Genomic DNA, 72,089 nt, shown 5'->3' on the forward strand with positions numbered 1-72,089 from the left:
ATTTGTCAGAACTGACACTCTGGACAAGACTTGCAAAAGCGACGAACCTCCTCATTAATTCCCGGCCAATAAAATCAGAGCTTAATTTTCTCCGAAGTTTTCTGGGTGCCCAAATGGCCTCCTGTGCTAGACCTACACCTGCATCTCCCCCTCATGCTCAGCTACCTGATACAACAGATCATTCTCTAAAACAAAGTGAGGACACTGTGGCATGGGTTGATGAGTGTTCTGGCCATTGACAAAGGCAACTGCATTTTTTGCGAATTTAAGGGAATTGTTATTCCACTGTTCCATTTTAAAGGAAGCTGGCGTTTCTCTAAATTGAAAGTGTAATTGGGAGAAAAGGTCAGGGCCGACCTCAATGGGCGTGGATCCCTCCCATCCCGCTGCAGTGTTGGATGACGATGTTTCGGCTCGCGACAGTCCTGGAAATATCATGTCACACTTATTGGATGTTTTGCCTCTCTCTGCCAGCTGTTTACACGGCATGGAGGCAGCTTGAGACGCTTGTTCTCCATCTATAGCTAGGTCTGATTTTAATGTCGGAGTGAGAAGTACTGATCTGCTTTTGATTTTCGACCAGTCCTACCCCAGAGTCACCGCAAACGGAGGATTTGGAAGGATCACTACAGTTAATTTCGCTAGCAATCCTTCACAGCTGATGTAACAGGCGGCAGATCTGTACAGGCGGTGTTTTAAGCCATTGTCGTGGAAGCACATATTGGCGGGCAACAATACAAATGTTGCTACCAGAATCGAACAAGGCCTCGGTTTTATATGCATTTACAATCACCATTCCTGTATGTGGAATCGCCAAAGGGTTTATCAGAGCACACCAACCCTTCTCCCGCTCCACCTGCATTCCTCCTCATCCCCAAGTAGGTTGCGCGCTCGCAAATCTGGAGACATCGGCACAGGCTCTGACTTACAACAGAGGGGCTGAAACTTTGGGATGTAATCCGTCCGGGTTCAACTAAGGGACAGTTCTGCCCTCTCAGATTGTGAGGCTGTCCAGTCTTTTTCTATGAGCTCTTATTTTTAAATTGCTATCCCCAGACCGGCTGGGTAAAACCCTTAGGGAGCTGATTTAAGAGCAGGTAGCATGTTACCTGCTACACTATTTGTAGGGGACTGTTCCAAAGGATGTGAGCCTGTTGATGGGTTGACCGCTCAGGGTCAAATCTACCTTTTCACATTTGTTACCTGCCAGTCTAGGGCACCCCCACATTTAGCTAAGGGCTCTGCCTTAATGGGGAGGAGGGAACTCTCCCCCGAGAGAGCATAATAAGCCCCTTTTGCCTCTCCCATCCGGACCAGCCCAATCCTGTGAGCCCCTCCCTTACATTACCCGTTCTGATTATTTTGCATGGTCAAGTGTTTCAGGAACAGAACCTGCACAGTGTCTTTCCAAACCATGGGATGCACTCCCCACTCAGAAACTTGGCCACGGTAATCTCCCACCTGTATATTCTTTAGGTCCGGGTCCTGATTCCTCAGAGGATCCTTCATCATGTTGACTATGCCACTGTCACAAAAAGCAGACACAAGAGTCATAAAAAGGTTTGGGGCAGCCATCTGCATAATATTCTCTGGCCGTAAATGGGTGAATTGCTAGCACTGATGTGCTCAGAACAGAGTCCAAAACAGAACTGATTAGGTTAGTCAAATATGGTGGCTTTAAAGGCCAGAAAAGGAAATGAAGTCATCAAGGGCAGAAGCAGAAGGGTCCTCTTCCATAGGTTTGGACGCGGACTTGACGTCATCAAAAGGGCCGGAACAGGAAGTCTCTTCAGTCACTGAAAGTGACATCATCCAAGTGTTCGGAACCGAAAGTGACGTCACTAGGGCCAGACTGCAGGAAAGTGAGAACCACCTGGTCTGGTGTGGAATTACTCTCATTTAGACCCTTTAGCCGCCTCCCATGCACACATGTGTGACAACATACATAGACAGGGTGATTCTAATGGGTGGAGCCCAGAGTTATGTTTTATTATTGTGTTAATAATGAAGCAATTCAAACAAAATAAACATCACAGTATTCCTGGATAAATGTCAGAATGAGTGAGGCACGGTGCTCTTTTTGACTTCTTTGTGAATGAACTGGATTACCGTGAGATCACTGAAGATTAACAGTATTAAAAATTAACATATGAAACACTTTGACAAGAACAAGCCATTAAGCTCAACAAAACTTGCCAATCCTACCCACCTAAGATCTCCAAATTAAAATCAAGTTAAGTTTTGAAGGCATCTATAGTTCTACTTTTCAACAAACTGCTTGGTAATGTATTTCAGGTCTCTATGGTTCTATGCATGAAGAAAAACCTAACCACCTCTTGCAGTCCTAGAAAAGCTTTACGTACATTGGAAAATAACATACAATATTTATCAATTAATAAACAGCTTTATGACGTTTCACTGTAGCTTTCTAGAGAAGGTCCGAGATGTGATGAGACGTGCGCCAGCAGTCTGCGAGAAACACAAGGAGAGGGCAGTTGGAGCAATCGTTTCGCATGCCGGCGTAAACAATATAAGGCACCAACAATCAGAAATCCTCAAGGCTGACTTCGCAGCTTTGATTAAAGACTCGAAGGAGAGGACCCCATCGGCAAAGATCTTCATTTCGGGTCCACTACCTCTCGTCAGACGATCCTGTGTGTACTACAGTCGTCTGCTAGGATTGAACAACTGGCTACAGGATTTCTGCAAGAAGAAAGACGTCGGTTTCATCAACAATTGGAATCTCTTTTTGGAAAGGCCTCGTTTCTTCAAGCGTGATGGCCTACATCTGAACAGTTTCGGCACCTGGGTCCTCTCCGAAACATATCAAAGGTAATTCGTTTATCTTGACTATCTATCTCTGCTCTTAACCCCTTCCGAAATGATACTGTTGTGCTAGGACATGATAAGTGTTTAATAGAATCTTCCGTTAAAGTGCACAACATTAATACTGTAATAAGCAATCTCAATGCATGTAGAAAATCTAGGAAATACGGCATAAACTCCAATAATCTAATTAAAATTACTATTTTAGAGGAACAATGTATTAAAACTATAAAAACAGATCACAGACTAAACAAAAATACACACAGAGCGCTAATAAAATAATTTAGTTCCTATTCCAAATATCAATAACGCACATAGTATTTATTTCTGCACCTCCGAAACATTAAATATGGCACTATTAAATGTTACAGCTTTAACTAACAAAGCGTTTTTTATCAACGATCTTATTAGTGATAAAAAATAGACTAAGTGAAACGTGGCTTAACTCAGATGGCGCGGCTGTTTTCATCGAATCTGCACCTCTGGATTACAGTTTTACTCGTGCAGACCGCCAGGGAAAAAGGGGGGGCGGCTTGGCAAACATTTACTCGAGCCGATTAAAATGTAAAGATGTCAGTTTTGGTAAGTTCAAGTCCTTTGAGTATCTCGCGTTGTTATTCATGGAGATTCTCAAGTTCTAGTATTATCTGTGTATAGACCTCCAAAATTCAATGCATCTTTTTTTGAGGAATTCTCTGACTTAATGTCAATTTTAATTACTAACTATGACACACTCCTAATAGTTGGCGACTTTAATTTTCATATAGATAATCAGTGTGATCTAAAAGTAAAAGAATTTATGAACCTCCTGGATTCTTTTGATTTGAGACAGCTCATAAATCAGCCTACACATAAAGCAGGTCATACGTTAGACTTAGTGATTACTAAAGGACTGAAAGTTGATATAAAACAGATCATTGATATTGGTCTATCAGACCATTTTCTTCTACTTTTTAATATATAAATAATGATAAAAACACCCATGAGAAGCATATTGTTAAAAAACGCTTCTTTGACTCAGCAGCTGCTTTAAAACATTCTAAGCAATCAGTCCGTTTATAGTGCCAGCTATAATAGTGAGGATAATGTAAATAGTAAGGTGGAAAGATTTAATACTAAAGTGAGAGCTGCTGTTGACATAGTTGCACCTGAAAAGACAGTGAAAAAATCTTCTAGCATTGTTATACCATGGAAGACCCAAAGAGTGTCTGATTTAAAGAGAACATGCCGTAGAGCTGAGCGTAAATGGAGGAAGACTAAACTAACTATCCACTATGAAATATTAAAAGTCAAAATAACAGAATACAATAACACTGTCCGTCTTGAGAGGCACTGCTATTTCTCTAAGATTATAAATAACAATGCTAGTAATCCCAGAGTCTTATTTTCTACAATTGATCGCCTACTAAACCCAGGTAACTCAAAGGAATGCCTCCTAAGTACTTCCAGTAAAACCTGTGAGGCTATCGCTGTATTTTTCAATCAAAAAATTAATGATATTAGAAATAACATAGTATATCCCTCCAACACTAAGGATCCTCCTAAACCCCAGCATCCTGTTATAAACAAATTCAACTCTTTCACTAGGATAGATTTACCCGATTTACAAAAAATAATATCTCAATTAAAACCCTCCACCTGCGTCCAATACCAACAAGGTTTTTCAAATAAGTATCAGGCGTGCTAATTGATAATGTTCTTGACATAGTAAATTCGTCATTAGATACGGGGGTCTTCCCAGACTGTCTTAAGACTGCTGTAGTTAAACCCCTTCTTAAGAAACATAATCTTGACCCTCGGCTCTTGAAAATTTTAGACCCATCTCTAACCTGCCTTTCTTAAGTAAAGTTCTAGAGAAGGCAGTCATTATGCAGTTAAATGACCACCTAAATAAACATGCTACTCTTGATAAATTTCAGTCGGGTTTTAGAACAAATCACAGCACAGAAACTGCACTCGTTAAAGTAGTAAATGATTTGCGAGTGAATGCAGACAGAGGTCATTTATCTGTTCTCATCCTCTTAGATCTGAGTGCTGCATTTGATACCATTGATCACACCACTGACCAGCTAAGGCAACTGCAGGCAAACGACCAAGTGTTGGTGCTCACCATTGATCACAATATTCTTAGAAATCGCCTTAGTCAATGGGTGGGCCTCTCTGGCAGTGTCTTAAATTGGTTTGAAACCTACCTCACAGGGATAAAATTCTTTGTTAGTTGTGGTAATTACAACTCGAAGACACATGATATCCAATATGATATTCCACAAGGCTCTATCCTGGGTCATCTGTTATTCTCAATCTACATGCTTCCGTTAGGTCAGATTATCTCGGGGCACAACGTGTGCTACCACAGCTATGCTGATGACACACAGCTGTACTTATCAATAGCACCTGATGACCCTGATTCTCTTGATTCACTAACACAATGTCTGACTTGTATCTCAGAATGGGTGAATAGTAACTTTGTCAAGTTACAAGTTTCTTCCTCCCCCACACTATGCGACTCTTCAATTCCACCCAGGGGAGTAAATGCTAACATTTATTTTATTTTAATTTAATAGTGTTTCTTTGTATCAGTATACTGCTGCTGGATTATGTGAATTTCCCCTTGGGATTAATAAAGTATCTATCTATCTATCTATCTAAAGAGAAAACTGAAATCTTAGTGATTGGCAATAATGGATACAATGAGGCTATTAGAAATAAACTGGATACATTAGGATTAAAAGTCAAGACGGAGGTAAAAAGCTTAGGGGTAATTGTTGACTGTAATCTGAATTTTAAATCACATATTAATCAGATCATTAGGACAGCATTTTTTCACCTAAGAAACATAGCAAAAGTTAGACCTCTTATATCTTTGAAAGATGCTGAGAAATTAGTTCACACGTTTGTTTTCAGTCGACTAGATTACTGTAATGCACTCCTCTCAGGACTACCCAAAAAAGACATAAATCGTTTCCAACGAGTGCAAAATGCAGCTGCTAGAATCCCAACTAGGAAAAGAAAATCCGAACACATTTCTCCAGTTTTAATGTCACTACACTGGTTACCTGTGTCATTCAGGATTGACTTTAAAATTCTGCTTATGGTTTATAAAGCCTTAAATAATCTCGCCCCATCTTATATATCGGAATGTCTGACACCTTATATTCCAAATCGTAACCTCAGATCCTCAAATGAGTGTCTCCTTAGAATTCCAAGAACAAAACTTAAAAGAAGTGGTGAGGCGGCCTTCTGCTGTTATGCACCTAAAATCTGGAATAGCCTGCCGATAGGAATTCCAGGCTAATACAGTAGAGCAATTTAAAACACTGCTGAAAACATATTACTTTAACATGGCCTTTTTATAACTTCAATTTAACTTAATTTAACTTAATCCTGATACTCTGCATGTTCAATTCTTTATAATAACTATTCATGGTGGCTCTAAAATCCGTAATGACCCCACTCTCTCTTCTGTTTCTTTTTCCGGTTTCTTTGTGGTGGTGGCAGGCCACCACCACCTACTCAAAGCTTCATGATGCTCCAACAATGATGGATGGATTAAAAGGCAGAAGTCTACGTGACCATCATCATCAAGTCTTTCTGTGAGAATCCTAAATCCAAAGAGGACTGTTTCATGTATGTTAGGTAGAATGCCCAGAGGGGACTGGGTGGTCTCATGGTCTGGAATCCCTACAGATTTTTTTTTTTTCTCCAGCCATCTGGAGTTTCTTTTTGTTTTTTCTGTCCCCCCTGGCCATTGGACCTTACTCTTATTCTATGTTAATCAATGTTGACTTATTTTGTTTTTTTATTGTGTCTTTTATGTTTCTATTCTTTATTATGTAAAGCACTTTGAGCTACTGTTTGTATGAAAATGTGCTTTATAAATGAATGTTGTTGTTGTTGTTGTTGTCTTATTCATATACATGGATAAAAATTCACTCAAGAACAGCATTATTATCATATTCTTTATTGTCTTGTCATGCCTTGAGGCTTTTTGTCCTGGTGTGTACTTGTCTGGAGGTTTAGCTGTGCAAACATTTGCTCATTCATGTAGAATAAATAAACTCTAATTATCTAACTGAATAGTAATGCTAATAGTATTGTCATGTCATAGAATAAATATTTTATCATCGAAGATAATTTTTCTAATAGTATTGTGATGCACAAAAGACATGATCAAGGAGAAATTGTTGATGAAATAAAAGCACTAGAATGTTTTGTAGAATTTTCTTTGTTGCATTATGTGCCCACATGCAGTCAGAGTTTTAAAATTCCAGCTACCACAAAGGAAAGGGCAGATGAACTTTGCCAGAGAAATGCTAAAAAATAAATAAGAAAATACACTGATAAAGCAACATGGTGAATACATTTCTTTGGATGTCTCCCTTGTCACTTGTCAGTGTGTTACACCATTGTTTGCAATTCCTGCCTTGCACCCCACTAGGGGCCTTCCTGTTGTGGTTAGGTTAAAGATTTTTTTTTTAATGTTAGCCAGTTGTCTGACTTTGAAATGCAACTTGAGAACGGCCAGTCTTATGCATTTCTGCTTTCCTTAAAAATGTCAAACGCAGCACAGAAATGTAAAAACACAGTAAATGAAGAAATTTGTAAATATTGGAAGAGGCATGACTAATTTTTTGCTCATTCCAGTATCCCCAAAAGGGTGTGACAAATGTAATGGGACCAGGAGCAGACCAGGTCAATGCCCCAGTCACTGTTCCAGATTGTAGGGATTTGTATTTGGACAATTACTTAACAATTTGATCAAATCTTGTTAAAACTGAGCCTCTTAATGTCAGCTTATGTGTGGACACACCGAAATCACCCACTGAGACCTCTGCTGAGTGCACTCAACCATTTAGAAAGCCTTTACAGTTAGGAAAAACCTTAGTCAGTAATGAGGAGTGATTTGTGTTGTTTCTCAGTAGTCCACCCTTTGCTACAAATGCACAGTGTGAAAATGCAGTTATGCCCATAATGCCTAAATCTATGTAATGTATTTTTTATAGATGTGACAGAAGGCACAAGTGCTCTTCTATGACACACGTGGAAAGCCATTTTTTCCTTTGATTTTATTAAAATCAAATAACATTCCATACAAATAAATCAAGTTCTTCAAAAACAGGTTTGAAACAAATTAACCCCCACCCCTGAGTAAGAGAGCTAGGCCAGCAGAGTAAAACTTTAAAGCTAGTAACAATAAGTAAATAGATAAATTAATAAATTAATAAAGATAAATGGAGTAAAAGATGGGAGAGAACCTGCCTCCTCATTTTAAATGCTTATTTTAAAATGCTATTGATTAGATCCTGCCAGGTTTTGAAAAAGTTTTGTACAGATCCTCTAAGTATAAATTTCATTTTTTCCACTTTCAAACAGTATAAAACATCAGTTACCCACTGACTTAAAATAGGAGAGTTAGGATTCTTCCAGTTGAGCAAGATAAGTCTGCGTGCCAATAGTGTAGTGAGGGCAATTGAAGTTTGTTTGTCCTTTTCTTTTTTAAACTCGTATGGAAGAACACCAAACATAGCTGTTAATGGGTTAGGAGGGATTGTGACACCAAGGCTGTTAGAAAGGCATTTAAAAATTTTTGTCCAAAATTATGTTAATTTAGTGCAGGCCCAAAATATGTGGCCCAGTGAGGCAGGAACTTGATTGCAACGTTTGCAGTTTGGATCTTGCTCTGGAAAAATTTTGGACAATTTTTAGTGAGATAGGTGTGCTCGATATATAATATATCTATCGATTCTTCAAGTAGCAAATATTTTTTATAAACATACCTCTCCAGAGTAAGTGTGTGACCGCTGTAGACAAACAAAATGCAGCATGCAATAATATGTAGAGCTGAAGTGCCTTCATGTTATCTAGAAGTTTATATTAATTTTAATTACTATTAACATTAATTATTATGAACTCTGTCACTTATGCAGGAACAACTGAAGCAGGGCTTTTAAATAGTTTATTTACTAAGAGTGTAAACCTGCTAAATAAAAGTGGTATTATGTAATAGCTTTATACTTCGATGTATGAAATACCTAGCAAAAATGTTTAATTTGCTTTTCATATTCATGGCTAACCTGCAATCATATATCAAGTTATCTGTTTTTGGTGATCAAACAGTAAAGCAGCAGCTAGTTTATTGTTGTTCTCCACTTACTTTCCAATAGTCCAACTGGAACTGCATTTGAACAGAATGAGTTTGGATGTTGGGACATCAAAACTGGTAGCTCTGAATAGCATAAGACAAACTCTAGCCTGCCTTTAGAAAGATGAATACTGTATGAGGAAGCATGTGATCACACAGTCCTGTTATTGGAGGTATACATTTTCACATAAATGCAACCATTTCCCTAGCCTTTACTTACAAAAATAATGAATACTTTGGAAATATTTGACCAGAAGGAATTGACAGTTCTTTAATCTATTCAGTTTAAAGGGTTTATTAAAACACAGGATTTTTTTTTTTAATTTGACAAGTTTTATTTGTCCATGCAAATGTAAATTTCACCTTTGTCATTCATTGTGAAATGAATGTATATGTCATTCTCTTCATTCATTTAAGAAATCACAGTGATGTTGCATCCAGTAGTTTGTGAGATGGGATGTGCAGGACTTGCTGCACAAAATGTCCTTGCTTGTTTAAGAGTTGTGAAATAAGCACAAAATATAAAGGCTTGAGTTAGCCATCCTATATACCTGAAATGATTGGAAAAAGGAAACAGCCTTTACAGCAATAAGTTCAAAACTGAACTGAATACAATGAACAAAGATGGTGTTTATAAGATGAGTGGGCAGGAAGGAGCGGGTCCAGTGCCACATAAACCGTAAGTGACATCACATGGACTGGGGTTGAGTTCAGTCTGGTAGGCTGCAGAGGAATAAAGATGGAAAGGATTAGTAGACAGTGACAACCCTGGCTTGGTGGGTAATTACAATTATTTGAGCCCATAAGCTGTCTCCCATGAGCACGTGTGTGACAGAGGTTATCTTTATTTTCCGGGCCTCATGAAAAGCAATATTTCTTATTGAGTATGCATGCTTAGCCTAATGCTTAAAAAGTACAATACTGGTAATAGTATTAAGCAAATGCATATACCACTAGTTATGGTATTAAAAATTACATCAACACATAATTTGTAGCTTAACAATGTTCAATTTGGCATACACCATTACAATTATATAATTTTAAAATATTAAAGAGATTTCATGAACAAGAATGGACTACAGATAAATTTGGTGCCTTGCATTTGCTGTGTTTGTCTTTCATTTAGGCATAATCTTAGGGTCCATAAGTGATACTTTTGGGCATAGCAATACACATTTTGGTCACAATTTCAGAAAATCACTTTTTCAAAACTGATTACTTTGTTAAATATGCAAAACATAACCTTCTCAAATTCTCTTAATAAACGTGAGGGTCAAACCTACGTACCTACACTCGCACAGGACCAGTTTAAAAAGTACAATTTCCAAATGGACCAGTTTAAAATGTTCAGTTTCCAAACATGCAAAATATTTGGGGTTATAAAGGTAGTAACAATGTCACAAATACATAGAGTAGAGCACAAATCTTATTTGCTTGTCAAACCAATATGCAATTCAGCACTATTCTCTGGTGCCACAATAAAGAAGAAAGTACTACATAACATATATTACTGCCAGATTACTTATACAGAGAGTGCTTTCCAAGTTAATATTTTAAAATTAAATAATAAGATTATAACAAGGTTACTTTTTATTATCAGTGGAAGAGGAATTTAGTTCTTAGGACATAGAAATTTACTTTTACTTAACTGGTGAGTGTCACACAAGTGTGAATAGGAGGCAGCTGAAGGGCTTGGAGATGAATGGTAATACATCTGCCGGGATGGGCGGGGTGCACAAATGCTCTTTCTAAGTTCCCTGCAGACCTTTCCCGGGAAATCCCACCAGGAGCCACCGCCTCGACTCGGGACACCCCACTTCCGGTCCTGCTCCGAGGACAACATCACTTCCCCCAGACTTCCTATAAAGCCTCACACCTTTTCACTGGAATTCAGTTCTGTTTTGGACTGTTTTGCCTTGTAAACTTGACTAAAACTAAAAAGCATTTACTTTTGCAGCCAGGATACTGAATTATACAGGTGGCTGCCCCAAATCTTGCCATGTCTCTTGTCCCTTCTTATTACATGAGACATAAGGTGAAATATTTCTACCAGCTATTGGATTGTAACCTCACCTCCAAACTCAGCAATAACTCTAGACCAAGACTACACTCTTAAAAATATACTTGTCCAAGTGGTTCTTCAGAGCGATGCCATGGGGGAAGCATTTTTTGTTCCCAAAACACTTATCCACATGAAGGATCCAGAAAGAACCTTTATTTATTTAGATCTGTTTCAAGCGCCGTACAGTAAATAACCATGAAGAGATGGTAAAAGATTTGTGAACTACCGATGACTCGAGATTTTAAAAGGACTCTTGCTGCATACGAATCTCCAACAAGCTAAGTCCATGTTTCCTTACTCTGTAGGTAGCCTACCATAAAGTAAAGATTTTAGGTTTTCTTTCCCTTACTTATTATGACATTTTTTTTAAACCACAAACAGCCAAATATTCATAAAACTCTTCCTAGACTGAAATGGTGCTTCGTCAAACAATGGTTCTATGAGGAACCACACAACCCAGTAATGAACCATAAAATGCCATTAAAGAACCAACATTTTTAAGACTGTACATGAAATGGACTGGAAATGGTGAAAATGGAGACACTGATATGTCTAAGTGAAAGGGTTAGCAAACACCCGGGTTTCCTCAGATATGTCCTCTTTTTAGAAGCCTGTCCAGGCCCTTGGGGTGGATTTTACAAACTGTCAGTTTGTCCATGTGTTTCACATTGTGGCCTATCATTCCCAAACAGGTTTACTTTTTTCAGTTCGCCTCCTTTTTTAAAAGTATTACTGTATTATTCTTAACATTCATCAAATATACTTGCAACAGCAATAGCAAAGATGAGTGTTTTTCCAACAGCTTGCAATTTTTGGCCCGGGAAATATGATAAACTTAGACAAGGAGTTTGTAAAATATATGATCAAAGTGAGAGTGCCGTGATGAATACTCATGCAGACTTTGGAATTTGATTTCAGGATTTTAGATCTTTGAGACAGCAGTGCTAACTGCTGCAACATTGTGCCCCTTAGGTATACAAAACACATTCTTTTAAGATCACATTCTGTAGTTATGATACATTGCTGAACACTTATTTCTGAATTATAAACATATTGCAGGTAACAAACATGGTTTTTGGGCACCGTTAAGTGGGATGTGCTTTAGGGAGCTCCTACCCTGTTATGGTTTTAAACTGTAGATCTGTACATTTGTAATTAAAGGTGATAGTTAAAAACACATCTAAATTGAATTTTAAATGTAAAAAGTTAACGTTTAGCCTAATGACTTAAAAACTACCTTTTAATTCAGGACATCTTAGAAACTCAAGTCTCAATTTCTATGTAGATTGTTTATTGATTATATCAACCACAACAACAACATTCTGTGATGGTGCAGCTCAAAGTGCTTTACAAGATAAAGAAGAAAAAGTTTCTATGAAACAAAAATAAAAATATATAATATTCTTACAGAAATTTACTAGCATACATGCATATTACTACTAACTAAAATGCATATTCATGATGGCATTCATTGTATTTGTTGGTAACTAATCTTTATAAAATTTCTAAAGATCTAGTCAGGATTTCTAAGTATCTTATAAAGTATTATTTTTAGTTTACTTCAAGTTTTTAGAAACCCTATATGAATTTTCATGCCCAAAGCACTGTACATATTTACAAACAAGACTTTCATTTACATGAAGCCTGTCACTTTTTATTTTTCTTGATTAGATAAACTACTGTCAGTAAAAATCTAATCTCGTCTTTAACAACAAAGAAAGCCTAGGAATGTGAGCTATGTATAATTTGTGTGCATTTATTGTACAAACATACAGGCTTTAATAAGCAAAAATATTTCACTAAATGTATCTTTTACTTCTTCTAAATAAGTGACCCTTAATTTAATTCAGTTTTGTTATTTTTTTTTACAAGACAGCCTTTGAATTTTCTACTTTACATAAACAGTGTAACACATTTGATTTTCACAAGATTTTCTGCACCCGTGGAGAGTTCTTGTAAGAAATGTACTTATTTATAATGTGTGAACCTTTTAAATTAGTAAAATGTGGAGGGAAAGGAAAAAGGAATATTTATATAACGGGGAGTCCATTTTATTAGGAGCAGTTAGTAGCAAGACCCCTATTTGCCCTAAAACACCATATGTGTTGCATCACCATTGCTTGTATAATGATTGGGATGACCACTGTATTAAAGTGCATTTGCATTCATCTTTCTGATACCATTCCAGATGTTTTCTGATATTGCAGCAATGAAAATCGTACTGCAGAAAGGTAGAAATGTGCCAAAGCAAAAGGCAAACTAAGAGAAAAAGGGCTGGAAGATAACAGAAAAAGCAGAGCCTTAGACAGGTGAGGCCTTAAGCCGGAAAAGCGATCAACTATGTCCACCAAAACTAAATACAAAAGGTTATGAAAAGATCTCTCTACCTAAATTAATTAAAACATGATGGCTTTTTATTTTGAATTTAGGAACTTTGGCACCATGACAAGTATGCCAGAATATTAATAGTGTTGTTCCAATAGCGTTATTTGTCACACTTTTGGTTTTCATGTGTTAGCAATTGGAAGCCGTTATCAAGAGTAGCATGGCTCCAACCATCCAAAAATAAACAAAATGCCTGTTCCTGTGATCAAAATCCAAAATGGTAAAACCAATATAAAATTACAAAATATTCATACAAATGAAATTGACTGTGTCCAATTTATATGCCTATATATTTAATAAAACTATCTAATTTAGTTTAATTTGGAAATCTTAATTATTATTATGTGTTTCAAATTTTCCTAATACTAATTTTGTTTTGTATTTCTTCTTATTGCATACCACCATTTTAATTATTTTGTTTTACACAATGACTGCCTTTTGCTACCACATGGTGGTCAAGAGTCGAGATTCATGGAGACACCGATGCGTCACTGTTTAACTCAGCAACAGAGTAACATCATTCTCCATGTTTGCATGTGAAAATAAGAAACTAACATGTGTGTGATTCTAAAGCCTTCCATGCTCTAGCTATTGCAAAAATCATTCTACGAGGCCACCGATTTTCACATGTTTTTTGAGACTTTTAGTTTTAGTTAACATATTAGGCTTTATTGCAATTCTACTTTGACTTTTGGGTTATGACTCCAGGTCACACCCAACTCATATTTCTCTCTTTCATCTTCTGGTTCTTTTTCCTTTGCCTTCGTGATCTGCAAGTTTCTTTTACCTTGGCAGAACACTTAAGTTGTTGTGAGGGCTCTTTATAGTTTTGGCCTTGCCATTGGAAATTATGCATGACAGTGCATCTGCAAAGCAGTTTCTAAGTAGAGCATGTCAATGTTTCGAAGTAGATTCTTGTTCAATTTTTAGTGTCTTATTTTGTTTAATTGAATTAATGTATTAGGTACATATTTGTTAATTAAGTTATTGTTTAAATAAAACATATTTTAAATTAATTATTTTTGCAGTGATTCAGGTGTTTGATACATGGTACTTTATATTGTATATACAAAATAAAAAATAATAATCAAGAATTCTTTGCACAAAGAAGTACGAACAAAGAAAAGTACTGAAGTCCAATAATGACAAACAAAACATCAATCAAAAGACAACAAACATAAACTTGGTGCCCCAATATTTTTAACTCTACTGGATAGAACAAAATTACATTCACAGTCCTCCGTACCTCACATTAAACTCCTCCCAAACAATTTTCTTGTCTCTATTTTACATAACTCACCTCTGATGTTTTCTTTTTTCTGATTCTGAACCCAATTGTCACTCTAGATTCTCTGCACTTCTCTCTTCAATGTAAATCATCTTTTCAGATATCCTATCATTTTCTGGTGTTATTGAATTAATTGGCTTTCCACTCTGCTTTCAGTAAATGCAAAACTGGCTAAACTTTCACTTTTATCCCCTTGAAAAATTAGCTTAAAAATCTTTCCATTTTTCATTGTCATTCCCTTTGAAATGCCTGAGAACTATTATTTAAATCTTCTACACTTCAGGAATTTACAGTGCTGAAAGGGGTCACTATTAAAGGTTGCCTGATATAGAAACCTAAGTTTATTATATGTTTTGTATGAAACCATTTTTAGTCATTTTATTATATTATGTAATCTAATACATATAGTGAAGAAATTCTCTTGTTTGCAAGGTACCAGGGAAAAAGGTTCCCCCCCTAAAAGAAAGAGAGAAGGAGAGAGGCACACAGTAGCAAGGAAAGATCACTGTTGTGATTTCCATTCAAGTGCAGTAAGCAGTGTTTTTGATGTTTATACTCCAAAGTATGGTTCTGTTAGAACACCAAAGAGGAACTACTGCCTAGGAGGACTGTTAGGAGATCACAAGAAGCTACTTATCGTTTAGACACCTGGGACCATGTTGCCCTGTTAAGAGTAAGTTTGGGGAAGCCAGTTGGATTGGAACAATGTTGTCCATTTAAGATGAGTGGCCAGGATGCCACCACAATTCTAGGTCTTTATATAGGCTACATAGCCAACGGTCTTCCCTAGTCCTGATCCTTAGTAGCAGAAGCTCTTTTCTAATAATATGGCTGCCAGTGAGAGCCTGCTCTTGACCCTGAAGCGATTTTGCAGCCTTGTGCAGAAGAGAGATGGGAAACATATTTAAAGTCTGTTTATGAAATATGAAGATTAAGTCTGAAGTTGAAAGAAGAGTTTGAAACAAAAGTTTTCTGGCGGATGGAAGAAGCCAGGTGAGAGAAATGACAAGTGACATTGATTTATAGCACTTAGGATGGCAACTTGACAGACAAAGATTAACACCTTGGAATTGCAGTCAGGTTTCTTGTCTGGTGTTTGCCCTTTCTCTCTGAATTCTTCATTGAGGCTTTTTATTTGAATATACAGTATTTATTATAGTTGAGTGACTTCAGCCTTCTTATTTTAGAAAGAATTATCTCTCGCTACGCATAGAATTAAATGTCATTAATGTAGAAACAAATGCTATATAGGAAGATTCATGCTTTGGAAAACTTTTTTTTTATAGAATTTGTTTTTAGGCAAAAACACAGCAAAATATTTATGATACTTTTCCTAAATACCACTAGAAATGCAAATCAGTAATGCTTCACATTGCAGGGAGATATGCTAAACAGCAAATGGATTGCAGTGATCTTCTATTCTGCCAAAATACTCATATGTTTTGGGGCTTTTGATCACCATTTAATATATATATTTTTTAATCATCAATTCTCCAATACTGGACACAATATTGTATTAAATATATTAACTATTTTAAATTTGATTAATTATTTCGATAAGACAGGTTAAACCATAGACACGTTTGTAGATGCATTTAATTCTGACTAAATAATTTTCAGGATATAAAGAATTAAACAGTTGCCTGAGCATGATTTTAAACACAAATACTTATAAATTCTGAGTGCATTTTCCTTGCTTGTGTGCTTTTTGAAGGTTTGGAGAGCATACTTCTTGGCTTAAAATAAAATGCTGTGTAGGAGTATCCTGAATATTAATTAAAGCTATTTTTAAAAGAGTGGGATGAATGGATGGGATTCCTAGGGTAGTTCATTTATGCAATGCAAGAGTTAGCAACCTGCTGCTCTAAATACTAAGTAAATGTATACTATTCACAGTTGGGTTTATTTTTTTTTTAAATTAAACAATTTTAATAAGTACTGTTCTGTAATATTTACTAAAAAAAAGTCCTACACATCATTTTGGTATCAAACAGAGCATAAAGGTTTTCACAAGGAATATTTTTTGTACTGTTCAGTTTACATAGTACAGTGCCATTCTTATATAGTTTACAAACTGTGCAATTATGATTATACCTTTCAAATTAGGTCATCAATCAAAGGGTCTTCAGTTCAAAAAAGAGTGACTACAAATGATTTTACACTTGCCATAGGGGAGAATATTCAGAAATTCAGCTAGTTTCATCCATCCATCCATTTCCTATTGCTTATCCAGGTCTTGGTTGTGGAAGTAAGCAGTCTGAGCAAAGACATCTCTTTTCCCTGCCAACTCCTCCGGTGGATACCAAGGTGTTCCCAGGCCAGCCAAGAGATACAGTATAATCTCAACAGGATGTTCTAGTTTTGTCCAAAGGTTGCCTCCTGGTTGGACATGTCCAAAACACCTCCCTATGCAGGCATCCAGGAAGCATCCTGACCAGATGCCTGAACCACCTCAGCTGGCACAATTTGATGCTGAGGAGCAGCAGCTCTACTTTGTGCTTCTCCTGAATGTTTATATTCCTCACCCCATCTCAAAGGCTGAGCCCAGACACCCTGCGAAGGAAGATCATTTCTGCCTCTTGTATCCACAATCTAGTTCTTCAGGTCACTACCCACAGTTCGTGACCATAGGTGAGGGTAGGAATATCAACGGGTAAATAGAAATCTTGTCCATTCGGCTCAGCTTCCTTTTCACCACTTCACAGAGAGGCTGAGGTGTATAATCCCCCTAAAGTTGGAACACACCCCCGGTCCCTTTCTTAAAGATGGAGGGGATCACCACCCCTGTTTACCAATCCGGAGGCAAAGTACTACTGTAGTTTTACCAGGTATACCTTAGAATGTATTATTTTCATGTTAATTCCGGTCCTGAGCATCCATGTTTTAGTTGTTCAAGTTAAACATCTGTTCTCTGATCAAACACTGAATAAATCTTGTGATACAATTTGACAAAGCAGCAAACACTGAGTGCTTTGGTCTTCTCATACTGTTTATTACAGTTTAGTTGTTTGTTGTTCTGCTTGGCTGGTGATCTCATGTTATTTTCTGGGTTCTAAAATAGCTGCACTATTATAATGTCATTATAATGAGAGATGTTGTCACATGTTGCAGGGTGTCAGCATGCTTCCAGGCATTTGGACATGTGAAGGAGTTGTCAGCTGTTTTTATAAAAGGTTTTATTTAACTTAACTCCTCTGTCTGTTTGTTTGTCTGGGTCAAATCTTGCAACTGATCTTAAACCCACTTTTGGCAAAGCGAATTTCTTCAAATTTTGCATACATATTCAGTATCAATGACAATACAATAATATGTCAAAATTAATGCAATTACATAACAAATTTCACCATAATTAATGGTTATGCAATTCCAATTGATGCACACATAATGACGGATAGTGCGATATAGGAGCATAAAAGTGAGAGACGCATCAGATTGCCCCCACTTGTCTCTTCCAGTGAGCAGAGTGGGTAAATATTCGAGCCAATTTTATTTATTTACTCTTGCGAAGCAGTAACCTTGATGATCACGGGGAGGAAGCATTGCCGTAGCTTGCCATTCTGTCATTGATATTTTTTTTTTCGCAGCGACTGATTGCTAATCCCATAAGAGCCTAAACAGAAAAATAGAGACCAAAAATATTTTTTTTAGTATTCAAATAATTCTGCAAAGAAGATATATTATGTCATATTTTTAAAGAAGCTTCTTGTACATTAAAAATTGATTAAAGAAAAATAATTTGCAAAATATTCAAAAACTAAAAAGTAAAAAATTAAATATTACAATTTTTTGTAAGTATAAGGATTTTATTTACTTTAGTTATAAACGCACTAAAAAGCAAAAAAAAAAACATTTTTCTTTAACCACAATTTTCGTGGTTGTATGTGACTAAATAAAATCGTGGGGTGCACAAAAATTAATTAATTTAATCAATTAATAGAATAGCTACTTTCATCATAAAATGTATTAAAAAAATCAATTAATAGAATAGCTACTTTCATCATAAAATATATAAAAAAACATTGTAAGTAAGCAAGTTTTGGAAAATTGTTTGAATCAATGAATTTATGTGCACTCCATTTTATTTAGTCACATACAACCATGAAAATTGGTAAAAGAAAAATTAATTTTTTACTTTTTAGTGCATTAATTACTAAAGTAAATAAAATCATTTTACTCAAAAAATGTTTTATATATTTTTTTAATCTTCCATACAGATGCAAACTCTATCTAATGTCATTTTGCACTATAATACCTGTTTGCAATTTGCTTTTTTTGTTTGTTCCTTTTGAATATACTGTACAGCAGCGTTTCTCAACCTTCAAGTATTTGCGACCCGAGTTTTCATAACAGTTTTAATCGCATCCCCCTAACATTTTTTTTTGAAAGAAGCCCAGCGATTTTACTATTTTTTATCTTGCATATGTTTACTTCTCTTTTCCACGTTCACAACATTGCTTAGACCAGACAAGAACAAAAAACAAAAGACGCTCATGTCTGCCACATTGATTAAAAGTGTTTCAATGTTTATATCTGGTCCAAGTATCAGAAAGCGCCTCATGCTTTTACTGAAATTCAAATGGAATGAAGGCAAGCATGTCTGTTGCTTTCTTCTGTGTCCTCTGCAGCTTCATAGGGAAAAGCACTATGCTTTTCTGGCATAAGAGTTTTCATGCTGAAGTTGTCTTCTTCAAGTAATAGCTGGTTCTCAGTCTTTTGGAGTATATTAGTTTGGCAGCTTTTCAGGTCCACAAAAGAAAAGATTATCAGCATTTATGTCCCTAAAGAGCAAGTGGCTCATTGGCTTTTTGGTTTCACAGAGAGTGGTGTTTCAAAGATTTTCAGTTATTTTTTAAGTGTGCACAGATCACCCCTGGGAATTCCCCAGAATTCCTCTGAGATAATGCCCAGAGAGTTTTGAGTGCACCTGGCTTTTGCTGGAATGTATAACCTCTCAGGATTGAATAGAAGTAACTTTCACTAACAAAATCAGTGCTTTCTCATAGGTGTGTTTTTTTGTTCATTACATTTGTCACATGTTGAATTATAATCTTTTCTTATTGGGTGTCTATTTGTTGCTTTCTGGCCTGAAAGGGTTTGTGGAAAGGCCTCTGCAAATATATCAGTTCAACTCTGGTTTACATCTTTGTTATTAAATGTACAAACTGGTCCTTGTACAAAGAATTCTGTCCCTTAATTTGGAATGTAAGTCGGGAAAGGTGAAGCTGGATCTCTGCATCCCTGTTAAATCTACTTTTTTTATCAAGCCTTTATGTTCCACTAAAGTCTAGCAGAATGGGCAATGCCCACTTTGTCCTACGATGCAGCACAACTCCTTGTCCAGGCTTTGGTCTTGTGAGGCCTGGACTACTGAAACTCTCTGCTGGTAGGAATGCTAGTTTGTGTTACTGAGCCACTGCAGAGATTTAAAATGCAGTAGCATGTCTGGTGTTCAATCCGCCAATGAGAGCACATGTCACTCCACTTTTCAGATCATTATATTACCTCCCTGTACAAATACACATGGCTTGCCAACAGAGCAGTCAATACAGAGGGAATATATTGTGAGGTCCCATGGTTAACAGTGTCAGGTGATTCCTAGGTCCCATGATTAACAGTGTCAGGTGATGCCTAGCATCAAATCTCAATCCAGACTTATCTCATGTGTAACAGAGCTGCTGAAATGAGCTGCCCACCTCCATCTGAGCTGCTGACCCCCTCGATGTTTTTAAGACGTGGTCGAAGACTCTCTTTTTCTGTGAATTTCTATCTAATTGATCATGATCTATAATAGGTCCTTCAGATCAAACTAGCTTGCATTTTGTTCTGAGCTCTTCACTTGCAATAGTTAATTTTGTAAAACTTGTTTGAAAACAGCCCCCCATCCTGATGTTTACTCGATTATGTTGACCTCATTGTGTATATTGTTTTGATTGAAAACGTCTGCTAAGCAAAGTAATATAAATGTAAGTATTCTGAAAAGCAGCAAATGATTAAATTCCTAAAACAACAAATGATTAAATTCCTAAACAACCAAAATAAAAACAACCATTTGTCAGATGGTCAGACTAGCGCTGCTCTCACAAAGTGCTTTATTTTTATAAAGCACATCTCCACTTATAAACCCATCACTATATAAAACAGAAAAAAATGCAATATATTTAAATTTAAACTCAAAACTGCAAACTATTGCCCAATTTTTTTTCTCCGGTCACAATAAAAGGAAATACTTGGTATGTAGTATACTTTATTTGCAGGGTTTTTTAGACTTGAATTTGATAAGTAATCCTTTAATCAAGTTAAGATGATATTTTCTAAAATGTAGGTAGTTGACTGCAAGATTAACAGACATTTCCAGATTTACAAAATATAGCCATTCATTCAACTCTACCATTTAACTGATTTACAACAAAATTCTGTGTATTAGACAATTGTGTTCTCTCCAGTCAACACTAGAATACTGCTCCCTTATGAAAGTTCACTTACATGTAGAGCACAATGATCCCTTTGCTGCTTCAGAGGATGCTGTGTTCTTCTAAAAGAAGATGGTGTGGAGATGGAAACATTAAAGATGAATGAGTTTAATGCACATTTAATGTATTTAAACTAAGAAAAAGGGAGTCACTTTCAGAAACCTGAAAAATACATAAGTGATAGGAGAAGAAAAGAAAAAATATTTCTTAAACACAATTCACTTCACCTCAGGTCAGGATTGCCTTTGAAACTAAGGCTATTGGACCAAGGGCTGGCTATGCACACTCCGCAAGAAAGCAAATGAAAGGGTGCAATGCGTAAGTAGCGTCTCCTTTGATTAAGTAGATGCTAATTAATAATGGCTGCAAATAGCTGTCATATTCATTTGAGCTCTGATGAGAGTCATAATCTGTGATTCTTTTGCTGATAACAAGATTAGCTGCCTGAACAAGAATCAGAGGGACTGTTTGAGAGAAAGAGGGAGGATGGAAGATTTTGTGCCCTTGGAATAGAAAGCAAAGTGATTAAATCTGTACTATTTTAGAATTTGATCATTGACTGATGAGATTTCAAAATATAATTGTATTGCTAGCCTCTGTAATCCATGTCTTCATAAATAAATGATATTATCATTCTTCTTGAAACAAGCATGGGTTTGAATTACTTTAACAGTTGTGGTTTTAGTTCTTTCAGTCTCCATAGTTTAACATTGGTCAAATAATTCACAAACCCAAAGGTAAAATTCATGTGAAGTCACAAGGCCGTCATAACATATAACATTATTGATCCATCCATTATCCAACCTGCTATATCCTAACTAAAGGGTCACGGGGGTCTGCTGGCACCAACCCCAGCCAACACAGGGCGCAAGGCAGGAAACAAACCCCGGGCAGGGTGCCAGCCCACCGCAGGACACACACACACACACCCACCCACACACCAAGCACACACTAGGGACAATTTAGGGTTGCCAATGCACCTAACCTGCATGTCTTTGGACTGTGGGAGGAAACTGGAGCACCAGGAGGAAACCGACGCAGACATGGGGAGAACATGCAAACTCCACGCATGGAGGACCTGGAAAGCGAACCTGGGTCTTCTAACTGCGAAGCAGCAGCGTCACAGTGCCGCCCCATATAACATTATAAAACAGATAAAAGTTAATTTCATCTTAAAAAATGTAACCTTTTTGTATGTTTAGTGTCAGAGTTTAAGTATTTTTTTATTGATATCATTTTGAGAAACTTACTGTGTCATATATTTCTAGAGCAAACACAGATTGAAGTGTCATGGTGGTTATATTATATAAGATCGACTCACAGTTTGCTGAGCATTTGCTCCTTCTTTAATCAGTTAATATCATCTCTGTATTATAATATGTTTAGCTTTTTAAAAAAAACTCAAATGTTGCTTTAGTGGCATGTGCTTTTTTCCTGTTTAACCATCAACAAACTGGTTTGCCCATTTTGGATTTTGCATTCTCAATGAAACACTCATAGGAACAGCTCCAGGGGTTTATTTAGCTAAGCCTACCTCAAATATCAAATCCATCCATGCTGTCAGGCAGTCGCATCAGGTGGCACTTTAGTACTATAGCGTATTTAGAGGACAAAAGACTCTGACGGAGAGGTGAGAAGTGATTTAAGGTGGGACAAACCTACGAGTTTTTTCGTAGGCTCTGGTAATTCTAGTGTTAAAAGTGTCTTAAATTCTCGCTGTGTATTTAGTTAAAAAAGGCAGCTAGCCACCTTTTGGCTTGAAGCACAGTTTGAAACAGCCAAGGTATTTAAATTAGAGAGTACAGCCAAGTTTCATTTTGCATTATACATTTTACTGCTTTTAATATCTATTTTGTATGTTTTTGTATGTATTTTGTTCAGAGAATGCTCTGTTTCATGAAGTCTGTACAGCAAAGCATATTGTATGTGAATTAAGTGTGTCATCTCATGCCTAGGAAGGACATAGATGTGTGGGGGTGAATGGTCAGCAAAAGATGTACCTTGCCTACAGTGGCATTATTTAATGTGACAGCCCTGCTCTCTGGTATACTGCTAATAAGTTGGATTTTTTGGACTTTATCACACAATACCCAGCATTTCAGATTCCTCTTTACCATTTTGTTCTTGAGCCAGGGCTGATCACCCTACCTTACATTCTGAATCTACCAAATAAATAGAATTTGGGAGGAAGAAAGCCTTCTTTTCCTTCTCTTTCCTCTTCACAAATGCTTTCCTTTAGAGACATTACATTCGTCATTTATTTTTGTAGAAGCATCCTAACTTTATAACACACATCAAAATAAGCATCAGACAGAGATTTTTCTGGGCCTCATTTGGAATATGTCCATTACCCATAACTGGAAGTTGGACACTAGGCTTGAGAGCACTGTTAAACACTGTTTTAAGGTGAGACAAATGAAATATAGAGAAATTATATTAAATATTTTAGGAAATGTTCAGTTAAAACCTGTACAGTAATCCCTCCTCGATCGCAGGGGTTGCGTTCCAGAACCCCCCGCGATAGGTGAAATTACGCGAAGTAGAAACCATATGTTTGTATGGTTATTTTTATATATTTTAAGCCCTTAGAAACTCTCCAGCACTGTTTATAAATATTCTCCACATAGTTATACAGTACCCCTTATCATTCAGGGTCATTTTTGCTAAATCGCTTGTAATTCGACCTCTCCAAATTAGAATCATTGCTGTTATTGAACTATCTGGAGTATAAACACATGTTTGGTCTCTTTGTAAAGGTAACATTCTCTAGTTTCACCCTTAGTAGTCAGAATCACTGTAGGTGTGACTGATCAAAAGTTATGCACATTAGAACTCACTAAAAAAACGAATTTTTTTGTTCTCGCCTAAGTTTTTTTATGAAAATAAAGGAAAATAAAGCTGCAGTAGGTAGGTGGGGACAGAAACACACTATGTACCAACAGAATAACTTGTGGACGACTCAAATTTCATTATTTTGAAAAGAATACCTGTAAAAATGACATTTTTTACACCAGTTTTTATGTGGGCATGCCCAGGGGCTTTTTAGAGGGACCATTGTCCACATTTTGGAACATATGGAAAAAGTGTAATAACTTTTGAATGCTTCAACCCACATATTTTAATAAGGGCTCTACTGAAAGCTTACACCTAAAGGAATCTATATCTACACAGTGTAACTCTATTAGTTATGGAAATTCATGTTCCATAATAAAAACAACCAAAAATACACATTTCTATGTAAAAATAGTCAATACAAGTTATGGGCCAAAAATATATTTATATTTTTTATTTTTTACTTTTTTTTATAAAATGCACACAAACTATATATATTTCTTTTACAAACTGTTACAACACATCTCAGCGTTTTTCCATGTGCCACTTGATGGCAGCAATCACTAGCAAGCAGAAAGCACAAGGGCGTGGCACGTCACTCTCTCCCATTATACCTCCCGGTTGCCGGTTGAATACTTTTGCAACGCGTACATGCATCTATTATTTAATCGAGCGTTTATTTACATTTAAACTTCTACTTTTATTCACATTTAAACTGCGAAAAAACTTGGCGAAATCACAATAAACAACCACGCACCAACTCTGCAGACTGGCACAAATGCCACATTCACTCAGCCCCGATCGTTTTTTTTACAAGTTAGTATAGCAAGTTACATATCAAAATGCTCGGCTGCTCATTGGCTGTAAGTTTTGAGTGTCAGTCACAGTGTCCAATCAAACTGGTAGATTCTACCAGCGTTCAGAGCTATACGTCACCCTGCAAGCTTTCTGTGACACTGGTTGGCTATACGAGGTGCCAGTCAACCCCAGACCCGTCGTAATTGGCCAACTTAGGTGTCTTTCGAAAGCTAACACTTCCGTGTTTCATGCGGTAGCATGGTTATCGCCGACAGAAACAAATTACGTCTAATATGAGCAATATAAGTGAAAAAAAATTACTTAGGTGGTCTCAAGTTATGAAACGTTTTCTGGAGTTTTGTCCCTTTGAGAATATATCGTGTGTTTTGGACCTAAATCGTTTTACTGGATTATATTCGCTGGAGCCTTACGGACACAATGGGATCAATACTGCTCGGAAATATTGATGTTTGACTTGCAGGGGGTCTTCAAAGGTAGGCACAGTCAACTCTTAAAAGTATGTCCTTCTCTGTAAAAAAAGGCTTTAGTGTCAGTGCTGTGGTTGTTGTGTGTCAAAATGGTTTATATCAGCGGAAAGACAAGACTTTGAAGTTTCATTTGATGGGTAGGGTGTCGAGATGTATGGCAGATGGGCATGCACACATTACTGTAACGTTTTTGAACCGCTGTTATGTCCCGGGACTGGTACGTGTGCGCGTTAAGAGGAATTATTACACTCCAAACAGATAAATGAATTTCCACGAAGTAGGATTCTTTATTTATAAATCTAATATTTTCGCAGTTATAGCATAGAAAACCTATTTACGACCTTCTAAATACGTTTTTTAACATTATTAGAGTCCTCTAGACATGAAATAACACCCTTTAGTCAAAAGTTTAAACTGTGCTCCATGACAAGACAGAGATGACAGTTCCGTCTCACAATTAAAAGAATGCAAACATATGTTCCTCTTCAAAGGAGTGCCGTCAGGAGCAGAGAATGTCAGAGAGAGAGTAAAGTAAACAATCAAAAATCAATAGGGCTGCTGGGCTTTTAAGTAAATGAAGCGCCGCAATAAAGCGGCCACAATAAAGGGATCAATGTGAAGGTAGCCTTTCAGCATTTTTTAGAGGAGCGTCCGTATCTTCTAAGCAAACAGCCTCTGTGCAAACAGTCCCTTTGCTCACACCCCCTCCGGCAGGAGCAGAGAATGTCAGAGAGAGTGAGAAAGGCAGAGAAAAGCAAACAATCAAAAATCAATACGGGCTGTTAGAGCTTTGAAGTGTGCGAAGCACAGTTCGGGAAGCTTATCGTATATCATTGAGGAGTTTTATTTAATACGTAATACGTGCTCTGATTGGGTAGCTTTTCAGCCATCCGCCAATAGCGTCCCTTGTATGAAATCAACTGGGCAAACAAACTGAGGAAGCGTGTACAAAGAATTAAAAGACCCATTGTCCTCAGAAATCCGCGAACCAGCGAAAAATCTTTTATTTAAATATGCTTACATTTAAAATCCGCAATGGATTGAAGCCGCGAAAATCGAAGCACGATATAGCGCGGGATCACTGTATAGTGTGGGGAATATTTTCATGAGAGAACATGCACACCATACACAAATTTAATCAATGAAACCTCAGTAGAACTTAACTTAGGAACATTTCTGCCATACTTTGCTCAAGGCAAATCCTACAACACATATCAAGTCATGTCAGGTTTATTGTCATGTGTACTTGCATGTCTCTTCAGAACTGTTGAGAACAATACAGTACAAAAGTCAAAGAAAAGATTTTGGAGACATAACAGTGAAAGTATTGCTGCAATTCTAGGGTGGCATGTTCGGTTTGCTACTTAGAGTAGGTGATAGGGCAATTCAAGTCAAAGTTAACCTTAAAGTCCATTCTAGACCAAGAGGGAGATTTCATGGCCACTTAGATCTTGACAAGGGTTGAAAATGACTTACTATACAACAATATATGGCCTTAGACCTAATACAGATTTCCCAGTGTTTTAAGTAACAGTCAATGCTTTGTTGGTCATCAGAGCTGCCTAGGAATCATATCTTTATTGAGACCAAAATTAAGGTGACCAATGAATGAATAACTAATAAAAAGTGCAAGCCAGTTGAGAAACCAGCATCACCCATCTTCAGTTTTTTTTAATAGAAATGGATCAAGAGCCTATAAATACCAAGTTGGTAGAGTTAGTATAGTGAACATTCAGTGTGAAAATAGTAAACGTTGAAGAATAAATTAGTGATTATGACCAAACATAGATAATTAGTGCTGTTTTCACAACATATCCTAATTACCAAACATAGATAATTAGTGCTGTTTTCACAACATATCCTATGCAGATCTTTTCATCACACTACAAAAAGAGACATAGCAGCACTTGAAGCTTTGCCAAGAAGAGCAACTAAGTACATCCCAGGACTTAAGGACACAGTGTATTCTGACAGACTTAGATAATTTTACCTGTTTAGTCTTTAACAGAGGTGACTGCGTGGAACCCTCAAAGGCATAAAGTAAATCCAGCTGAATTCTTTCAGCTTAAAGGTCAATCACATACTTGAGTACATCATTGGAAATTAAGGGTAGATCAGTTAAGAATGAAGCCAAGAGGCCCTTTCTGTATGCAAAGAGTTTTGGGAATCTGGAATAAACTACCTAGACATGTTGTTGAAGCAGAAATCTTAACAATCTTCATGTAGAATCTGGATGAGATATTGGGACAGCTTAGCTATTAACAAAACAAACATGCTTGATGGACTGAACAGTTTCCTCTCATTTGTCAGATTCCCTATGTTCTTATCTATTTTCTTATTCTTTATTTGTTATAAAATCAGAAAATTAAAACAGTTATAATATAAGGCCTAGTAAACTTTCTTGGGTTTAAATCATTTTGCTTTTTTTAGGCCCCACAGGCCCTTCTGCCAGTAGTGCAAGTAATAAAGCTCATGCTGCTCTCTGGGACAACTACAGGGTGGCCCATATTTATGTATCTGACATTTAAATTACTGCATGAAAAGTATCAAAAATGGCATCACTGTGTAGCCTGAGTAACGATGTGCTGGATCAGGCAACCCCTGCTGAGTTTGAATACAGAATGGCAGGGAATCAATTGTCTCTACAGCAACACGTATGTTGTGTGTGTTTATACTCTGCAACAAACAACCATGCGGTGGTGAAATGGAAACACAAATTTCATCATCAATGGTACTGTTTTGCAAGCAAAGGGAGCAAGTAGGCCCAGGAGTGTGCATACCAATGCCAATACAACTCTTTTGGTGAATGCCTTTCAAAGTTGGGTTCTTCTTCAGGCATGTATCGATTGGGATGGTGCATTAGTGGACCACGTCAATGGAGAACAGGGAAGAAAAAACATTTAAGGTTGGTAATGTTCATGTTCTATCATGTTACTTGATAATAATATTGGTAGTTTCCTGACAATAACACCTTTTTAATCATATACATAAATATGGGCCACCCTGTATTTTGACCTCAGACAGTGTTATATGTGACAGTGGGGATACACAAGAAAGACTGAAAGGGTGCACTACAGCTGACATTTCTGTCCTTTTCCTCCTTAGCTAAGAAGCTGATGACCTAGAAGTGGACCACAAAAGCCTTATTTTAACTTTCTTCCAGTTCTGCCCCTTCTGATGGCCAAGATTTAAATGTGCCACCCTTTCAACATGGTGTCTGTATTTTGAACCATTGGATGTTGACAGCAGCACCAGTGTATAGCCTGAGGCACTACAACTTCTATTTTCTATTTCTTTTGATCGCCATCTTTGCCTTTTGGCAGTTAAACAGGGAGTCCACAGTGATTTTTTTTAGTCTTCTTTTCACAGAAAAATAAGAAGAATTAGAGTGATGCAAAATATGAGCTAGTTCAACAAACTCCAAATTCTGATTTATTTCAGAGGTTGTCCTTGTCAATATTTTAAATACTTTTTTTCTAGGGCCATTATTGGACATACATTACAACTTAAGTTTAGAACATGAATGGTTGCACCTATTTTACATACCAATCTATTACGACATGTATGTTTTCTTTGTCCATTGCTGAGCTGTTATTGAATGTCTTACAGACAGCAATAAGGATGGGGAAATTATGAAATTTTCAGTTTATAAGTTATTGCCACTAAATCTATTTGATACCTTTCTAATATAACCAACATGTAACTCATAATAAGAGGAAATAATAAATATATATATCATCAATAAAAACAAAACTCTCTTAAATACTTCTAAAAATGTCAAATGAAAACTGTAGGTTCACGTTCATGGTAAGTTCAGTGTCTGCCTGCTGTCTTTATCTCATTTCTGTCATTGATATGGACTAGACCAAAGGCTACTGTGGCAGGCGGCTGGCATCCTTACCCAGCCGGGACACCCCTGCACATTATATTCAGGGGGAGCAGCCATGGACACTGCAAAACCACCCCCTGGACGTTAGATGGCCGCTCCCCTGGGCTGGAGTAGTGCCTCGGGTTCCCGCAGGAAACCCTGGGAGTTGGAGTTGGATGCAGCCCTGTTGGGTCCCGCAGACACCGCCAGGGGGTGCTGTGTTTGGGACTCCTGAGCCCGTAGGGGCAACATATTTGTCACACCTGGAGCACTTCTGGGTGAACTATAAAAGGAGCCAGCGAGCACCACTCAGTGGCCAGAGTCGGGTGGGAGGAGGACAAAGCTTGGTGACGAGTGGTGGAGGAGGAAGAAGAGAGTTTATATTAAGTGCTTGTGGGATTGTGTTGTGGCTAGGGCAGGGGTCCTCAATCACGGTCCTGGAGAGCCGCAGTGGCTGCAGGTTTTTGCTCCAACCCAGTTGCTTAATAAAAAGCACTTATTGCTAAAGTAACACTTCTGCTTCACTTTAGTGATTTTGAGCCCTTATTGCTTAATTTTGTCTTAAACAGCTATTTTAATTGCTCCTTATTATCAATAACATGCAAATGACAAGAGATAGCAGCATTTCTCCATTTAGCTTATTTACATTTACACCTGTGTGTATTTATCTGCACTATTAGGTTTAATTAAATACTTGGAAGAAAAATGAAGAGAAAAAAGTGAAGGACTGAGAATTACTCGCCCATTTTAGCCTTCAAATCATTTGCATGATAGAAAGGGAAAGAAAATCTAGGATATGAGAATGACCTGACATAGCAGAGTTAATTTAATTTCATAGCTTGTTAGTGCTTTATTGGCAAGAATTGCTTTCTAATTAAGCAACCAGCAACCGGCTCTCCAGGACTGGGATTGAAGACCCCTGGGCTAGGGGGTTTTGCAGGGAAGACGTGCCCCACAGGTCAAGAAAATAAAAGTTAATTTAATTTTACACGTGCCTCCCGCGTCCAATCTGTGTCGGGTCGGGTGCTATATAGAGCAATTCTTACACTACATACCATCTGAAAAACAAAATCAACACGCCCCTAAATGACCTAATTTAAACTTGATCTGTGTGTAAGACAAAAGATAACGATACTATATGACAATTTAAATGAAATGTGATAAGACCAATACTTTCTGTTCACTAAAAATGTTCTGGAAATCTTGATGTGTGTGTGGCAGGATTTCCAATGAGCAGCAATTAAAGGGGTCAAAAACAGAATTCACACAATAATGAAAGGTCCTAATAAGAGCATCGGGAACACATGAAATGAAAACAAGATGGCTTGTGCTACATCTCTGCATGGCTGTGGCCATGCTGCTTGCTATGCCTGAAACAAGACATAGAATAAAATAAATTTCTAAAAACAAAAAGTCAACTAATTGTTCTAATGTTAGCAATGGGCAACACACATACTGTAGATTAGAAAGAGACTATTTCTAAATTCATCTTGGCCTGGTGACTTTATCTTTGCTGTTAAGTTTTGACACCATTTTCCCTTTAGCATACCTTAATTTTGGCCCTTGACCAGCCTATTGTTTATGAAAAGACCAAAGCCTGCAAACCTTGCATCCTATACATAACAACAGACTTACAGTTGCTTTAATTGTATCCTCTCTCTCAACTCCTCCAGTTGCAAAATAAATCAAAATGTTATTTTGAGATGAGCTACCTGTAAAGTGATATAGTTTGCTAGATTTGCATTTAAGATAAAGGTATAAATTAGATAAGCACAGATGTCATTGCAAAGAGTAGCAAATTTCCTGCATAGTGGCAACAAAGCCTTATTAAAGACCACAGGCCTCCATTGTCACTGTGTTAATGAATGTATTTTATTTAATCATTACATGTAAAATATTAACAAAAAAGTCATGTCATTTTCTAGCCTGATTAATCCATGCCAGGTCATGGGGGGTGCTGGAGCCTATCTCAGCAAGCATAGGGCAAACATACAGACACTAGACAAGGTGCAAGTCCATCGCAGGGTGAGTACACACACTAAACACACACTAGAGTCACCAATTCACCTATCCTACATGTTTTTGAAAAGTTGGAGGAAACCGGAGCTCCCAAAGGAAACCCATGCAGACATGGGGAGAACATGCAAGCTCCATGTTGGGTGGACCCAGGATGCAAACCCTGGTCTCCCTACTGTGAGGCAGCAGTGCTGTAACTGTGCCACTGTGCTACCCTAAGAAAAAAGTGATTTTGCTTATTTTATTGTAGTCAAAACACCTTTTGATAATTTTCCAGTATTTTAAATAGTTGTAAAAGTGGATAGTTTGGTTCACATTGAGTTTTTCTGGGCTATTTGTAATGCATGTTTAAGTGGAGCTCAGTTGTGAACACCTTACTGGTTATTGGTATTCACTGAAAAATGTATGGATCATTGTCTGTTGATAACCAAGTGATGGAAAGCACTGAAAAGGATCAAAACAAATAAGTAGTCAAAATGCAAGGGTGGATTTGTAAACCAGAAGAAAATAACAAACCCAGCAACTAAACAAAGACACACACCAGGAATCAATGTGAAAAAAATAAAGAAGGTCAACAGCCAGGAAGCCTAACTCTGTAGATTTCCTCAAGATAACACCAGCGGGATCTCCATAATCAGGGCAAGTGGAGTACTACCCCCAACACCCCAACAGATGGTGCTGTTGTGCAAAAAATAAATGAGCAGTAAACTCACCTAAATACGTTACTGTACCGTTAAAATGTTTATATCAAACTCAAGTTAGCCATCCTAATTAAAAAGAAAAAATCCTGGTTTCTAATTCAATTTCTTATCTAGGAAAACAATTCTTATCAGAGTGTTTGAAATTGTCCTTGCACTTGGTGTCACCATTCCTTGGATTCCTAGGCTTACCTTTGCTCATGTGTGTCCAGCTCTGCTTTGGAGCCTGAAGGCTAGAGCTCTTTTAAGCAATCCATGGTGCGTGAACTTTCACATCTTTGGTGTAGTCATTATCTTGAATCATTACCTTGAATTGTTCTTTATGTACAAAATGAGCAAGCAGTTTGTCTTTCTTGAACCAAAACTGTAAATTAGTGAATATTTATTTAATGTTGAGGTTTAATATTGTTCATTGATTTTGAACTGCATTATATGTTAATAGATATTTACTTTGTGCCATTTTGTGGCATTTATTTAGATGACATTTTTTTTATCTCTGGTGCTGGAAGCCAAATGCTTAGTCCACACTAACAGTTCTAACAGTTTATCATCCATTCTGAAATGCCAAAAATACAAAAATTATTTTTCTCAGGTATGTGCTGTTTACCAGTCAAGAGTGATGTTTAAAACAATAAAACATGTTTAAAATACTTGTAGAAATAATCATATATTTACATTTTGGTAAGTAGCATGGCCTTCCATCAAAGCTGTTAGTAACTTCCCAGTTTCATTTCATACATGCTTTGCTGCAAAGTGTTTTGGAGGAAGCTGACACCTTTGAATTAAAGAGAAATGTTAAGCCTGGCACTAGAAACGTAATCAGTTTCATTTAAAACAAATTTGCAAAATGTGTGTCATCTTACCAATCAGCGTGGATTTTTTAATTCTTCTTGACAAACTGTGAAGAACTGAAGTGCATTAATTAACTTGCCTTCACTAGTCCAGTTGAATATTTAAGCATTCAAGACATACTAAATTAAATCTAATAGCTTTATTTTTTCTAGAACTGTCCTTAGCTGTCAGTCATTAACTAAATGAATTAACAAATTAAAATTAAGGTGAATCAGTTTTTGACATGTGGAATATACACCATTTTATATATTTTTTTTGCATGTATGTTGCTTTATAAACAAATAATTTCATATATTCTATGATTATTATGGCCACTGGTAGATTATTTTCCATATAAATCATGCAAACAGAGCTATGGTTAATGATTGTTTTCTAACTTGCCATATGTATATTCAAAAAGCTTTCGTACCCATCTGTCCTCCAATTTGTTTTTTGATCTTGTTAATCAGTTACAAGATTGCATGGACTTGAAGTCTATCCTTGCACCACTGGGGACAACCTTGACAGGATGTCTTTCTCGGGGCCCACAGAAGTCTGCACACACACACAAACATACAGGCTTATAACTTACTACGACTGTCTCATACTGCAAGCCATTGAAATGTTATGATAAGCATTTATCCCAAACCTGGGAAACAGTGCCTGTTTTATGTATTTTTTTATATATTTTACCCAGGAAGACTAAATGATATATGATAACATCAAGGTTAAAGTAATACTGCTGTCCAAATGAATGCTTGGATTGTAAGGTCAGCAGAAATCTGTATTAGAAATAATGATTACTTATGCTGCTTATGCTACTTCACAGTTAATTGGAACAAAATGTAATTCATGCATATTCATTTTTTCAAGGAAAGCATGACATTTATTAATATGGATGGTTGCATGAGAATGTGCATAAATGAATACACACCCCGGACCATGTGAACACACATTTCCTAACATCAGAATAATTGAATAGTTTAGAAGAAAAAAAAGCCTCAAGGTACGCAATAAGAACCACTACTGGTTATTTAGAAATTCATGTAATTTCATTGCACTATTGTTTGAATGTTGTGGCCAGAGTGAATTATTGCTTCCTCTTTGTCCTGTATAGTCTTGCTAGGAAATATCATAATTATTGATTAGACAATGCTCCCCACACACCAAAAAGTCAAACACATCTCACAGTGTTTTCCACCGATTCTCTAACAGAGGCAGTTTTGTTTGTGTGTCCAATTGGTAGTTCATTTTTCACAAGTTTTTTTGTCTTATTTGTGCAGACTGCTATTTTCTAAGGTTTATGTACAGTGCCTATAAAAAGTATTCACCCATCCTTTAGTTATAAAATATTAAATCATAGTGGATTTAATTTAACAAAAAAGACTATTTAATGTCCAGGTGAAAAACAGTTCTGTGCAAAGTGGTCTTAATTAACTACAAAGACAAACCACAAAATAAAGACAAGTATCTCCCCCCTTTAAGTCACTATTCAGTAGATGCACCTTTGGTGGCCATCTCAGCATTCAGTCTGTGTTTATGGGATTCTATTCACCTTTGCCCATCTGGGTGCTTCCATTTCTTCCCATTCTTCGTTGTAAAATGGCTCAAACTCGGACAGGTTGTTTGGTAATCATGAGTGAACATGATTTTTAAAATCTAGTCAAAAATTCTCAATTGGATTGAGATCTGGTGCCTCATGCATAATGCCATGCGTAGAATTCACACTAAAACATGGCGTATGGACAAAAGCGGAAATGTGTGTACGCACAAAACAATCCAGTTAGCCAACTTCCACGTTCTTCCGCTCCATAAATCCTGGTCAACATGAAAAGTAACACACGTGCATGCACCTGCTGTCTCACCCCGTCTCCTTCCAGAATTATGCCTCTTTGAATATGCAAATTAATACAAATAGCCCTTAAGCTCAGCGTTCTGTGAAAAGACAATGGCAAAAGCACGGGGGAAAATAGAAGAATTTCAGCAAATACGAAGTGGAGGCAAGGAAAAACGTACTATTTGTTGGTTTAAACAGTGGTATAAACAACAAAATGAATATTGTGAGTGACATAGAGTGTCGGAGAAACTCGAAGCTCAAGTTCACAAAGTTGCACATTACCAGAAATAAGAAAGAAGTTGTCAGATATCAAAGCTGTCGTGAAAAGGAGAGTCGTAGCCCACCATCTGAGTGTCATATGAAAGCCTATTATGGTACAGAGAAAAGAAAAAAAAATAAGGACACAGTGGGAAAAAAGCTCAAAATTTTGACTTTAATCATGTAGTTTATTTTGTTAGTAAAGTAGAACATCATAAACTTCAACTTAAAATCGTTTAATTTACTAGTTTCTCAAATCCCATCGTAACTGAAGTAGCACATTAAATGCTGCGGTATTTGGCCGGCTTGTCATCCTGGCCAATACCCCCAGGCCGCCAGATGGAGCCCTCCCTGCCCCAAGACCAGCAGGAGTCATGGAGTTTATAGTTTTTATCCTCAGCCCTGCTGGATACCACAGGGGCCGCAAGAGGGAGCTGCAGGGAGGACCGAAGATTCCTTTGTGCCCTATAACCCAGAAGTGCGTCAGAGGAAGAGCGACGTGCTTCCAGGATGAAGAAAAGGACTTTTTACCTGACCTGGAAGTGATACAAGACCACATGGACTGGGGATTGGGAACACTTCCAGGTCAGGGAATATAAAAGAACTACGAGAGCTCCCAGACGGCGAGCTGAGCTGGGTGGTAGGAGGGCAATGCGTCTGGGAGTGGAGGAATTGTTTATTATTGTTATTATTGTTATCGTATTTATGAGTATAGTGGAGGAGAGGGTGCTTTGTGCACTGTGGTGATTTAATAAACTCAACTATTGGACTTTTACCTGGTGTCTGGAGTTGTGGACAGGGGTTCAAAGGAGCGATAGTGCCCCCTATCTGTCACAGTGGCGTAGCCGGCAGGATACTCCAGTGTCTATTGCGGAGGACCTGAACATAAATTTTCTGTGGACAGCGAACCCTGAGAAGACAACGGCGTCAGGACTCACTACAGCATCGCCAGAACCCAAGATTTCCAAGTCCGGAATGGGGAAGAGGAAAGGCAAGCAGAGCGACAACGCCAGCGGGAGAGCCTTGTGTGCAATGGCCAAAGCTCGGGAGGAGTCACGGAGCGGCCTTACAAGTCCGGAGAAACCTCCAGGGACCAACGATCACTCTGAGGTATGTGCCGGGAACGTCATTAACAACACATTTAAAATAACTCACTTTGTTCCGTGCATGTACTTCGGAGATGGTCACCTGGAGGCTCCGCGGGGAAAAGAAGACTGCCCCGAAGATGATGGCACGCTCCTGTTCGAGCCAGGGCACAGGGAAGACGACTTCTGCATGACGACAGCCGACGAGGGACACGGGAACAAACCCTGTGCTTTCTGGGAAGGAGGAGGTCCGTGTCCCGCTGTTTGCGCCTTCGAGCCCGAAGTTACAGACTTGGACTTTCCGAAAAGGAAGGCGGAGGCGAGCGAAGTACCGCTCACCACAGAAAAAGGTAAGGAGGGTCGGGAAATGGCTGTTCAGGATGTCGGTAAATTAAATAAGACAGACCGCAGATAGCTGAAGGAAGCGACCTGACCCTCGACCTCAGCCAGAAAGAACTCCATATCCCAGCAGCCCCCCCCGAGACCCGTCAGAGCACATGCCAGAAGCGGACGTGCTCATTGGCTCCAGGCCGACAGGTAAGACAAACGAGGAAGTGAGTCTTCTGCTGGCCAAAGTAAATAATCTTATTGATTTACGGGAACTCGAAATACTAATCGAGCCCGTAGTGGGTTTTTTACAGGTCCTGACGACCATAGAAAAGATCGTCGGTGAATTGGGAGCTGCAGCCAAAGCACCATTGGAGAAGGTGAGGAGTTACATGTGGCGATTTGGAGAAGAGCCTCCTGTAATTCATGATGCGGCGGTACAGGTGAGTCAAGCCGGTACTGTAAAGAAAGTAATAGGGACACAGTGTAATCCGGGCCCGCTTCTAATGAAGAGCGGGTGCCAATACACGGCGTGCCCTACAAGAGGCCGGATCGTTAAACGAGTGGTCGGGAGAAGGGCCGATCAATCCGGGGCAGCTACTCAGAGCGAGGTGGCCCTAAAGATGCCATCACTGGTAATTTATAAAACAAAAGGGGTGCAGACAGTAAAAGGGCTCTCTTCTTCCAATAGAGAGACCCAGATTGTGGACAAGCCCCAGATGAAACAGGAGACTTCTAAAATAAAACAGGGGTCTCCTGACAAGACAGAAAAGGGCCATAGGAATATAAAGGCAGCCGGAGAATTCTCCTCAGCGGAGAAAGGGGCAGAGCCAGAAGTACCTACTGTAGGTGCTTCAAGTCCCGTCGAGAGAGGCTACCAAGAGGACCGTGGCTGTGCTACGAATGCCACAGGCCGAGCCACAAGTGGAGAGGTTGTCCTAGGAGGGCAGGAGATCAAACTAATTATGCTTACACTGTTCCTCCTAGGTTCGCACGGGAGTGTCAACTGCATCGCCAAGGTCCGGTCTTTGGATCACCTTGGGGGAATATGTCCCTTGGGGGACACAACGCGCAAAACCATAGTTTTCCGCTGGGGGAGGAGTACTGTGGTATTTGGCTGGCTTGTCATCCCGGCCAATACCCCCAGGCCGCCGGATGGAGCCCTCCCTGCAGTATAGAGGTGCCCCGAAGACCAGCAGGGAGTCATGGATTTTGTAGTTTTTATCCTCAGTCCTGCTGGATACCACAGGGGCCGCAAGAGGGAGCTGCAGGGAGGACTGAAGATTCCTTTGTGCCCTATAACCTGGAAGTGCATCAGAGGAAGAGCGACGTGCTTCCGGGGTGAAGAAAAGGACTTTTTACCTGACTCAGAAGTGATACAAGATCACATGGACTGGGGATTGGGAACACTTCCGGGTCAGGGAATATAAAAGGACTATGAGAGCTCCCAGACGGCGAGCTGAGCTGGGTGGTAGGAGGGCAACGCGTCTGGGAGTGGAGGAATTGTTTATTGTGATTATTGTTATTGTATTTATGAGAGTATATTGGAGGAGAGGGTGCTTTGTGCACTGTGATGATTTAATAAAGTCAACTATTGGACTTTTACCTGTTGTCTGGAGTCGTGGACAGGGGTTCAAGGGAGCGATAGCGCCCTCTATCTGTCACAATGCTTTGTTTTGTATATGTTCTTTTATGTGCTCTATGTGATTCTTAAATGGGCTTTCTCTTCCTCTGACAGGACACAGATTCCATTACATTTGTGATATTACAGCTCTCTGAATAATTAAAATACTGAGATGTATACTTGATATAATTTTCATGATGGTAGGAATTAAAGCATGTAATAAACATGGGAACACGGTGGCACTGTGATTGTTCATGCCTCACGCAAGATGCTTGCTGCGCCGTGGGCGACCTTCATTGAAATAATTTATTGCACCAGCAGTGTCTCTTTCAAATGTACTGACCCCCAGTTCCTGTCCTTCCTTTTCTTTCTACAAATATCCAATCGCCACACAATCAGCTCTGTAATAGACATTAAGCCATCTGTAAACTGAGAATGCCAATTCTTCAAAACCTTTAAGGAATATTGAAATATCTTCGTAGTACATGTTTAATTATTCTATCCATCTATCCTTCCAGTGTCGCACCAACCCCAGCAAGAATACAGAGCGACGTAGGTACAATCCTTGAAAGGAGCGCCGTTTAATTATCAACAATATAGATTATTTAAATGAAGTTAAAGTTGTATCTGTATAATATAAACATATTTTGCTGCATTTCATCTTAAAAACGATATTGTCATCATATGTAAATACACGCTTTATAAAGTGGCTCAGGTTGTGCAATATTATAACTGTATCGCAAGTTTACAGTGAGGTAATTGTACTTATAAGTACAAAGCATTCTACAAGGAGCACTTGATGGACTGATTGATTGCATTTATAGTTCTTGGGATGAAACTGTTTCTGAACCACGAGGTCAGTACAGGAAAGGCTCTGAACCATTTGCCACATGAGAGCAGTTCAAATAGGCAACATGGCTGAGGCAGCATGTGCTAGATGCTGTATACCGATGATTATCTTTCCGATCAGCTGCTGTAGAGCTGCACTCAGATACAGTGATATAAATACTCCAAGTGGTGCAGTAATATGGAAAAAGATGATCCACTGTGGCAACCCCTAATGGGAGCAGCTGAAAGAAGAAGAAGGTGCAGTTAGAGTAACAATGCTAAAGCAGCTATGGTATTTGGAATACTTTGGCTATTCGGTGGAACATTATATTGTTACGGGTTAATTACAATCAGATGCCTTAAAGTAATAAACAATATGCAGTTCATTTCAGTGTATATGATAAAGTTGTGTCAGGGATGTGGATCTAAAAAAAGGAAGGGAAACCACATTTGAACAAAAGCACTGCTTTGATGCTGGGTGCCACCAGTTTGCAAAACCGAGCGGAGAATTTGCGTTCACCAGGGTTTTAGCTAGCGTGAAAATGTGTGTGGCTTCACGCCAAGTTTAGGTATTATACATCGTGATTTGAGAGTGGAAATGGGAGTATGCAACATTTTTGTGCATATACACCGTTTATACAAAGTACATGAGGCCCCTGGACTCTGACTTGGCCACTCCAGGGCATTAACATGTAGGCTACAGTACAATTCTTGCCATTTTCTATTTTATGAAGCATTTGCATTTTAATGTTTGTAATCTGATTGTGATAGTCAATGTTGGCTCCATGATCCTTGGCAGTTACTGCCTGGAACCAATGATAATGAAACAGAGAATGAGCCACGGAAATAAGGACAGACACACAAAGTCAATAGGTTGCTGTAACAGTATGTTGGGGAATTTATTAAACAAAAGTTCACAAAGAGAGGTTCAAAAGCACTACATGCAAAATGTTATAATATGAATAAATACTATAAAAATAGTACAAAACAACCAAGTAGATCAAATAGATAAAAGTCAGTTTCAATTCTTTTGGCAGTAACTCTTAAGACATGTCCTCTATGACTCCAGCCTCCAAAGCAGTATACACCCTCATTTGATCTGTATACAGTGACCACATCACTTCCTTCACCTCAGTACTAACAAATCTGCAAGGGAAGACTTGTTCATCCCATTTGCTACATTAACATCCTGTGCCTTCTATGGCCATGCAGACCACAGTTCCTTACTCGACGAAGACATCCATTTCCGCTGTTCTGTCTTCATAGCCCTCATGTCCTATGCCCCAAACTTCACCGCACCATTTGCTCCTGCTCTGCAACCCTGAGTGGTCTGCAGAGAGCCCCCTCTGCCACATTTGATTTGTATACACAGAGAATAGTCCGGTTCCACTGTCTCCCCTGCCTCCACTCTATTGTCACAGGTTCGATGCTTCATCACACTGCAGGAAACGCCTTGCTGTCTTCGCTAAAGACGTTTTAAACCATTAATCCCTCCTTTCTACTCAGGTTCTTCTTTAAATGCCGATAGACAGGCATAGTTGTTGCGATGACTGCCTCCAGAGTGCTAATAAGGGAACTAACCGCCACACGCATCACATTGTGAATGTTTTTCCGGCCAATTCCCTACTAATACCCTACTAACTCCTCACCTCACCATGCTATCTCCTACACATAAACCCTCCTCGCATCAGCACACCTTTTATTTATTTGTTTACAAAGGTGTTTTGCTACGGACCAACTATGCCACACTAATTTTCAGAAGTCAAGTTATCTCTGCAAGTACAGATACCTTGGTTGGAGGCAGAGGTTCAGTGGGCCATGTTGGCACACCCGGTTTCCAGACAAATTGGCCATGTTGGGCGTCTCTTTAACAGGCAGGCAGAGAAGATGTTCAGAGACTGGAGAAACTCAACAGAAAATGCCAATGACTGATATCAAAAACAGAAAATAACTAATGAAAAGTTGTTTCCTGAGTTTGGCCCGAACATTTGTGCATGGATCAAACTACTGTATACCAATCCAGAAGCTTCAGTTTGTATTAACAACATGAACTCAGACTACTTTAAACTAGACCGTGGTACCAGACAAGGATGCCCCTTGTCATCACTGCTTTTTGCAATTGCCATTGAGCCACTTGCAGTTCACTGTAGAGATGCTTATGAGATAAAGAGGATTATCTTATATTAATTAATTTGAGTAAAAGTGTGATCTTGCAGTGAATTCTCAAGCACACAATGTTAGATTAGACAGCTTCCCTTTTATCATCACAGATCAGTTTAAATATCCAGGTGTAAACATCACAAGTAGACATAAAGCTCTCTATCAACAAAAGTTTGCTGTCTGTATGGAAAAAATAAGCAAGACTTGCATAAATGGTCAACCCTTCATCTTACTTTAGCTGGAAGAATTAACATTGTTAAGATGAATATCCTTTCTAAGCTTCTCTTTTTATATCAAACATTACAATATGCATCAATAAATCATTTTTTACAAAATTAGATTCAATCATAATCTCATTTATTTGGAATGCAAAACATCCACGTATCCAAAAAGCGACCCTACAAAGACCTCAGGCAGAATGTGGCATGGCTCTACCTAACTTTCAGTTTTATTACTGGGCAGCAAATATACAAGCTATAAAAACCTGGACATGGACACAAATATATGAACACACACAGGCTTGGTCGGGAATAGAAATAAAATCCTGCAGTACATTTTTGTATTCTTTGCTTTGTACTCCAATAAATGTAAGTTATCAGCAATATTCTAACAAGCCAGTTGAGCTTCATTCACTCAGCATATGGAACCAATGTAGAAAGCATTTTAAGATAAAGAAGCTTTTATCGGTGGCACATCTGCAGGAGAACCACCTTTTTCCACCCTTTCAAACATATGCAGTTTTTAATGTCTGGAAAACGTTTGGGATTAAATCACTTAGAGATATGTACATGGACAATGTCTTTGCATTCTACCAACAACTGCATTCTAAATTTAACTTCCCAGCAACATATTTCTTTTACTACCTTCAAATCAGAAACTCTGCTAAACAGAGCCTGCCCAATTTTCCTCACCTCCCACCTACCTCTATGCCGGAAAAAATATTGATCATTCTTGAGGACTCAGACAGCATTTCTGTAATATATAAAACCATTTTACAGTCCCTCCCTTTCAAAGATCGAAGAGGACAATGGGAAAAGAATCTGTCACTCAATATTTCAGAAAAGGAGTGGAAAGTAGCAATGCAGAGAATCCACTCGAGCTCCATATGTGCAAAGCATAAAAGTATTCAACTCAAAATTATATATCGAGTACATCTGTCTCGCTTAAAATTTGATTTATTTGTATGCAATGTTGTGTGATTTTAATAAAATCAATAAAATAGAAAAGATGTTCCTTGGCTTGGCAGTACTCTATCTCTCACCGAAGCTCAAAATTTAAGGTCTTTTATGCTTCTTTAAAGTTGCAAAGGCTTATCACTATGTTGTCATCATGTTTACCTTGGCAGACCTTAAGACTTTTGTAAGCAACTGGAAACAATTTGTTCAATTCCTTAAGATGGCAAACAGTTAATTCTGTTTAAAGTATACAGTTATTTTATGGACACTTCACATAGCAGAATATCCTAATAAAATATCAGTGGGATGTGACAAACACATGAAAAACTCAATGGTAATAATAACAAAAAAGCTGAATCAGGCGCTTCGGTCAGTTGTAATGCTGTGTTTTTAAGCGCTCAACAAATAAATATGGTATGGTATGGTATGGTATGAATGAGACCTTCAATGACTTATGTCGAAAGTAATGCACAGAGATCATGCTACAATACTCACAAGTGTAGTTCGGTTTTTTGAAGCACCTAACTAAAGGTTGTTGGGCTTTTCCGAGAAGCAAATGGCAAAAGACAGAAACCAATCCTGGACATTGCACCAGTCTATTGCAAGATAAACTGAACACGGTCAAAAATGAATCAAAATGCATGTCTTTAGAATGTGTGAAAAAATAAACAGTCTACCCAAGGAAAAACTCATGCAACCAGTGCCTAGGTCAGAATTCAAACCCTGGACTCTGGAGATGTGGGGCAGCATTAGTAACCTCTGCACCATCATTCTGTCTTGGTCCTGGGAGATTCACCTGAGAAATATTTCTTGAGAATGGAGGAAAAAAAATATATATATATATATATATATATATATATATATATATATATATATATATATATATACACAGTATATATTAATTTAGTAAATATGCAAATAAATCTGGAAATATAATTATGATTATTACTTCATTTTGAAATGCATGATAAAAACAGATTTAGCCCAGGAATTGGAGGACTGACATGTAAATATTGGAAAAAAGAAAGTTTCTTACACTCAGATATTTGAACAGAAACCAACCTACGTTTCAACAAATGTAAGCTCATAAAATATGTAACAAATGTGAGTAGCGGCTTCTTTAACAATCCCCATATAGAGATCATAAAGTAAGTGAATTATTTAAAGTTACAGAAATGTTTAGCTCTCAAGTAATCTATTTACTCAAAAAATTCTAATTGATACTATGACCAGTTGCCAAGTCACTGGTAAGCTTTAGTCCATTCTTTGCTATGACATCCATTATACTTGGCACCCTAATTAAACAGGGAATTTAATTAAAGGCAGAAATTAGTTTCTAATTAAAACATTGGTTGCAATGGAAACCCAGACCTACTATGGCATCGGCTTGAAAATGGCTTGTGCTAACTCCAAATGTAATTAATAGAGGTTTATGTTTGTGTGAATAAATAAACATCATTGCCACAGAAAAAATGTAATAAATATTTCTCTTCATAAACATTTCATAACCTAATGGAAACAGATAGTAATGGATGACAATGCACTCTAATACAGTAATTAGTGTGATTTTTGACTGCATTGATTATCAATAACATATTTGGTTTACTTTTTGGGAAACACTATTGAATTTTACATAATTTCAAAAGAAAAAATGCAGTAGTTGGCAGGAATGGACACTTGGAATGCTTATACATTGCTGAAAAGGTCACTGTAAAAATGAATATTTTCTTTAATACCTGGAAGGCCTAGTACTTCCTAGTCAAGTTCTACCTTTTCACATAATGTCCAAATCTGTCTTGGTATTGGTGACATTAAGGTGGGTTAGGTGTTGTAGCCAGAATGTTATAATGTCCAATGGCTCATCATCAGTTGCAAATAACTTAGCGAGTACCGTTCCAAAGGATCAACATGATAGGAGCCATTTAGTGTTAAGTCAAGGCTGAGAGCTGCTGTAACAACTCACAAATGGCTTTTACAGTATGTAATCTGACATTATTGTGTATCAAGATAACCTCTGGGTTTTTGCCCTTGGTATGCAGAAATCAGGTGACACGACACACCTCTGTGTTTGAACCTGTTTTGAGGTGCCCGTGCCTCAGCATAATTGACCTTGGACAAAAACAAAACTAGTGTGGTGCCACCAAAAATAAGAGTGAAAGAAAACATAAAAGCATGATGACACACTCCAAACAAATATCAAAAACAATCAAAAATCAACAAGAAAAAATATTTGCAAAAAAAAAAACCTTCTACCTCTTACCTACAATTAAAAACAAAGTACAAAGAAAAAGAACTATATTTTACACAAACAAGCAGTGGCAAGTAACCCCCCACTCTACTGTATTATTAAAGGGTTGTTTCTCACTCCCATACTCTACTGTTCTAGTGTTTCTCAGTAGTAGATTCAGGCAGAAGGAACACCTTTAGCACCTAACACCTTGAAAATTATATGGTGTAACCACAAGGGGATGCCAGAGATCCCCCAACCTCAGACACAATTATGAACTTCAAACTCGAAAAAACTGTTTTATTGAGTCCAAATGCCTTCTTCACAGGAATAATAATAAAGCAACCAACCACAATCCTTCTTCCTCCTCCAAGAGCATAGCCCAATGTCTCCCGACTATGGCTCATTAAAATGAGTCAGTGAGCTCTCAATTAAAGTCAACCCAGGAACTGCTTTCATTCTCCTCGCCAAGTCAGGACGTTCCTTCCCCGGAAGCCCTCTCTGGCAGTTCCCAAAGACCCTGGCGGGGTTGTGTTTCCAGACTCCATTTTCCATGCAACCCTGCAGATGTCCTAATTGGATTTAGCCTCAAGGATCACTGCCACCTGCAGTGTTGGGGATTGACTTGCTCCTGGTGAGTCCATTCTCTCAGCCTTTCAATTATGGCCTCCCGGATATTGAACCTTCCATTATTCCAGTCCGGATGCCTGTCCTTCCTCCTAGGCACCCACAATGGCTATGGGATTGCTGCAGCCAATCCCTTCTGTTGCTGCTCCTCTATCCTCCTCTCACTTTTCGCTGTATAAATGCTGACACAGTGTGGAAATTCTGTGATATTTTTTCTGACAGTCATTTACCCTTGGTGTTAGAAGCCCTCTCTGTGTGTCAGGATATTACTGTTATTGTTAAGCTTCTCGATCTCACTTGTACAGATACTCTGGATCTGGTCGCACCCTTAAAGTTAAGGAGAGCCAAGGAAAATGCCAGCGTTCAGCCCTGGCTAAATGAGGCCACTCGTGTGCTCAGACAGGAATGCAGGCAGGCTGAATGAAGGTGGAAAAAGGAAAAACTGCAGGTCTCTTACGAAATTCTTAGAACTCGCTGGAAGTCCTATCAAGAGGCAGTGAGATCAACAAAATCACATTTTTTATCGTGTTTAATTGGGAATGCTGCCTCGAGACCCAGGGTGCTGTTTAGCACCATAAACACTCGCTTAAACCCACCTTTTTTGATTGGGTCAAAAAAAAGGGATCACATCTCCCCCGATTTAGCTTCTCTCCACTGGCTACCAGTGAGGTGTCGCATTGATTTTAAAATCTTGTTTGTTTTTAAAGCCTTGCATGGTCTCGCTCCAAAATACATCTGTGACCTCCTTCACCCCTATGTGCCACCAAGAGCACTGAGGTCATCTGGACGACTGCTCCTTGTATTGCCAAGATCTTGGCTGAAGTCAAGGGGAAACCATGCTTTTTCAGTTGTTGCTCCTAGGCTTTGGAATGACTTGCCTCTGCACATCAGGTCTTCATCTTCAATTGTTGTTTTTAAAAGTCGGCTTACAACCTACTTGTTTTCTTCTGTCTTTCATTGTGTATGATGGGATTGTGGTGGATGTTATAATTGGTTGTTTTACTAATCTGCTTTTGCATGATTGTTTGTATTGTGTTTATTTTAATGCTTTTTTGTACAGCATTTTGGCACAACCTCTGTTGTTTTAAATGAGCTTTTATAAATAAATAATCTAAACCAAGCTACAAATAGTTATACTTTACCTTTCATGGTGCGACCCATCAGATTGCCACCTTCAAAATGATGTACAATGCAGTAGACTTTTAATCAGACTCTAATGGCCTGAAGAATAACTACACATAATACATTAACAAGTATGCTTATATGGACATGCTGAAGAAACTCTTTATTTAAAGTTAGCATACCTGTTACCCTACTTTTTAAAATGTCCATGAGTATATGTTGTATAATATAAAAAATATTCACATCCTTTTAAAAACATAGGCAGCTGGCTTAGCACTGACACATTTTTAAAGAGGCTAAATAAGTTTTAGGTAGGAACAGGCACGCAGGCATTAGAGGGCTAAGAGGATGAATGAAATGCAGTTCTGTAGTATGCAGTTTTCTAGACAGGACCACCAGGAATGATAACTATGTGGTCATGAAAATAAGAACAGGCCAATTTGGGAAATGAACAAAATAACAGACATTTTTGGGTTTGACAGGTTAGTAGGAGTCGTCTGTTACAGTATGCATGTTGTGTGCCATGTATTATGTTGGCTATATGGCAGTTGCTTGGCTCCGTAAATGTGTGTTGGGGCAAAGGACTACAGTGGGTGAGTTCTAGGAGGAAGGCCCCAGGAGAACCAGAAGGCAATTAAAACTCAGGAAGTAATACAGAAAAACAGAAATAGTTCAGATTTGTTCAAATGGATAGATAGTACAGTTTGATATCACTCCCAGGCCTGCTATTAATTTTTATATACTGAGAGTTAAGATCATTCTGAGAGTGGATCTCCTTACATGTACATTACACAGCTTAAGGATGACCTCTCCAAATACACATAAGACTTTGCAGAAGCTCCCAAACAAATGGCAAATCCACTGCATAGCATCTCAGGATTGGCCCTTCTGGAGGAAACATCGAGCTGCTGAACTGCTCTCACACAGCCCCATTAGCAGTTGCTGACAGCACAAACCCTGGCTGCACTGAAGCCCAGGATATGCAAATACAAAGGTAGGAAGGAGAACCAAAGTGTGAAATTAATGGTTTTAATAAAATAAATATATCCCATAAATAATTGTCTAAAGCAGGCAGAAGCTCATTCACAAGCAAGCTGAGAGATTCGGTAATGAACCCAAAAATTCAGATGCAGAACAGAAATCAAAAACAGCTTGAGGGTGATGAACTGTTGATCAAAACAAGGACCAGGGCGCATGACAAAATTGAAAAACCAAAAACTCCAATTTAAAAAAAACAGTAACAGTAGATATCAGTGGCTCTAAATTGAAAGTCAAGAATACAAAAGTCCATCCAAACATTCATTATCCAACCCGCTATATCCTAACACAGGGTCACGGGGGTCTGCTGTAGCCAGTCCCAGCCAATACAGGGCACAAGGCAGGAACAAATCCCTGGGCAGGGTGCCAGCCCACTGCAGAGAATGCATAAGTGATCCCCTGATATGAGCTCTCTTTTTAATTTCCCATAGCCTCTGATCATGTGACTGTCACACTTACATAATGGTACAGTGACAATGCAAATGGAAGGAGTTAGGGCAAATGGCAGGTAAAGGCTAGGACTAGTGGCAGCACTTCTACCAAAAAAGAATGTTTAGGAGCTGGTAAGTACAAGAAATGACATGTTGTTTTAGTGCCACTAGATCTGAATATATAGCTTAGTATATCATCAGATAAATTCATAGGATTGCTGCTATTCTGTCAGATAGTGTAGATCTCATATTTGTCAGGTTAGCCATTAATCTATACTAATAAAAGGCAAAGCCCTCACTCACTCACTCACTCACTCACTCACTCACTCACTCATCACTAATTCTCCAACTTCCCATGTAGGTAGAAGGCTGAAATTTGGCAGGCTCATTCCTTACAGCTTACTTACAAAAGCTGGGCAGGTTTCATTTCGAAATTCTATGCGTAATGGTCATAACTGGAACCTATTTTTCTCCCTATACTGTAATGAACGTTAGCTTGATGGCCGTGGGGGGCGGAGCTGCGTGTGACATCATCACACCTCCCACATAATCACGTGAACTGACTGTGACCGCAGTACGTAGAAAAGAAGGAAGAGCTCCCAAAGAGCGCTGAAGAAAAACGCGAATACTTTATTCACGAGATACAAGTTTAATGAGAAGACACAAGGTATAAACGAGACTTTGGATCACTTTGTAATGGAGTTAAAATTGTTGTAGCGAGAAACTTTTAAGTGCCGGGTCTTAGCTAACATTAAATAAAGCCGTGGACATCGCGAGATCGCACGAGATAGCACAGGCACAGCTCAGAAGCTTCGATGCATGTACTCCGAAGCGGCTCACGTGAACTGACTATGAACACAGTACGCAGAGAAAGCAAGACCTCTAAAGAGCGCAGAGACTTTTGATCACGTGAACGTGTCTGCAAAAAGTGGCATTTCCTGCACTGCAAAAATACAAAAGTCGAACAGCCGGCGCGCGCGCGTTTGCGTAGCTGTGCCGGCTTTTGAGACACTGACTGCGCTTCTGCCTTATGTGAAAGTAAACACTTTTAATTTTTTTCCTCCTTCCCATGAGCTATAGCCCAGACAACTGTAAACACGGGATCCCATTTCTAGACCGCGACATACTAATATTAAGGCGCTTCACACTTTCTTTTACACGTATACGATTATGAGGTCGTCAGGTCGGATTATGAAGACACGCACAGGAGTGGAGGACCGACAGTGCCATCCCGGCCAGTTAATGGCAGGGCCATCTCTCCAGTCTACACAAGACCCACCGCGACGCTCATATCCAGCAAGACCTCTCTACACTATATAAAAGAAAAAGCAACTTCCTTTCTTTACACCTTTTTCCTTTTATCCCAAACCAAAGCCTTTCTCTCTTAACACTGCAGAGGACACAAAAATGATTTTCTTTTAATTGCTGGTAATGCCGGTAAGGCACATTACCACAGCAGAAATTTGGACGTTCACATAGAAAATGTAATTTCTATACCCCAGCCGTCATGTAGCGCCTTTCAAAAGGGATCAAATACCAAGTGATGATCCATATACATTTTAGCTGCTGTTAGTACAACTTACCTGTTATGTTATACCGGCTTTAAAATGTAGCTTACCCGAAACCACTCCACTGGTGCTCAATGTATCTTTACTTCTTAAAACGTTAATGTTTTATTGTTTAATAACTTATAGACTACATTTTATTTTTTTCCCTTGCACTCAGTGAGCTAGGCCAATGGGTGATCAGTTATATATATATATATATATATATATATATATATATATATATATATATATATATATATATATATATATATATATATATATATATATATATGAATGACTCCAAAGAGCAGAGACTTTTGATCACGTGAACGTGTCTGCAAAAAGTGGCGTCTCCTGCCCTGCAAAAGTCGAGCAGCCGGCGCGCGCGCGCATAGCTGTGCCGGCCTTTGAGACGCTGACTGCGCTTCTGCCTTAAGTCAAAGTGAGCACTTTTAATTTTTTTCCTCCTTCCCCTGAGCTATAGCACAGACAACTGCAAAACGGGACCCCTTTTCTAGACCGTGGCAAACTAATATTAAGGTGCTTCGCACTTTCATTTGCACGTATACTATTATGAGGTCGCGGAAGACATGAACAGGAGTGGAGGACCGACAGTGCCATCCCAGCCGGTTAATGGCAGGGATGTCTCACCAGTCTACACAAGACCCACCGCGACGGTACCCAAAAGGCGCTCATATCGTCAGCGAAGACATTTCCCTACACCATATAAAAGAAAAAGGCAACTTTCCTTTCTTTACACCTTTTTTCCTTTAATCCCAAACCAAAGCCTTTCTCTCTTAACACTGCAGAGGACACAAAACTAATTTTCTTTAAGTGCTGGTAATGCCGGTAAGGCACATTACAAGAGGCAGAAATTTGGATGTTCACACAGAAAATGTAATTTTTGTTTTATGTATTTTTACTTTATATTTTGTATTAATAATTTTTATATGAATAGTTTTGGGTTGTGGAACGAATCATCTGAGTTTCCATTATTTCTTATGGGGAAATTCACTTTGATATACGAGTGCTTTGGATTGCAAGCACGTTTCCGGAACGAATTATGCTCGCAAACCGAGGTTCCAATATATATATGACAGCAACACTCCTAACAGTGACAAAACAATTACATTGACAATCATGTTACGTTATTTTCAAAATGTTTACTTTTCTTTTTCATTACTTCTTTAACACACTATTTCTCCGCTGCGAAGCGCGGGTATTTTGCTAGTATAAAATAAAACTTGAGGGTGGATCTCCTTACATGTGTGTTACACAGCTTAAGGATGAAATCTCTCAGCACACATCAAACTTTGCACTATTTAACCCACAAACATTTTTAGCATTTTTAATTTCTTCTATATACATTTTGATTGTAGACAGTAACAAGTCCATTAAAACAGAGTTGTTACTCAAGTTCTAATTTACTTCTATAGGCCCCCTATTGTGAAAGTATATTTAGTACTTTTGAACCCAGTGTGGAAGATTTTATATTAATTTGCATTACACTTCATGTACCACACATCCACCTATGGAATTTTCAGTTATTATATATAATCATTTACAATTTATTAGTATATATTTAAATAAATTTGAAGCAATTAATTATTAAAACATAAGGAAAACGACTGAAGGTAACTAAAGGGTTAACTAAAAGTGGCTTAAAGTTTAAGCATGTGAGGTCTGCTTAATTTTAGAGAAGCCACCAGCTTTATTTCCAAGGTTAGAATGTGGTAAATGAGTAACAAGCACCCCCTAGAAAGCGAGGATAAACTAATGAGAAAGCCCAAAGACCCCTCCTGTAAAGTGGTGCTAAGATTAATAAAACATTCCGCAGACCACCCTTAATTACAAGGCTGCATTCATGTAAATGGCAGAGTCAAAAAGAGTCAGAAAATACTGGTGGCACCATATGATTGGATAAAATAATAAAGCTATGTATATTAAGAGACAGGTGACATGATGTATTAAATAAGGTAATGGTAGTAAAAAAAGCACAAAAGAAAGCAAATTGTATTATCGACTGCTCACTCCATGGCTCAAGACATTGGTGAATATCTGTGTGCAAATATAGAATTGTTCTGTATTCTCATCTGTTATCTGTGAATGACTTCTTTGAAAATAGAGGGAAGTTTTTTTCCATAACACATCAAAATTGGAAATACATCCAGGTTCAAAGAAACTTTACTGAGTTACTGTATTTCCTATTCCATGTCATTTGGTACTTTTAGTCCAAATCATTTACAGAATATAAATTAAAAAAGGTACCAGACCCTGGACCTTGGAATTAACTGAAAAAATATTATTTATACCACAATGTATTTTTTTCAGTGCTCTTGATAACTGTTATCAACAGCCTTTTTCTTATTCCTTTCACTTCTTATTAAGTTTATTTATTTATAGCGGTATTTCTGGGTTTTTTTCATCACAAAAAGAAGGTATTATCTGCCTTATGGACTTTAACCAAAATTCTAGCCAAAATGTTGCATGCAGTCAAACATGCTTAATGTAAGGTACAATTTTAAACATCCATTTTCAGTTTCATGTCTTCAGTTAAATAGTAGATCACTGCAGCTGCTACGGTACCCCATGTGCTAATCTTCATTCTACACTAGCTCTTCATTGGCACTTATTTACCCACATGTGCCTTCTTGAAGGCCTTTCAGACTCAGTTAGACTTGGTTGCTTGAAGGAGGATTTAATAATGTAATCATGTGAGGTGAATAGCTATGGAATGCTACAACACATAGTTCATCAAAAAGCTATCAGTATCCAAATAAAAGAAAATAAGAGCCTAGAAAATAGTCTTGGAAAAATAACTAAACTCCACTTTGTCCAAAAAATAATCAAAGGGATGAGACAAGATAGTCATTCTATACAATAAAAAGGTTAAATAAAGCAGGCACTGCAGTCCCACAAAAGCAAAGCAGTAATTTCACTCAGTGAGATAGTCTGGACAGAAGTCAGAAGTTTATGTTTAAATAATGAAGGAAATGAGTTCAGTAATTGCAAGACAGTTGGTGGCATACAAGCAGCATGAAAATGCATGCAGAAGAAGGCAAGGTATGATGGCAGCTATACAAAGTAACACGATGGTTGTTAGATGGATGTTAGATATCTATCCTTGTACACTTTTACCAATGTCAACTGATCTTATTTTTCACCCTGTAATGATTTAATGTTAATTAGTTTGGTTATAAAATACAATGGTTAGATAAAGGAAGTAAGGAAAAAGCAATCATAAACAAAACTGTTCAGATAAACATTTTTTTAGGAAGAAAATATTGAGAAAGTCAATGATTTGGACGTCTCAAAACAACCAAAATACAAGATGCTACTTCATTTTTGTCTATTTTTGAGTAATTCAGTTAAAAGATACTCTGAATATTCCATTAACAATTATTAAAATGAAAAAGCTGTTTATAATAACTAGCAAAATAAAAGAACAAAGCTGAATTCTTGTTGTTCAGGATCGAGACCTTTTTTGTTAAGTGGGTAAATGTTACTGTGGTTCAAGAATAAATTAAACCTTCTATTATTTTGTCAAAAAAGTGACCAAAACAGTTTACACAGGTAAAGTCAAAAACAGGTAGGAGTCACCCTAAAGCTGTTTGTTATATCTTGGACTCACATGACAGCAAGTTTTTTAGGCCCCAGAGCCATTTTGATTATATGAGAAGCTGAAACCCTACCTTGGCAAGGCAGTGGGGAAGATGACCACTCTATATTACCAACTTTAGATTTCCATGGCCCCACTCATCTTGTTAGTTTCTGTGTTCCATTGTTTCAATCTGTTGGAGGACAGGTTATGGCACACTCATCCTCTGACTCCGCTTCATCTATGGAACATTCAAAATCTCAATCTTTAAGTACAGTATATTGTCCTCTGTATCGAAAGCATCCCCTGCCTCTGAAGCCACTTCCTCTATCTATCAGTCTTTTGGGTTTCATTTCTATTATGCCTATGTAGGTTCTCAGACATCCAGGAGACTTCTTGAGATGTAAAATAACGGAATGGAATGGGTAGTCCACTGTCACATAAACTCACAGGTGATTGCTCTGAGATGGATCAGACTACCTAGACCATGGGTGGGCAGATTCAGTCCTCGAGGCATACTAGTGCTTTAACTCTGCCATGTCAAGTCATTCTCATATTCTAGATTTTTTTTTCCTTTCTAAGGATACCATCTAAATGATCTGAAGTCTAAAACAGACGAGATATTCTCAGTGCTTCACTTTTTTGTCTTCACTTTCCTTCACAGTATTTAATTAAACCCAATAGTGCATGATAAATACACACAGATGTAAATGGAAACAAGCAAAATGAAGAAATGCTGGTCTCTTGTCATTTGCATCTTATTGCTAATAAGACTACATCTGTTTAAGACTAAAATAAGCAATAAGGGTTCAAAATCTTAACGAGCAAGACAACTAAAGTGAAGCAGAAGTGTTACTTAAGCTATAAGTGCTTCTTATTAAGCAATTGGGTTGGAACAAAAACCTGCAGCCACTGCGGCCCATCCATCCATCCATTATCCAACCCATCCATCCATCCATTTTCTAACCCGCTGAATCCGAATACAGGGTCACGGGGGTCTGCTGGAGCCAATCCCAGCCAACACAGGGCGCAAGGCAGAAAACAAACCCCAGGCAGGGCACACACACACACCCACACACTAGGGCCAATTTAGGATCGCCAATCCACCTAACCTGCATTTCTTTGGAATGTGGGAGAAAACCAGAGTACCCAGAGGAAAAACAAGTAGACACAGGAAGAACATGCAAACTCCATGCAGGGAGGACCCGGGAAGTGAACCCAGGTCTCCTAACTGCAAGGCAGCAGCTCTACCCACTGCGCCACCGTACTGCCCCCACTGTGACCCTCCAGGACTGAATCTGCCCACCCCTGAGTCCTAAACCATTGGCACTAGTTGAGAGTTGTTGTCTGACTTATGTGAAAAGAGGTGTAAACTGTTTATGATGATGAGAGATGTGTTGTATGGCATTTATTATATTATTATTATATTATTTAACTTAGTGCAGTGAAGAAAATACATTTCCAGTCTGCAATATACAATACAGTGTGGTCAAGCAAGGAAATGCACAAATCCAAAATAAATCTTGAGGTGCCAACTGAGTTTACTCTTTTAACAGTGGCATTGGCAAGGTAACAAAATAAACAAGTGCACGGAGGCACAAACCAAAGAAGATAATGATCAGGCATATAAGACCTCCAGAATGAAGGTTGTGTAGATCTACAGAGATGTCAAGACTCAGGTTGGAGCCCCATCTCGTATTCTGCAGTCTAATATTTCGAAGGGATAGATTCACTTGCCCACCTTGGGTGTCTTCTCGGAGCTATGGATGAAAACAGAGACACTTACTACTGATAAACATGGAAGGGGACCCTCTAATGTGCATGTGTGACAACAGTCTAGTCAGCCATTCCCTTACTCATCAAAAACAATTCACATTGCTTTTCACATAAGCCATACAACAACATGACACTCTCAACAACCCTTAATGAACCAGGCAGATGTTTTTGTTTTGGGTATGGGCACTTTTCTCTGTACTTTAAACAATCAAAATGACCAACAATATTATCTGCATAAAACAGATATTTCATAATGCATTAGAGTGACTGCTGCATAAGCCAAGTAGATGTAAACTGCTCTGGGCATCTCTCCCCTAGGAGGATTAGTTTTGCCAACGTGCTTGCATCACTTTTTGCATTAGTGGTGGCAGGAAATGTTAAAGTGATGCAGTTTTGCCGATATTAGCAGCTAAGAGACTTTGTGTTTCTTCTGAGGTTTCATTTTGCTGACGTACTGGGCTCGCTTGTGTTATTAGCGGCCAAGCAAGTTTTCTGTTTCCTCGGAGGCAGAGCCCTTACCCTGACTCCACCTCTCACTTCCGGGCCGGACAGACACTCACACTTCAATGCATAAACATTTATATAAGAGATAATATAAGCTACACCAACTAATTATTTTTGAAATGAATCAAACAACCAGAACGTTGTGCTCTTTGTTAGAAAATGTTATTTACAAGGCCATTTGAGATTGGTAAAATATAGGAAAAGTATGTGATATACAATTCAAACAATACATTTTAATTCACATAGTTTAAAATATTAAACATTTTGATTCCCTATTGTTTATGGTCTTTACCCTCTTTAAAAGTTGCACAAAAACATTTCCATTAGTCTTCATTTATCTACATATTTTCTGCAATATCCTTACAGTAATCAAATTTATAGTGGGGGGCTAGAGTCTATCCAATCATCACTAGGCATAATGTAGGAAAAAACCTCTCAACAAGGTGCCGGTTGATTGCAGTTATATATATATATACCCACACACTCGCTCAGAGCAAGCTACTTTAGAATTACAAATCAGTTATTTAAACATGCACATCTTTGGGGTTTGTGAGGAAAGCAGTATTACCTAGAGACACAGAAAGAATGGGCATACTCCACATAGACAAGTGACTAGGCTCAGGATTCAGACACAGGATCTGTAAGCCAGCAGTGCTAACCACTGCACCCAAAACTTTACTCCATAGCTTTCTTCCTATTTTCAGTGAGAAAAGTTCTAATGAAGGAACTTTCCCTACCATTTGCTATGTATAAAAAATGATGCATGTGGCACAGTGCACATTGCATGACATTTTCATCGTGCAATGGCATAATACAACAAGACAAAAAAAGTAAAAACCAAATAAAATTAAATAAGACAAAAATCAAAATAACATGAAAACATACTTACAAACTCTTACTCCTGATACTAGTCTGCACATCTCTGAATGCACATTTATTGTAACTTTTTCCTTTTTTATCTTGTATTGAATTTATTTAAAGCATGTAACATTCCATACGATCAAGCCAAACTTAACATAACTAAATTCAATTCAACCCCCACCCATGAGAACGTAAGGAAGGCCAGCAGCCAGAGTAAAACCTTTGAAAGTAGTAAAGAGAGAAAGGAGTCTTTCTCCCCAATATAAATGCTTAATCTAAAACGTTATTGATTAGATCAGCGGTTCTCAAACTATGGTGGAGCATTGAATAAATGAACAAGACATCGAAATAAATTTTTTACATTTTTATTTCAAATTTAAATTTGCAAGCATATAATCACTATGAATGCATTATAATTAAAATTAAAATAAAACATTTCTAAGGAATAGATCTAATGACTAATATGTGCCTGCTTTAAAGTACACAGCCTGTCCAGGTTTGGTTTGATATTCGAGATTGACACTCTGAGCTCCTTTTCTATTTGAAGTTTGTTTCTATGATGAGCGGCCCCTCTGCTGCTGCTTTTATAGTCACGCATTTTCAATCCAGAAAATTTGAGACATATCTGTATCTATTTGCGAACATTCGGGTAACAGTAGATCAGGTGATAATGCGGCGCGACTGCACCACATTGGCAGCTTAGCCAATATTGCCAAATTGAGTTAAACAATTTAATGCGTATTGGGTTATTTTCATGATACAGCTAACAGCAGTATAGTATTTCTTGGACGAAAATATGCTTGTCTCACACAGATTGACTTCATCGGTGTACTCCTTTACAAGATTTTTAAATATCAAAACATATTTAATCATTTCTTTACATAAAAAATAAAATTAAATTAAATTATATAAAATAAAAAATAATTAAATAAAAATAAATAATTTATTCTTTGTTTTTGGATTGGAATTACTACCAAAAACCACACAAGGCATTTTAACAGTTATTAAAGCACTTTAAAAAAAAAATAAATTGCAAATATTTCATCAAAGTTAGCCGAACACATGCAAATCTTATGGAAGTAAAAATGATAGGATACCGCGACACCGCACGAGTATCATACCTTTGTTAGTTGTATCATGGGTTATTCTCATCTATCTAATATTATGCAGGGGGCGCAGAATTATTCCAGGTAGAAAAGGGGGGGAGGGGGTGCGAAATACGAAAGTTTAGGATTCTTCCAATTAAGCAAGAGAAGTCTATGTGCTAATAGTGAAATAAAGGCAATTACCGTTTGTTTGTCCTTCTCCACTTTATTTTAACTTGATCTGCCTTAAATACTAGTTGACTCTATATTTTAGCCAGATTACAATTGCAAATTTTAAAGCAGAACCGAAGCGTTACATTAGGAGTTACACAATAACATCCACTCCGGCAGTTGCAAACAATAATTTTCATCATTTAACTATAATTTGCACATTTTACAGTCATAAACAAATTTAAATGGTCACTCAGCAAAGGTCAAATAGCAAAGAGTATCTTTAATTTTTTCCATCATTAATAATTGCACTTAACATCAGAATTCATTCCATATTCATGTATTTTACCTATTTATACAATACTATTTCTCCAACCGAAGAGGCACTAATTAATGTACATTTTTAGAAGCGTTTCAGCACTTTATATAACAAAGTTTGTTCTAACAACTCTGTAGTGGCAAATTAACACTTTAATGTAAAAATGCAATAATACTGGCAAAGACATCTGTGCCCTAATTTATAAACTCTAAGAAAAGTAACCCTTTGTGTTAGATAGGAAAATACCTGCGCTTCGCAGCGGAGAGGTAGTGTGTTAAAGAAGTTATGAAAAAGAAAAGGAAACATTTTAAAAATAACGTAACATGATTGTCAATGTAATTGTTTTTGTCACTGTTATGAGTGTTGCTGTCATATATATATATATATATATACACACACACAGACACACACACAAATATAAACATATATACATATATACATATAAACATATCTACATATACACATATCTACACATACACATATCTATATATATACATATACACATGTACATATATATACATATATACACATATCAACATATATCCATCCATCCATCCATCCATCCTCTTCCGCTTATCCGAGGTCGGGTCGGGGCAGCAGCAAGCAGAGGCCCAGACTTCCCTCTCCCGGCCACTTCTTCCAGCTCTTCGGGAGAATCCCAAAGGCGTTCCCAGGCCAGCCGGGAGACATAGTCCCTCCAGCGTGTCCTGGGTCTTCCCCGGGGCCTCCTCCCGGTTGGGCGTGCCGGAACACCTCACCAGGGAGGCGTCCAGGAGGCATCCTGATCAGATGCCCGAGCCACCTCATCTGACTCCTCTTGATGCGGAGGAGCAGCGGCTCTACTCTGAGCCCCTCCCGGATGACTGAGCTTCTCACCCTATCTTTAAGGGAAAGCCCAGACACCCTGCGGAGGAAACTCATTTCAGCCACTTGTATTCGCGATCTCGTTCTTTCGGTCACTACCCATAGCTCATGACCATAGGTGAGGGTAGGAGCGTAGATCGACTGGTAAATTGAGAGCTTTGACTTACGGCTCAGCTCCTTTTTCACCACGACAGACCGATTCAGAGCCCGCATCACTGCGGATGCCGCACCGATCCGCCTGTCGATCTCACGCTCCATTCTTCCCTCACTCGTGAACAAGACCCGAGATACTTGAACTCCTCCACTTGGGGCAGGATCTCTCCTCCAACCCTGAGAGGGCACTCCACCCTTTTCCGGCTGAGGACCATGCTCTCGGATTTGGAGGTGCTGATTCTCATCCCAGCCGCTTCACACTCAGCTGCGAACCGATCCAGAGAGCTGAAGATCACGGCCTGATGAAGCAAACAGGACAACATCATCTGCAAAAGCAGTGACCCAATCCTGAGTCCACCAAACGGACCCCTTCAACACCCTGGCTGCGCCTAGAAATTCTGTCCATAAAGTTATGAACAGAATGGTGACAAAGGGCAGCCCTGGCGGAGTCCAACTCTCACTGGAAGCGGGCTCGACTTACTGCGGCAATGCGGACCAAGCTCTGACACGGTTGTACAGAGACCGAACAGCTCTTATCAGGGGTCCGGTACCCCATACTCCCGGAGCACCCCCCACAGGATTCCCGAGGGACACGGTCGAATGCCTTTTCCAAGTCCACAAAACACATGTAGACCGGTCGGGCAAACTCCCATGCACCCTCAGGACTCTGCTAAGGGTGAAGAGCTGGTCCACTGTTCCGACCAGGGCTAAAACCACACTGTTCCTCCTGAATCCGAGGTTCACTATCCGGCGGACCCTCCTCTCCAGAACCCCGAATAGACTTTTCCAGGGAGGCTGAGGAGTGTGATCCCTCTATAGTTGGAACACACCCTCCGGTCCCCTTTTAAAGAGGGGACCACCACCCCGTCTGCCAATCCAGAGGCACTGTCCCGATGTCCATGCGATGTTGCAGAGGCGTGTCAACCAAGACAGTCCTACAACATCCAGAGCCTTAAGGAACTCGGTATCTCATCCACCCGGGGCCCTGCCACCAAGGAGTTTTTGACCACCTCGGTGACTTCAGTCCCAGAGATGGGAGAGCCCACCTCAGAGTCCCCAGGCTCTGCTTCCTCATGGAAGGCATGTTAGTGGGATTGAGGAGGTCTTGAAGTACTCCTCCCACCGACCCTAGCGTCAGTGAGGTCAGCAGCGCACCATCCCCACCATATACGGTGTTGACACTGCACTGCTTCCCCTCCTGAGGCGCGGACGGTGGACCAGAATCTCCTCGAAGCCGTCCGAAGTGTTCTCCATGGCCTCTCCAAACTCCTCCCATGCCCGAGTTTTGCCTCAGCAACAACGAAGCAGCGTTCGCTTGGCCTGCGGTACCTATCAGCTGCCTCCAGAGACCCACAGGACAAAAAGTCCTATAGGACTCCTTCTTCAGCTTGACGGCATCCCTCACGCGGTGTCCACCAGCGGGTTGGGGATTGCCGCCACGACAGGCACCGACCACCTTGCGGCCACAGCTCCGGTCAGCCGCCTCAACAATAGAGGCCGCGGAACATGGCCCATTGGACTCAATGTCCCCACCTCCCTCGGGGCGTGGTTGAAGTTCTGCGGAGGTGGGAGTTGAAGCTACTTCTGACAGGGGACTCTGCCAGCCGTTCCCAGCAGACCCTCACAACACGTTTGGGCCTACCAGGTCTGACCGGCATCTTCCCCACCATCGGCCAACTCACCACCAGGTGGTGATCAGTTGACAGCTCCGCCCCTCTCTTCACCCGAGTGTCCAAGACATATGGCGCAAGTCCGGCGACACGACCACAAAGTCGATCATCGACCTGAGGCCTAGGGTGTCCTGGTGCCAAGTGCACATATGAACACCCTTATGCTTGAACATGGTGTTCGTTATGGACAATCCGTGGCGAGCACAGAAGTCCAATAACAAAACACCGCTCGGGTTCAGATCGGGGGGCCATTCCTCCCAATCACGCCCTTCCAGGTCTCACTGTCATTGCCCACGTGAGCATTGAAGTCTCCCAGCAAAACGAGGGAATCCCCAGAAGGTATGCCCTCTAGCAACCCCTCAGAGACTCCAAAAGGGTGGATACTCCAAACTGCTGTTGGCATACGCACAAACAACAGTCAGGACCCTTCCCCACCCGAAGGCGGGGAGGCCACCCTCTCGTCCACGGGGTAAACCCCAATGCACAGGCTCCAGTGGGGGCAATAAGTATGCCCACACCTGCTCGCGCCTCTCACCGGGGGAAACTCCAGAGTGGTAGAGAGTCCAGCCCCTCTCAAGGAGATTGGTTCCAGAGTCCAAGCTGTGCGTCGAGGTGAGTCCGACTATATCTAGCTGGAACCTCTCGACCTCGCGCACTAGCTCAGGCTCCTTCCCGTTCAGAGAGGTGACATTCCACGTCCCAAGAGCCAGTTTCTGTAGCCGAGGATCAGACCGCCAAGGTCCCCGCCTTCGGCCACCACCCAACTCACACTGCACCCAACCTCCTTGGCCCCTCCCATAGGTGGTGAGCCCATGGGGAGGAGGACCCACGTTACCTCTTGGGCTGTGCCCGGCAGCCCCATAGGTGCAGGCCCGGCCACCAGGCGCTCGCCATCGAGCCCCACCTCCAGTGGGGATGGGGCTCGATCAACATATATATACACATACATATACATACATACACACACACACATATACATATATACATACATACATACAGATAAATATACATATATACACACATACACATACATATATATATATACTAGCAGAATACCCGCGCTTCGCAGCGGAGAAGTAGTGTGTTAAAGAAGGTACGAAAAAGAAAAGGAAAAATTTTAAAAATAACATAACATGATTGTTAATGTAATTGTTTTGTCATTGATATGAGTGTTGTTGTGATATGTATCTATTTATATATATACACTGCTCACAAAAATTAAAGGAACACTTTAAAGAAACACATTAGATACATCAGATCTCAATATGAAGTTGGATATCTATACAAATAACGAAAGGGTAATGTCTTAGGAACAAAAGGATGCCAAGTCTTTTAATGGAAATAAAAAGTTTTCTGCCTACAGAGGGCTCAATTGTGTAGACACCCTAAAATCAGAGTGAAATGAAGATGTGGCAGGCTAGTCCATTTTTTCAAAAACTTAATTTCTGCTACTCAAAATGCTTTTCAGTATCTTGTGTGGCCCCACGAGCTTGTATGCATGCTTGACAGCGTCGGGCATGCTCCTAATGAGATGACGGATGGTGTCTTGTGGCATTTCCTCCCAGATCTGTATGAGGGCATCCCTGAGCTGTTGTACAGTCTGAGGAGCAACCTGGCGGCGCCTAATGGACCGAAACATAATGTCCCACAGATGTTCTTTTGGATTTAAGTCAGGGGATCGTGAAGGCCATTCAATTGTTTCAATTCCTTCATCCTCCAGGTACTGCCTGCATACTCTTGCCACATGAGGCCGGGCATTGTCGTGCATTAGGAGGAAACCAGGACCTACTGCACCAGCGTAGGGTCTGACAATGGGTCCAAGGATTTCATACCTAATGGCAGTCAAGATGCCGTTGTCTAGCCTGTAGAGGTCTGTGAGTCGCTCCATGGATATGCCTCCAAGATCATCACTGACCCACCACCAAACCAGTCATGCTAAAGATGTTACAGGCAGCATAATATTCTCCACGGCTTCTCCTGACCCTTTCACGTCTTTCACATATACTCAGGGTGAACCTGCTTTCATCTGTGAAAAGCACAGGACGCCAGTGGTGGCCCTGCCAATTCTGGTATTCTATGGCAAATGCCAATTGAGCTCCCGGTGCTGTGCAGTGAGCACAGGGCGCAGTAGACATTTGGGCCCTCAGGCAACCCTCATGAAGTCTGTTTCTGATTGTTTGGTCAGAGACATTCACACCAGTGGCCTACTGGAGGTAATTTTGTAGGGCTCTGGCAGTGCTCATCCTGTTCCTCCTTGCCCAAAGGAGCACATACTGGTCCTGCTGATGGGTTATGGACCTTCTATGGCCCTCTCCAGCTCTCCTAGAGTAACCGATTGTCTCCTAGAATCTCCTCCATGCCCTTGAGACTGTGCAGGGAGACACAGCAAACCTTCTGGCAATGACACGTATTGATGTGCCATCCTGGAGAAGTTGGACTACCTGTGCAACCTCTGTAGGGTCCAGGTATCACCTTGTGCTACCAGTAGTGACACTGACTGTAGCCAAATGCAAAACTAGTGAAGAAACAGTCAGAAAAGATGAGGAGGGAAAAATGTCAGTGGCCTTCCCCATGTTAAACCATTCCTGTTTTGGGGGTCATCTCATTGTTGCCCTTCTAGTGCATCTGTTGTTAATTTGATTAACACCACAGCAGCTGAAACTGATTAACAACCCCCTCTGCTACTTAACTGACCAGATTAATATCCCATAAGGTTCATTGACTTTATGCTATACTCTGATTAAAAGTGTTCCTTTAATTCTTTTTGAGCAGTATATATATATATATACATACAGTATATATATATATATATATATATATATATATATATATATATATATATATATATATATATATATAAAATACCAGCTTGGCAGCAGAGAAGTAGTGTGTTAAAGAAGAAAAGAGAAAGAAAAGGAAACATTTTGAAAATAACGTAACATGATTGTCAATGTAATTGTTTTGTCACTGTTATGAGTGTCGCTGTGATATATATATATAGCAAAATAGCCGCGCTTCACAGCGATGTCATGTGTTAAAGAAGTTATGAAAAAGAAAAAGGAAACATTTTAAAAATAATGTAACATGATTGTCAAAGTAATTGTTTTGTGTATTTGGTGGCAGCATCACAAAGTTATTTTCGTCTAGCTGCATCAGAAAATGTACCATGACGTCTGACACGCCTCCTTTATACTGTTTTCTCACAGCTTGGATTGCTGCTGTCATATATACACACACACACACACACACACATATACATACATACATACATACATACATACATACACACACACACACATATATATATATATATACATACCTATCTACATCATATATACACACACATACATACACACACACAAATTATATATATGTGTGTATGTGTGTGTGTGTATATATATATATCTATCTATATATATATATATATATATATATATATATATATATATATACATATATACATACATATATATACACATACATATACTTGTGTGTATGTTTGTATGTGTCTATATGTGTGTGTATAGCTTTGGTCACATAGTGCAAGGGAAAAATAATAAAATATAGTCTATAAGTTATTAAACAGTAAAACATTAACGTTTTAAGAAGTACAGGTACATTGAGCTGCGGTGGGTTGGCACCCTGCCCAGGATTGGTTCCTGCCTTGTGCCCTGTGTTGGCTGGGATTGGCTCCAGCAGACCCCCGTGACCCTGTATTCGGATTCAGCGGGTTAGAAAATGGATGGATGGAGGTACATTGAGCACTACTGGAGTGGTTGCGGGTAAACTACATTTTAAAGACTGTGTAACACAACAGGTAAGTAACTAACAGCAGCTAAAATCATCTCTCGGTAGTAGATCCCTTTTGAAAGGCGCTACACGACGGCTGTGGTATAGAAATTACATTTTCTATGTGAACGTTCAAATTTGTGCCTCTGGTAATGTGCCTTACCGGCAATTAAAGAAAATTAGTTTTGTGTCCTCTGCGTGTTAAGAGAGAAAGCTTTGGTTTGGGATAAAAGGAAAAAGGTGTAAAGAAAGGAAAGTTGCCTTTTTCTTTTATATAGTATAGAGAGATGTGTTCGCTGACGTTATGATCGCCTTTTAGGTACAGTCGCGGTGGGTCTTGTGTAGACTGGTGAGACGTCCCCGCCATTAATCGGCTGTGATGGCACTGTCAGTCCTTCACTCCTGTGCGTATCTTCATAATCCGAGCTGATGATCTCATAATCGTTTACGTGCAAAAGAAAGTGTGAATCGCCTTAATATTATTTTGCCGTGGTGTATAAAAGGGGTCCCTTGTTTGCACTTGTCTGGGCTATAGCGCAGGGGGAGGAAGAAAAAAATTAAAAGTGCTCACTTTGACTTAAGGCAGAAGCGCAGTCAGCGTCTCAAAGGCCGGCACAGCTATGCACGCGCTGGCTGCTCGACTTTTGCTGGGCAGGAGACCCCAGTTTTTGTACACACGTTCATGATATCAAAAGTCTCAGCGCTCTTTGGAGGTAATTCATATATTATATATTTAGCAAAATACCTGCGCCTCGCAGCGGAGAAGTAGTGTGTTAAAGAAGTAATGAAAAGAAAAGGAAACTTTTAATAATAACGTAACATGATTGACATTGTCATGAGTGTTGCTGTCATATATATTCCTGCCTAAATAAGTCACCTTCGCTTTGCTCTTACTTTGTTACCGTTCATTTAATCATGGCTAGTGGCGGAAAAATTATAAAATGGAAGGAGGATGGCATTACCAAAACAATTATTGATGGCGAATCGATTATTCATAAAGCTTGAATTGGTGATCTGTTTTTCTGTGTTAACCTCATATTTTTTCATACTTCTCAAACTAAGGTGGTGCGAGGGTAAAATGAATCGGGGTGTGCTGATCAATGTAATCGGTGTACCAGGAAATCATGCATTGACAAAAGCTCCCCTTTGCTTGTAATGCAAAGTGTGATTAAATGCATTATTTTTTAACGCGTTATGGAGCACATGCATCGAAGCTTCTCAGCTGTGCTTGTGCTAAGAAAAGGAAAGATTTTAAAAATAACGCAACACGATTGTCAATGTAACCTTTTTTAAGTAGTGCCTGGAGGATTCAGTGTGAAGAAACTCTAGAGACAGAGTGTGTATTAACTTGTGGATTTTTCTGTGAGTATTTGGTGGCAGTGTGACGAAATTGCTTCGGAAGACGGCGTTAGCCGCGAAGCTCAGCTCAGAGCAAAATGAGGTAAATGGGAGGGGTGATGATGACGTGACTCCCCCACCCGCCTTAACTGTCAATCCCCCACAAACACAGTCTCTCGGAATTTGCATAAGCACACCCCTTCACCTGCAATTTTAACTTAGTTACAAAGTGATCAAACGCTCTCGTTTATATCCTCGTCCTCTCATTAAACTTGTATCCCGCATTCCCCGTGGGCATGTGAAACGCCAGCGGTAGCCTGTCTATGAACTTAAAGTTTAGGTTTACACCTTGCTTTCTTTCCGAGGTAGCAACACTCATGAATATGGTAGTATATGTCGCTTCTTATTGTTTCGCTGCCTTCTCAATTATATAATGCATGTTTTCTTAAGCGCTTTTTGGAGGTCTTCCTGGTTTTCTACGCACTGCGTTGACAGTCAGTTCACGTGATTACGTGGGAGGCGTGATGATGTCACACGAAACCACGCCCCCCACGTCATTGCAGCTCAACTCCATTACAGTTAATGGAGAAAAATACCTTCCAGTTATGACCATATTGATATATTTTACCTGAGAACTTGTCAAAGTGCACTGCGTCTGTGCTCGGTGAAAAGCGTTGCACAAAAATTAACTGAATTTCAACAGGCCCATTAGAGAAAGAGTAGATGCCTGTTGCGTAAGCTAGTATCTGTGTCATTATTTGACCAGGACTTCATCCCTAGCTATAGTTTTTCTTCTGTTATTGTATATATTTTTTTTGATTTTGTGAATTCCTTTGTGTTTTATGTTTCTGGATGTTATTTTGTACTGTATTTTAATTAAAATTGCCTTGCCTATTATTTCACATTAATTGTGTTAGTTATATATTACTTATTGAGCATGACTTTGTGCTTCTTTGTGATTTTGAAATTTGGATGTTCACTGCCATTTTGTGACACTCTGTTCATATTGTTTACTATCGCTATGTTGGCGGTCACATGTTTTATTTTGTCATCATAGTCCTGTCTACAAAAGATCATTCCTGATGTCTACATGTTCTCAAATCACTCTACCATTTTGTCACTATTAATGGAAGGTCAAAGGTGATTTCCTGAAGAGTTTAGTGTTAGGACTTTTTTTTGGCAATGTACTCTGACTTTGAGTTCTGCTGAGCATTTTTAGCTTGTTTTTTGATACCATTTTGACCCTTGCCTGCTGTTTGAGATTATTTAGTTCATTTCCTGAATGCAGGCTTCAGGTCAGTCTTATCGGAATTGCAACACTAATACCCAAACCGACTCCACAAAAGCTTTTGTAACTAACTGAATTTCAGTTCTCCCAGTTTCGGTCTCCTTAAGGTCTCGACTTGACTCTTCTCTTATTTGACCACCAGACAGAAGTATGTAGACAGAATCAGCACCCCCTCTCGTCAGGATCTCTTCTTCTGAGGTATATGTGAATGGCTTTGGTACTGTAGCTCAAAAGTGACTAGCTGTTTTGTTATTAATTACAAGTTAATTCAGTCACCATTTTTTCAGACTACTACGAAATCACTGGCATAGACAGCTTCAAGTATAGATTATTTTGTCTATGAAGAGGTTGAAACCTCTGGATGCAAAACCAGTTGGAAGTCAATTTTCATAATATACTAATCTGATTCCTCATTAAGTGCTTGCGTACAGAAACTGAAGTAGTTCTCTGGGTTTTTACAATACTCCATACTCATGCATAACTTACCACAGTAAACACCTGTTCATTGGTTGCTGTCTGTCTGATACCATCTCAAGTGATCTACAGAGGATAAAGATCTACGCTGTGCGTAGAATTCACACTAAAACATGGTGTACAGACAAAAACAAAAATGTGCTTATGCATAAAAAATTCAGATGCATAAATCTGTGCATACGCCAACTTCCATGTTCTTGTGCTACATAAATCCCTGTCAGCGTGAAATGTAATGCACGTGTTACACACCTGCCACCCCACCCCAACTCCTCCCAAAATTATGCCTCTTTAAATATGCAAATCACATGGTGACGCAGTGGTAGCACTGCTGCCTCACAGTTAGGAGACCTGGGTTCTCATCCCGGGTCCTCCCTGCGTAGAGTTTGCATGTTCCTCCGTGTCTGTGTGGGTTTCCAACGGGTAGTCTGGTTTCCTCTCACAGTCCAAAGACATGCAGGTTAGGTGCATTGGCAATTCTAAATTGTCCCTAGTGTGTGCTTGGTGTGTGTGTGTGTGTGCCCTGCAGTGGGCTGGCACCCTGCCTGGGGTTGTTTCCTGCCTTGCGCCCTGGGTTTGGCTGAATGTCAACACCACTGAAGGAGGCAGTAAACTCCAGGGGCAAGTTGCTGCAATTTTTGGCAACACTCTTGTTACCGGCATTTTACCAATGGGGGAGGGAGATTCTGACATCACTGCAGGTAACAGTGAGTTTTAATTTCATTTTTGTTTACTGTTACCCATACTTGTGTAAATAAGTTGCATGTGTAATAAGACAAACAATCAGGTAGTAGATCCAATATTAATTACTGCTTATTCAGTTCCAGACAATATTACAAAAGGTGACCCACATACTGAAGATGTGGCTGCAGTCAATGATGGTGTTGCTTCTGTGCCGACCACATGCTCAGGCGGTGGCTGCTCACACACCCCTGCTTCGGAAACCACTGGCCAATCATCTGACCATGTGCTGACGGACACTGTACTAGAATCACAAAATGCATTAGTGGATGCGGTGAGAGATGTAGCCAATGTATTACGAAATATAAAAGCAGTACTGGGTGATATTGAACCCAAATTAAAGGAATTTTTAAAAAAATAAATGATGCATCTACTTACCTGTCTTTACATTCTGTTAATTATATTAAATCAATGTTGTAACACCGTCCGATGTGGCAGGTCTATCATACCGCATCTCTTCAGGTACAGGCAAGCCACGATTGTGTGCCGTATTATGTAGAACGGTACATGCTTGCACGATGTAACACACCTTCTGTGGACTATAGAGCAGCACTCCACCAGTCTTATCCATGCAGCGCCAATGGCTCTTAAGCTGCCCTATAGTACGTTCTACCACCACCCAAGCCTGGGAGTGGAGGTCATTATAAAATCGCTCTTGTTCAGTCAGCAGTTTGGCGAGTGGGGTGAGAAGCCACATCTTCTTTGGGTACCCACTGTCACCTAAGTAACCGTGTTATATGGTTAAATTGTACAGATAATGCACAATTTTGACCAAAGGGGTAATATTAAATGTCTTATTTTACTGAGAAGCCAGCCATCACGCACAGCACCATTTTCAAGTTTGTTCCCCACACTACTATATCTCAGGATGAATGAATCATGAGTTGAGTCAGACAATCTCATGACAACATTAGAGAGACTCTGTTTCGCATCACTGATGATTTGCACATTAATAGAGTGAAAATGCTTTCTATTTATATAAACAAATTAATTCTGTGAAGGCATCTTTCAAGCAATATGTGTGCATTCAACTGCTCCAATTACATTGGGAAAACCGGATGTTCCTGCAAATTGTGCATTAATGATTGCCTGTTCAATCACAGTGTACGGAATCCTTATATATCTACTTGACAAGCAGATAATAACATCCCATACAGCTGGCATAGCGCAACTCAGTGATGACAGAAATATCTGATCGGTCAGCCAGTTCGCGTGCCAAGAAATCAGTATGATCTCTTAATAAGCATTCTCTTCTGATCCTTCCATTTGTGATGTCCTCTAACAACGCTAAAGCAGCCATGGCAGTGGAATAGTTTGGCCATTCTGTGCACCATTATATTGTTACAGATTGATTATAATCAGGTGCCTTAAATTAATAAACAATATGTGGTTAATTTCAGTATATTTGATAAAACTACATCAGGGATATAAATCTAAAAAATAAGGGGAAACCACAAAGGAACAGTAGCACTGCTTTGACACTGGGTGCCGCCAGTTTGCAAAACTGAGCCGAAAACTTGCATACACAATGGATTGAGCTGGAATGAGAATGTGAGTGGGTTTACGCCAAGTTTAGCTTTTATACATCGCGATGTGAGTGTGGAAATGGGTGTATTTTTGTGTGTATGCTCCGTTTATACATGAGGCCCCTGGTCTGCACATCCTCCGTCATTTCAAAAATTCACTTAACCATCTGACACCCCCTTTTATGAGCACTTAACTGTTTACAGAAGACTGTGTGTGAAAATGTTTCCAAAGGCTGACAGAAACCTCTTTCTTCTTTTTCCATATTGTCGCAATAATTTTTTTTTCTCCAGTCTTACAAAACCCTGCCTCTTCCAGTTTCTTTATCTGGTCTCTTGCCTGTGCCTAGGGGGTTTTAGCTTAAAATAGCTTGTTCAACATTTTGATTGGTGGGGTCGGGTTACTACTTCACTTCAACTTCATGGTTGTTGTCTAAAGTTATCTGGTTGATGTTGTTAATAGTTACTTTACCATCACTAAAATGCTTGTTATTTCTTGATTTCTTATCCTGTTTTGCGTTGATTAATTCTCTTTGGATACCTTGAAGTATATTTATACTATTAGCCTTTGAGCTTTTGTTGTCTTCCAGCTTTCTATAGACAGAGTGTTGCCTTTCTTATTTTGGACTTTAAAATCAGCTCCGCTTTGATACCATATTTGCTTTTTCATCCTTTTGGTAACATTTATGGTTATAGTATGGTTGTTCTTTGTGGTAACCTCACAATGACTGCCATCTCTCAAAGAGTCTTTTATTCTCAGCAAGATTGACTATCTCATCTGTTAGAGAGGTTTAAATGAAGTATTTCTTGAAGAGATCCCTGTCCTTGGCTATATTTTTTAGATAGGTGAAATGGTTTGATGTTCTTAGTCCAAACCCTTTTCCCCAGGCTTGAAACCAGTGCTTTGAGATGATCTTCACAAGGGTATTAACAAGCAAGGTGGCTAACAGTTTAAATACAGTCTTAAACAGAGTATAGTAGACAACAAAATAGTGGTTATGTATGAAGGAAATTCAGGCAAGTGAAAATTTTCTAATATTGTAAATATATTTCCTAAATCATGAGCTGTGGAAATTTGGATAAATTGATATAAATTGAAAAATCTATGTTCTACCACTAGAATGGTAATATAAACTTGAAAAGATAGTAAGTCAGAAATGAACTCCAAAGTAACATGTTCAAAAGAACAATTACAGGTGGAACTAGATGGAGAATTTCTGATTGGTTACTATTTATATCTTTTGAACTCCTACATTTTCCATATTCCTCTCCACACTGTAGTTTCCTATATTCTTATGAGCTGCTGGGTATCAAAAATGCCAGCCAATAGTGAATCATGTCCTCATATTAGAACTTCATGACAAGCTTTTCCTAGAATAAATAGCAGTACTTCAGGAAACTCTTTTGTTGATGGGTCAAAGCTGTAATAGTTTTAATATACTAAATCCTCAAAATCAAGTGGCTATGCTAACTGTATCATTCCTGATATCTTTTCAAAAGAAGTGAAATATTTCAGGCTCATCCAAAGATTCCTAAAGTTCAGACTGACAAGAAAATTAGCAGTTTTGTGTTTTTGTTTGTTCATTTATAATGATATAATAGTGCTGAAATAACAAAAAAAAAAAAAAATCTTGCCTGTCAATAATTCTATCCAACAAGCCAATACCTTCACTCTGACAAGGCAAATTTAATAACTAACGGTTCTTGATTTCCTACATCATAATTTTGCTCCACTGGTGAAAGTTTCTTGAATAAATATGTTCAATGATGTAATTTTCCAGATGGTGTGCCACAGTGGAACTTTCCCAATGATATATATACATTTTTCAAAACCTTCCTGCGTGGCTTTTATCCAAACAATTTTTGTAGTTATATTTATTATTGGAGGTATTATTGTGCTATTTGTATTTATGAAACATTGATACTAGTTGGGCAAGCTGATTAAACACTAGTTTTAACAAAATTTGATGTTGAATTGTTTCTGATGTTCTTGAACCTTTCTTAAATCCATAGCCTTTGCAGCAAAATTTGACAAGACAAATATAAACTTCAAAAGATAGTAAGTCAGAAATAGAGCTCATAGTAATATGTTTTAAAAAATGGCTAGAGGTAGCAAGCTATGCATAATTTCTGCTGGATTCCTTTTTGTTTCTTTCAATCTCCTACATTTTTCATTTTCTGTAGTTTGCTGGAATTCACAGCCAAAATTTTGCATACATATAATGCCTGTTATGGACTCGAGAGTTCCCAAGCATGAAAAGCCCAATAATTACTTACAATTCACATGTGATACTGCTGTCAAACTCCAATTAGTAATAAGAGAACACACAGGATCATTATAAAATAAAAGATTTATTCTTCCAAAATGCTCTGAACAAAAAGTAAACTCCTTGGAGCACAAAGGTAAAAAAGGAGATGCCTAAAAAGGAAAATTCAATGCAACGCAAACAAGTCCCAATCACAAATCCAAAGAATTGTCAAAAATCACAAAAGTACAGCAAAATCACAATGAAACAATCCCCAACTCCCAAGTGCATTCAAAGGAATTGCAAGGGACTCTGGATTTCCCTACCTATAGGGCTGAGGGAAGTCCCTTGCGGTGATGGCAGGAACAACCCGCAAAACAAATGGTACATAAGACAGGATGCGCATACACATACACATACTCATACACATAATCAACAATGAAAATGTAGACAAAAGAATCAAAAATTTATCAAGACAGATATAAAAATGTCATTTGAGCCAGAGAGAGCCAGGGGTGGGACCCTGGCTGGAATACAACAGTGTCATCTTAAATGAAGTAAATTTTCCATAACATGACATATAGTTATATTTTTAGGCTAAAATGTATGCATAGAACTCTTAATTATTTATACTCAGTTACGCAAAGACTTTAAGAAAAACACTTCATTTTATGTAAAACATGACAGTAAGAGAGCTCTGCT

This window comes from Polypterus senegalus, chromosome 5, assembly GCF_016835505.1.
Source record: "Polypterus senegalus isolate Bchr_013 chromosome 5, ASM1683550v1, whole genome shotgun sequence".
Classification (NCBI taxonomy): Eukaryota; Metazoa; Chordata; class Cladistia; order Polypteriformes; family Polypteridae; genus Polypterus; species Polypterus senegalus.